The sequence below is a fragment of the Mirounga angustirostris genome, unplaced genomic scaffold, assembly GCF_029215605.1.
Source record: "Mirounga angustirostris isolate CCGP_5_RB_7025 unplaced genomic scaffold, mMirAng1.0.hap1 SCAF_2, whole genome shotgun sequence".
Lineage (NCBI taxonomy): Eukaryota > Metazoa > Chordata > Mammalia > Carnivora > Phocidae > Mirounga > Mirounga angustirostris.
The window spans coordinates 128418161-128489786 of record NW_026991710.1 but is presented as its reverse complement, the minus strand read 5'-3'; the positions used below and the strand labels follow the sequence as shown (position 1 = coordinate 128489786).

Below are 71626 nucleotides of genomic sequence, written 5' to 3'. Positions count from 1 at the left end.
CCTTCAGCTCAGCCCGAACAAATCTCCAGACATCACCACACAAACACTTCCAGATGTTCATATACAAAACGCCAAACATTAAAACCTCCATTCTAGCGTAGCTAATTTTTTTTTTTTCAAAAAAAGAGGCAACGTGTTTTGCAGAACAAAAACAAAAACAAAACAAAACAAAACAAAAAAACCCTGAGGATGGAGGACAATTTCATGCAACAGGACAAATAACTACACCAGAGGAGGAAAATTTAGGCAGCATGTGCATTGGGGAGTGAATGTTCTCCCTTGCAAAAGTTCACGAATCTAAACTCCTGGCAGGGAGCCAGTGAGAATTATTTTGTTTCCGATTTGGTAACTTGTGGCCATTTACAAAGGCAATAAAAGAGATTTTTTAAAAATCCCATTAGAATAAGGGCCGTTTTTAGATTCTTTATTTCCTTTGTTCATTCAACATGTATTAATTGGTCTTGGCTCTCTTGTGGGGCAGAGCTTTGAGCTAGAGAAGTCTTACAGTTAACTCAGACATGGTTCCTGCTTTCCAGAAGCCCATGGTCAATTAGGGCAGAAAGAGATTGTCTACATTATATAATCTAAATGTGTTCTGATAAAGGTCATAAGTGGAGCTAACCGTCTGCGGGTGCTATCAATATACTTCCTCTCCACTAATCACTGCCATGGACAGTGTTTCTAGCACAACTGTTCAGGGACTCAGAGATCCAGGCATACCCTGAGTGGTCACACATCTTGACTCAGCCATATATATTTGCTAGCTCTGGACTGAGCAGTAGCTCTTGCCGGAGGAGGGAAGAAGAGGACAGTGGCGAATTAAGTGTGAACAGCCCTATCTTTACAAGCCCTATCTTTACTGTCTACAGTATGGGTGGCAGCCGCTTTATGCAAAATTTCGTGGCTTTGCCAAAAACAGTTCTATTTTCCTTCTCTGATTTTCTCCATTCAGGTTTGCAACTTGTGAATGAAGAATCTTAAGGGAGACGTGAGTCAGCTATTGCTGCGCTCATTTTATGTAAAAAACAATCCTAAATCTCTCCATAGCTTCCTTTTTTAAAAAATTTTATTATGTTATGTTAATCACCATACATTACATCATTAGTATTTGATGCAGTGTTCCATGATTCATTGTTTGCGTATAACACCCAGAGCTCCATGCAGAACGTGCCCTCTTTAATACCCATCACCAGGCTAACCCAACCTCCCACCCTCCTCCCCTCTAAAACCCTGTTTGTTTCTCAGAGTCCATCGTCTCTCATGATTCGTCTCCCCCTCCGATTTCCCCCCGCTTCATTCTTCCTTTCCTGCTATCGTCTTCTTCTTTTTTTTAACGTATAATGTATTATTTGTTTCAGAGGTACAGATCTGTGATTCATCATGCTAAGCGAAATAAGTCAATGAGAGAAAGACATGTATCATATGATCTCACTGATATGAAGAATTCTTAATCTCAGGAGACAAACTGAGGGTTGCTGGAGTGGTGGGGGGTAGGAGGGATGGGGTGGCTGGGTGGTGGACATTGGGGAGGGTATGTGCTCTGGTGAGCGCTGTGAATTGTGGAAGACTGATGAATCTCTATAGCTTCTAATCAGAAACATTCATTGTCATGCTCCTGGGTCTCTAAGGCAGCCGAGGTTTGGCTGAGCGAGGCTGGATTCCAAGTTTCTGACCTTGTTGAGGTCTGCTTCACATTATGGGGCTCGTGATCTCAGATGACAGAAATGCAAGAAGGCAAGCCAGACTACGTGATGGCTGTTAAAGAACTTGCTCACACCCGGCGTACTCTCTCTTCCCCCCATATTTCATTGGTCAGAGCAAGTGATACATGGCCTGGCCCCACATCACCAAGGCAGGGAAATAATCTCTGTCTGTCTGAGTGGAAGGAACTGCCAAGTCACGAGGGCATGGATGTAACTTATGTAATTCAGAGAAAGCATAAAGAACTGGGAACAACGATCTAATCTATTATAAGGGATTGCTGTTTTTCACAAAGAGAGAACCTAACAATGAGACACATAAGTAGGTGACCTCTTCCTGTGCAGTGGGGCTGTTGCCGACCTTCGGGTACTGGAACGTGGGATTGACGCCCGTGCCCAGCACTCCTGTGTGGTTAGAGCTGAAATAATCACTCCCGCAGACTTTGAGGGCTTTTGTTCCTGGCCTCAAAGAAGCTTTGAGCCTGCTGCTTCACGAACAGCGAAGAAAACACATCATCTTTCTCTTTAGTGTCCTTGCCTGCTCATTCCCTTCCTCCTGCCCCACCCCCACCCCCACCATGCTTCTCCAGCCCACTGTGTTTAGGGCCGCTCCCATTCACTCAGTGATACCCCCCTGGATCCACTCTTATCCAGCCCAGTGCTGCTATGTTGCTGTAAATACATGCCTACGTTTCTGAATCTCAGTGATGAAGAAACATCTCGAGAACCTGGCTGTGTGATTTGTAAGCAAGTCTGTCTTTGGAAACGGAGGCCTGGGTCTCCTCTGAAAACGCCTATATGAGCTGCTTCCAAAGAAACTCAGAGCCTCATAGAATGTGAGTGCTGGGACTTTAGAGGGCATCTAGCCAACCCTATTGTTTTAGAGATAAAGCAAATGAGGCCCAGAGAGTCCATTTAGTGAAAGAACTAAGACTGGGGTCTTGGACTTCTTATTCTCAATCCAGGGGGCCCAGAGTGTCTCACCACTTCCATCCTTCCCTGAGGGAGTTAGTTGCATTCTTATTAAAATTACAACATGTGCTACAGGTACTAGATGAACTCCTATAAGTACAAGGATTTGGGGGCCCTGGACTGTCTCTGTTCATACACTCATTGAGAGCTCCCCAAACTAGCAAATTAGACTATTTGGTCTAGGAAAAAGAGGTCTCAGCTAAAATGCAAAGATAACTATAAAGAGATAATCCTTAGCTTCTGATCTCCTGAGGGCCCGAGGACCAGAGTTGCATTTTAGAGACAGCCCTCCCCACCAACTCCAGCATTCCCAGGACAATCTCAGAGAAAACTAAGGGGATGGAGGGACCTTAAAATAACTGAAAGTGTATCCCAAATAAATGGGAAATCGCCAAACGGACTGGTTGTATTTGTAAGTGACCATATTCTTTTTACCACCACCAGAATTGAAATTCAGAACTGATACTATAAAGGAAAAATAGAGTAAGTTAGTGTTTTTCCAGACCTGAGTCTGTGACTGTGCGTTTTGAACCTACCGTCCGTTGGCAGGATAGTAGTACCAACTGCTAGTACCAGTAATGAAAATAGAGTAACCCTGTTAGCTAGTCTGTATGGAAAAAGACCTTAAACAACTTAAACATGGAATACTTTCATTTTGCTTATACGCATTTAACTTTACCCCATAAACACGCATGATTTTTGTTAATAAGAAAAAATAATATTTTACCTAAAAAACAATCACCACCCACCCTCCACTACTCATTCCTACCTGCTACAGATCCTCTCCATTTTCACTTATTTCCGGCACTACCCACATACCTTAGCATTGGAGTCGTGTCCCCTTACATCTTTCTTACTCAAATTCGCAATTTCCCCCCAAACCTTTGTGCCTTTTTATTTTCTGGTTTCATTGGTGTTGAGGATTTAGTTGGCCAGGACATTGGCTGAATTGGAGAAGTCAAATTAAATAGAAAAACCAATAAAAGAAAAAGCACTGAGACCACTAAAGTGCATTTATCATTCTGAAGTGGGCTTCAGAACAGATACTATGTATTTACTAATGTTGTCTGCCCTGCTTAAAAATTACTTGAAGAGACTTAGATAAGTTACCAAGATACGATGTGGTCAAAACTGAATCAGCAGTAGAAGGAAATTGAGTTCTTTTTAACAGGCATGGGAAGCCCCAGCTGAGTAAGACCGGGGCAGTCAGGGGGGAGCACTTGCCCGGGTCTATTCTGCCCAGCGCCGTGGAGGCGGGGACGAGGAAGGGCACTCAGCCATGCAAGAGGCCAGGGGAGACTTCTGGGAGGGCTCCCTGGTAGAGATGGGTCTCGAACGAGGTCCTGAAAGATAAGTTGATTTAGCCAAGGAAAGAAATGTTCCTAGAAGGGCTAACGGAAGCTGGGCTAGGCAAAGTTATACAACCAAGCTTTACTCTTAGTTCCAGGCTTCCTGGTGAACAAGGCAAAAAGGGGAAGTATCATGTGCTACTTATTTCTTACTATTTGAGAAAAGGGAAATACCATTCCAAGAACTAAAAATGAAACTCTAGATTAGCGATTCTCAAGTTTTAGCCTGTATCAAAATCCCCTCGAACATCATGAAACACGCAGAGTTCTGGACCCCAGCTCCAGAGATTCTGACTCTCTAGTTCTGGGGTGCGGTCCAGGACTCTGAAATAAACAAGCTCACCCCAATAATCCCAACGTAGGTTCCTCTTTCCACCCACTTAAAAAAAAATACCACTATCAAAAGAGTTTTTTTTTAATCGATTTTTCATTCATTTGTTCATTCAAAAAACTATTAAGCACTGTCCTCAATGCTGGGGATTGACCAGAGAACGAGACAGAGCGGCCCTCTGCCCTCAGGGAGACCCTGGGCAGTTAAAAGGAGGGCTACAAGGTCTCAGGGCCAGCCAGGCTCTTCTCCTCCTGTGCTCCCCACGGCCCTCCGGACCAGAGGTCTGCACCTTGTCCCACATGCTCATTGCCACTTCTGCCCCTAACCACAATCTTTCCCAGTTTCATTTTTGGTGATGAGCCATCCCCCTGGGTCCTGGAGCCTCTGTCATGGAGGAGGTGCCCGCTGAGGCCCCGGGGTGAAAGCTCCTAGGATTCTCCAAATGCTGCAGCAGCTTCTTTGAGTGACCGGTTGAAGTGTATGTCACCAGAGGTGGCAGCCTGGATGCAGGGACAGAGACCACCGAGGGTCCTGACAGGTGCAGAGGGGCTGGTCAGGATGGACCTAGATGTGTAGGCTCCCAGCTTCAAAGACCGTGTGCTATAGATTGAATATGTGTGGCCCCCAAATTCAGATGTTGGGCCCCTTTCCCCTAATATGAAGGTATTTGGAGATGGGGACTTTGGGAGGTGTTAGGGGTTGATGGGGTCATTAGGGTGAGGCCCTCACAATGAGATTAGTGCTCTTATAAGGTGAGGCACCAGAGAGCTTGCTCTCTGTCAATGCCATGTGAGGACACAGCGAGAAGGCAGTGATCTATAAACCAGGAAGTGGACTCTCCCAAGAACACGACCATGTGGGTATCCTGATCTTCGACTTTCAGTTTCCAGAACTATGTGAAAATACAGTTGACCCTTCAACAGCATGGGTTTGAACTGCATGGGTTCACTTATACACAGATTTTCTTTGATTCAGTACAGTACTCTCAAGTATTCTCTCTTCCCTATGATTTTTTTTTTGGGGGGGGAGGGGGAACTTCCTTATGATTTTCTCTTTTTTTTCTTGATTGATTTTTAAAAAATTTTTATTTAAATTTAATTTAGTTAACATATAGTGTATTATTAGTTTCAGGGGTAGAATTTAGTGATTCATCAGTTGCATACAACACCCAGTGTTCATTACATCAAGTGCCCTTCTTCATGCCCATCACCCAGTTACCCCATCCCCCATCCACCTCTCCTCCAGCAACCCTCAGTTTGTTTCCTAGAGTTAAGAGCTTCTCTGGTTTGCCTCCCTCTCTGTTTTTATCTTATTTTATTTTTCCTTCCCTTCCCTTATATTCATTTGTTTGGTTTCTTTTCTTTTTTTTTAAGGTTTTATTTATTTACTTATTTGAGAGAGGGAGAGGGAGGTAGAGAGAGCATGAGCAGGGGGGAGGGGCAGATCAGGGTGGGGCAGAGGGAGAGGGAAAAGCAGGCTCTCTGCTGAGCAGGGAGCCTGATGCAGAACTCGATTCCAGGACCCTAAGATCACGACCTGAGCCAAAGGCAGACGCTTAACCAACTGAGCCACCCAGGCACCCTCATCTGTTTTGTTTCTTAAATTCCACATATGAATGAAATCATATGGTATTTGTGTTTGACTGACTTATTTTGCTTAGCATAATACCCTCTAGTTCCATCCATGTCATTGCAAATGGCAAGATTTCATTCTTTTTGATGGCTGAGTAATATTCCATTGTATATATACCACTTCTTCTTTATCCATTCATCTGTTGATGGACATCTGGACTCTTTCCATGGTTCAGGGGTTGTGGACATTGCTGCTATAAACATTGGGGTGCATGTGCCCCTTCATATCACTCTGTTTGTATCCTTTGGATAAATACCTAGTAGTACAATTGCTGGGTCATAGGGAAATTCTATTTTTAGCTTTTTTGAGGAACATCCACACTGTTTTCCAGAGTGGCTGCACCAGCTTGCATTCCCATCAACAGTAAGAAGGTTCCCCTTTCTCTGCATCCTCGCCAACATCTGTCATTTTCTGACTTGTTAATTTTAGCCATTCTGACTGGTGGGAGGTGGTATCTCATTGTGTTGGTTTTTTTTTAAGATTTTATTTATTTATTTGAGAGAGAGAGAGAGAATGAGAGAGAGAGCATGGGGGGGGGAGGGTCAGAGGGAGAAGCAGACTCCCCACCGAGCAGGGAGCCTGATGTGGGACTCCATCCCGGGACTCCAGGATCATGACCTGAGCCAAAGGCAGTCGCTTAACCAACTGAGCCACCCAGGCGCCCTCATTGTGGTTTTGATTTGTGTTTCCTTGATGCCGAGTGATGTTGAGCACTTTTTCATGTGTCTGTTGGCCATTTGTATGTCTTCTTTGGAGAAATGTCTGTTCATGTCTTCTGCCCATTTCTTGGCTGGAATTTTTGTTTTTTGGGTGTTGAGTTTGGTAAATTCTTAATGGATTTTGGATACTAGCCCTTTATCTGATATGTCATTTGCGAATATCTTCTCCCATTCCATAGGCTGCCTTTTAGTTTTGTTGACTGTTTCCTTTGTTGTGCAGAAGCTTTTTATCTTGATGAAGACCCATTGGTTCAATTTTGATTTTGTTTCCCTTGCCTTTGGAGATGTGTCTAGCAAGAAGTTTCTCCAGCTGAGGTCAAAGAAGTTGCTGTCTGTGTTCTCCTCTAAGATTTTGATGGATTCCTGTCTCAAATTTAGGTCTTTCATCCATTTTGAGTTTATTTTTGTGTATAGTGTATAAAAGTGGTCCAGTTTCATTCTTCTGCATGTGGCTGTCCAATTTTCCCAATACCATTGTTGAAGAGACTGTATTTTTTCGGCTGAATATTCTTTCCTGCTTTGTTGAAGATTAGTTGACCACAGAGTTGAGGGTCCATTTCTGGGCTCTCTATTATGTTCCATTGATCTATGTGTCTGTTTTTGTGCCAGTACCATACGGTCTTGATGATGACAGCTTTGTAATAGGGCTTGAAGTCCGGAATTGTGATGCCACCAGATTTGCTTTTCTTTCTCAAAATTCCTTTGGCTATTTGGGGTCTTTTCTGATTCCATACTTCCTTATGATTTTCTTAACATTTTCTTCTCTCTAGCTTACTTTAGTGCAAGAATGTGGTCTATAATACATACACAAAATTGATGTTAATGGATTATTTGTGTTATCCATAAGGCTTCCGGTCAACAGTAGGCTGCTAGTAGTTAAGTTCTGGGGGAGTCAAAAGTTACACATGGATTTCTGATTGTGTGGGGGGTCAGTGCCCCTATGCCCTGTGTCGTTCAAAGGTCAAGTGTAAAAGTCTGTGGTATTTTGTATGGCAGCCCAAGCTAACCAAGACATGGCGGAATTGCTGTCAGCCCCTCTCCTGGCTATAGCCTCTCTGCACACTCTGGGGTTCAGTTTAACCCTTTGGCCCCAGCCCTGCCCTGCCCACTTATCTGTATGGGCACTCCTTTCAGAGCCTGGGACCTTAGCCTGCTCCCTACACCCTCTCAATCAGCTTCAGTGATTACACACCCACCTGCTCTTACAATTACCATGTCTGAGGACCTTCTTTATTAAGCAAGCACTGCAGACCTTCAGCTGCCACCATCTAGCATTTAGACAGAGAAAGAAGCCCCAGAAAGTGTGTGCATGTGTCTCGGTGTGGGTGGAGTTTTTGTGTGAGTATGCCTGTGGGTGTGTGTTGAGAGACGATATATAAATGGACAAAGGCCAGACTGTATATGTAATAATAAAACTGTAACCCACGGTCTGTAGCAAACAACTCAGGAAGCCAGCCTGCTGTAAATCAAACATGTACAAGTCAGACCCTATCTCTAGTAACTGGTCCAGGAAGCCAAACAATAATCCTTGTAACAATGGCCCCTACTTTTATCCCCTCTTCCAAGTTGGGAGAAGCCAAATATGCACCCCCTAGCCAGTCACTAGAACCAATAATTAGAACTTGTTTCTGGTTCCTCATGCCAACAGCCTCTGCTATCAGAGCATACATGAAACCTTCTCTTTTTCCCGCTATCAAGTTTTCCCACTCCTGTGCCTGCCTTTGAGCCTCGGCCAAAATGCAAGTGATGGTGGCCGACTCCCTTGCTCCAGCAAGCTTGGAATCGACAGTCTTTGCTTGTTCTCATTTGGATCATCTTCATGTATTTCCGCAGCGTGCAGGAGCGTGGAGAAGCATGTGTGTACGAGCCTGCACTCACTGTGAGATCTCATCACTTCTGGGTTCGTTCCCTTGCCCCTCCTCTTGTAGGGCTGATGGGAAGGGAGGGTTGGGCAGGGAGGAAGCAGGAGGGAAGGGAGGAGGATTTGAATGAGAGTCACTTCTGTGATACAGACCGTTGATGATAAAAGCCAAACTTTTGTGTGAACTAATAGAGTCCTAGAACCTAGAACCAGTCCCCCCACCCCCTCTCCAGCCCTCTTGAGCCCGACAAGGCCTCAGAGCGTTGCCCAGTCACCATACTTCACGACCTCCTTTTCTCCTTTCATCGTTGAAAGCCAATGGCAGGCACCAGGACGAGGTTATCCCCTGCCTCTGTGCCTGCCATTGGCTCCGGAGCCTCCCCGGTGTCTCATCGTTGTGACCAGGGCCCTGACTTCCCTTTAGTTACAAGTGTATCAGGATTTAATCCGAAGCCAGGCAGCCGCTTGCCAAAATTAATGGTTAGTAAAATTAGAACAAACACAGGTAAATAGCCTTTACCTAGCACACAGCTTCCCTGTGATTTTAACGGCAGCAAAGAGATCACTGAGGTGCTACAATTTTCTGATCAATGATGGTAATTTTCCTCCCCCTTAAGATAAGCTTAATCACACTAAGGGGTCAAAAGAAAATTACATGGGTGCGCAGGAGCCATGCCCGGCACACTCGGAGAGATCGTGCGGAGCCGCCCGACTCTGCCGCCGAAGAGTCCTCGGTGTGGTCCGGCCACAGATACCGGATTCTGCAAAGCCCCCTGGCGAGCTGTCCTTTTAAAATTGAAGAAACCAAGGCTGACTCCCCGCCCTGGCCGAACGCGTGCCTGCAGCCCGGCGTCCACCACTAGTCCTACTAGGGTGCGAACGGCCGAAGGGAGGAGACCCCCAGCCCTGGGCGTCCCCTCCAGCACGCGGGTGTGACAGCGGCGGGAGTGCGTGCTGGGACCGGGAACGGCAGCCAGACTCAGCGCCAGACGTGGCGCGGCACGTCCGCGCCCGTGGTCTGCGCACTGCTCCGCGAGACTTCCCGCCCTGTTTTCAGATCCGTCATCCAGTGTTGGACTTGTCTGCTTTCTCCAGCTGTGTGCTCTGCGTCGTCACCTACGCTGCAGAGCATCTTGGGTCAGTTGACTTAAGCCGGTTTAAAACAGTGAAATGCATCCTGTGGATCCGTGAACAAACTGAACATTTCATGAATCACCAACCCATTTCTTGTGAGTAAGAACGGAGATAAACAGTGACTAATGTCGCTGAAAAGCAACCATGCACTAAACCCCAAAACGGATGGCTGGTGTCAGGGGCTGAGGAATTCCAGTTGCCGGGAGTGTTCACAGCAACCGGAGCACCAGAGATGAACTGACTGGAAGGCGGTGACTCATGGTACCTGCAGGCAGGGGGTTAGAGACCAGCTGGGTTTCTGATGCCTCTCTTTCTCTCTCGCTCTTTCTTGGCAGTACTGCAAACATGATTATGAAATGTCATCCTGTGCTGCCTAGGCCCTAAACCTAAACCGAGGGAAGGACTTCAATTAGAACACAAAAACCTAACACACTCTAATCTCCCCTGCTTGTGGGTCTAAACAGACGCCTCCTTCCTGCATTGTTTCCACTGGGCAGGATTTCCACCCCCATTCTAATCCAACTCAGTTCTATTTTGTTTGCTAACCACCTCTGAGAAATTCATTGTTGTGTATGAAGGAAGAAAAGCGAAATGAAGATTTTTTTTTTCTCCCTGAAAACATATTCTGCTTCAGAAATGGGCCCTTTAAAAGATCATTTCTCTTTACCATAGATCCCGCAATCAAGCCCTTTGGTATTTCCCCAAAGGAGTTGAACACTTATATCTGCACAAATGCACCCAGATGTTTCTGGCAGCTTTATTTATAATTGCCAAAACTTGGAAGCAACCAAGATGTCCTCAGTAGGTGAATGAATTAATAACTGGTACATTCAGACAATGGACTGTTATTTAGCGCCAACAAGAAATGAGCTATCATGCCATGAAAAGACATGGAGGAAAGGTTTTTTTGAGATTTTATTTATTTATTTGAGAGAGGGAGAGAGAGCATGAGGAGAGGGAGAGGGAGAAGCAGACTTGCCACTGAGCAGGGAGCCCAATGCAGGACTCGATCCCAGGACCCTGAGATCATGACCCGGAGCCGAAGGCAGACACTTAACCAACTGAGCCACCCAGGCGCCATGACATGGAAGAAGCTTAAACACACATTACTAAGTGAAGGAAACCAATCTGAAAGCCTACATGTCGCATGATTCCAACCATACTCCATTTGGGAAAAGGCAAAACTGTGGAGGCAGTAAAAAGATCAGTGGGTGCCTGGGGTTAGGGTGGAAGGAGGGATGAATGGGTGAAGCATGGAGGATTTTTAGGGCAGAGAAACTATTCCAGAGGATACTATCATGGTGGATTTATGTCATTATACATTTGCCAAGCCCATAGAATGTGCGACACGTGAGAGAACCCTAATGTCAATTGTGGACTTCGGGTGATTATGATGTATCAGTGTGCGTTCATCCATTGTAACAAAATTGTACCACTTTTGGAAGATGTTGATAATGGGAGGCTGTGTGTGTGTGTGGGGGGGGCGGTTAGGGAGTGTATGGGACATCTCTGCACCTTCCTCTGAATTATGCTGTGAACCTAAAACTGCTCTAAAAACACAAAGGCTTTATAAAGAAAACAAATAAGAATAATAGAAATCATTTCTCTCCGGGGAAGCAGAGCACATTCGGGCATGTGTATAGCATTGTCCTTTACCTCCCTATGAAGGAGGTGGCATTCAGGGCCCAGGGACGGTGATGTGCCTGGTTGGAGAGAAGTGTCCTGGCCATTTGCTGGTGCTACAGGTGCCCCTGCTCGCTAGGCCTAAGCTGTCCAACACAGCAGCTGCTAGCCATGCGGAGTTCTTTTAATTTAAATTAATAAAAATAAAACTACACATTCATTTTGCGCTGGTCTCATCTGAAGTACCCTATAGCCTATGTAGCTAATGGCTACTGTATTGGACAGATTTGGGACCTTTCCATCATCTCAGAAAGTTCTACTGGATGGCACGGATCTAGACTCTGGGCAGCCCTAGAGACTCACCTGGGTGGAGTAAAATCACCAATAGAGAATGCTTGTGGTCCAGGAGCCTCAGTCCCGGGACCCAAAGGACAGCTGAGCTATGGACACCGTTTCTAAGAGACAGTTTCAAAAGATGGGGGCCGGCAACGGGGCCAGGACTGAAAAGGGCTCAAGAGACCTTGCTAACTGAATCAGTGCTTGCAGAACAACTTCTCTTTTGCAATCCTTGCTGGTCTGACAGGCTCCTGCAGAATTACATCACTTCCTAAAAAACAGGCAAACACCTCTCCTTCGAGTTAGCACCGACCCAAACAAGCAGGAAACAGGAAATGTTCAGGTTTCAGGGAGGCTGAAGCCCAGCGCAGCATCATGCCCGGGCGGCGAGCTGACAGGAAGGCTCCCCGGGCTGCCCTCGCCTTTGCCCTGGTGATCATGCTCCTTCCCACCAGCCTGGCTTGGGGTAAGCTACCTCCCTGCTTTCCACCCCAGGGAACGAGGATAGCCAGGCTTGTTCAGTGCCCGAGGCTACAGAACTCTGCCGGGGAGTGGGGGGGGGGTGACACCCAGAAAACCTAGTCCTTTCTGCGAAAGAAGGAGACGAAATTAGAATTGTAATTTTGCGCGGGGTGTGGGGGGGCTTGGCAGGCTTTCCCTGCAGCCGGCCAATCCCGCTCCAGCTCCCTCACTCCATTTAACTTTCCCGCAATTTCTGTCTTCTAACAAGTGCGGGGGCCCTGTAATGTACCGGCTTTGACAGGCATATTAAGGAAACCATAAACTTTTTTGGCAGTTTGTGTAAAAGAATGTTTCAATCAGAAGTCATGAATTGACTTTTAATAATGTGGGCTGGGAAATCTGCTAGTACCAAAATCTCCCGGAAGAACTAGGGTATGGAAATATGCTACTGGAAAATATACTAAAGAAGACCAGTAAGTTAAAAAAAAAAAAAAAAAAAAAAAAGTAAACAGGAAATTATCGGAGGAGTTACCAGGCATCCATTCTAACTTTTCAAGAGAAGTCTTTCATCTGTTTTTCTTTGATCTTGTTACTTTGGGGGGATATTTTCTTTGCATTGATTGTTACTAATGAACCTTTATTTTAGAAAGTAATGTGATTGTAGCAAATCAAAGGTATTGGAAAGACGAAATATTAAATCTCATTATTTGGAGCTAAGAGCCGCAATTGATTTATACCCTTGACAGTTGTTACAACCAGCACAATCACCCTCTATTGCCTCATATAGTTTTGTTGACTTGCCCTTGGGTAAATAAACTCATTGCCCATGATTTCTGTCAACAGATACTACCTGTTTCTAGTAATGTAGGTCAGTATTTCAAGCAAGAGGAAAGTTCTCAAGCTAGGGTTCTTTAAATAGGATAGGGGCAGGCACCAGGCACTGACCTAGCATGTGGCAATTTCCTGGAGATTCACAGTCAGCACCCACCCACACTGCCCCACCAATTTCTCTTGCCCTGGGTGCTCTCCATGTGGTCTTGCCAGGCATCTGAGGCGGAAAATGAAAAGTGAAAGGCAAACCATTCTGACTGGAAAGATGTCTGGTTGAAATGGGAGGTAGTGTTTCAGATGCGCCGAGGGGGACAATGTGTTGTCTTGGGCACAATTTGGGGGCTGGAAACAAGCATAAAGATGACAAGGTTCAAGCCGCACGGTGGCACAGGGGAAGATGCTGAGGCAGCGGAAGTTCAGATGTCCAAGCCCCAGGGCTGCTCAGCTCTTCTGACTGAGACTCCGGGGGTCCCTCCTCTGCCCCAGTGGAGAGCCCTCCGGGCCAGACTCCTTTCCCTGCAGGGTGTCCTCAGCAGCCCAGGAAGCAGAGCCCAGCCATCCCACTTCCACCTCTTGTGCGTCTCAACGCTACCACAGGGGCCTCAAACATGCCCTGAGAGTAATATTTAAGCTTGCCTGAGTATTTTCTTGAGCTTCTGAGTATTTTCTTGACGTTTCTGAGTCGAAGCTTATGCCATCTGGGAGATGAAGAAGGATCACCTGAAGCCTCAGTACAAGTTTTCTTTCTAAGGCTGGTATCTGGTCAGTGGCTCTTCCACATAAAGACCTTTGGTGGCTCCTTACTTACGCCACTTCGACTCTCGCTTCAACCTCCTTCCCATGGCATCTCCTCCCATGTGCCCTCCCCCGGCCCAGTCATACCGAACGGAGTATGCGCTCCAGGCCTCTGGGGCTCTTGCCAAAAGTGAATGACAAGTCCTCTTTTTTCTACTTAGTGAACTCCTATATAACCCTAAAGACCCAGACTGGAAGTTGCGTCCTTCTTGATGTCTCCCCTCACTGCGCCTTCCCTGGTGACTTTACCTGTGTCACGCCCATATAAAACTAAACTTCTGTACACACAGCTAATCGTGTTGAATCCTAAGTGTGTATGTGCCCGTATCTCCCACCAGGCTATGAGCGCCACCAGGGAAAATGCTCAGTAGCTCATCTCTTACTTCCCAAAACCTTGTTGGGATCTGCATAAATCAAGAACTGCATAATTGTTGATAAATGCTACAATCATTCTAGAATGGATTTGAGGCTGAGCATTAAAAGCTGATGAGCTCCTGAAAACAGGCAGTGTGAGAATGTCAGGGAAGTCAGGGGAAAAGCTACATTTCAGCTGAGAGCAGGGTTTACCTAGATAATCCAACACACTTTCTAGGCCCGGTCTGGATTTCCAATGTCAGAAAATGCAAAAATGCCCACTCACAAAAAGCTAGATAACCAAAGCCAAGGGGAAGTCGCTTATAAATTAAAGACTGATTATCTATTTTTAAATTAATTAATGTCTACCCTTTTGAGCTAATGGTGCCTCAGACCATGAGTTAGTGTGTAGGTGTCGTACTCGTATTTCCTTGAATTCTTCAGAAAGCATCTTGGAGATGTTTGGTAGTAGAATCCAGTCTACTGAACAGCCTGACAGCCCTCCTTGCAAGCATATTCCAGTATATAGCTCAAGTCAAGCCAACCACAGACAGGTAACATAATCTGGTATCAGCGGTTTCCTGGCCCAGAATCAATACCTCAGAGTCAGTCAGTGTCCTTTCTTTTTATACGGAGAGCCTGCTGCAGTCTTGATCACTATCCCAAGTGAAATAATCTACTTAGAAGTCACCAGGAGAGAAATGAGAAAACAGCTTTTCTGGGATTTTGACCAAACAGATGAGCACAGTTAAAGAAAACCTGTGGGTTTGGGTATCTTGGCCAGTGTTGGACGCTAAGAAAATTCAGACTCAGTGTCAAGGCGACATTCTGTCCAGGGAGTGAGGCAGTCATTTTCACCTGGCTTCTTGCCCTGTGCCCTGTCAATGTTAGCCTAACACTATCAGAGAGCTCAAAGCAACTTCCCAGACACCGAAACCATGGGATTTATTAGCTGAGATGGGCAGGATGGTTTGTAAAAGGAGAGCTAAGGACACGAGGCAGAAACAAGGAGGCTGGAACTGTTCTGGTGGCCAGGACTAAACACCAGGTTTGGCCGGAAAGACTGGGAGATTTTCTGCACTGTTTCAGAAGAGTAAGAACCATGTAATTCGTAGATACACCTTGAGAAGAAAAGAAAGAATTAAAGAAAATACTAGTTGCATGCATGGAGCTGCGCTTTCTGACACTGATCTCATTTCGGTGAATGTGACTGGTATCTGCTATTGCCTTGGACAGTTCCAGTTTCAAGTAGTAATAATGATGAGAGCAAACACATATAGTCCTCCTTGTATGCCAGGTGCCCTTCTAAATAATCTACATATGCTCACTCATTTAGTTCTCCTAACGACCTTATATAGTGGGTTCTAGTACTGCAGGGGCTTTACACATGAGAAAATGGAGGCACAGAGAGGCTAAGTGACTTGCCTCAGGTCACACAGCTAAATAGTGGATCTAAGTAAGATTCAGTCTCAGGAATCCAAGCTCTAACATATGCCATAACACCTCTGGGTTTTTAGGTTCTGCCAGGATATGTGTCTAGTTTCAGGTTTAGAAAAATATGTCTGTGGTATCCTTCCAACTGTAGATGTATCACATACATCTTAGACTCCCTCAGTTAGGGTCTAAGGTTATTGCATATTAATAAAGGAGCTGTATTTGTTTGGTTGGGTCAGAGACTGGCCTATAGGAAAAGGGATGGAGAGAGTTGGTTTAACTTTGGCTTGTAGAGGGGGAAGGGAAGGGCTGCAAGGTGCAGAGTGAGCAACAGAGCATCTGGGGATTAGCAAAGTGAAGACCAGAAGCAGGAAAAGTGGAATGATGAAGTCACTTTATTTGGAAGTCACTGGTAAGAGGTGTCAGGGTGTGGGAACCAGGGAGAAAAAGCATAGCCTTGTGGGAGAGCCCTGTGGAAGAGCCCTGCTGAGAGCTGACCCCAAGGACTGAATCAGGGACCCAAAAAACAGGCAGAAAGGGATTTACTGGGATTTAAACTCCCTCTGTGTCTAAAAGCCTGATCCAAGGATCCAGAAGAGGGCTGGATCTTGGCTGGGATGGGCCCAATTCTGCAAAGAAACAATACGACCTGCAATCTGCCTACCTGTGTCGAGTTTGCAGCACCCTCAAATGTTGGCAAAGATGTAGAGAAACAGGAACTCCGCACCACTGGTGGGAGGGTTTGTGCAATCCCCTAGCCTATCCTGCTGCTTAACCCGTTCGTTGGGCTTTTCATTTCAGTAATATTTTTCACTCTAGAAAATTTTATTCATTTCCAGAAAAAAAGTATACTGTCTTGCTTTTATTTTTTTCTTGTGTTAGTTATTCCTTCTTTTATGTCTTTTTAAAAAAAACATAGTATTTTCTGATAACTTTTATCTGCCATGTGTGTAGACCTAATCTTGTAGCTCATTGTATCTGTCGATTCCCATTCATGATAGAAATCTTGGGGGCACTGAGGACGCACTCTGGCACACAGGAGATGACTTCACCCCATTTGACAGAAACCCAGATTTTCTGATTCCAGCACCAGGTTACTATAAATACTTTCCCAACACAACCTAGTCCTGTCACCACAGAATAGTGTTGGGAAGATATGGAGGCAGGGATGTGCCAGGCTTGAGCAGAGCTGGTGGTGCTTGGACCTCAGGCTTAAAGCCCAGCCTTGGGACGGAGAGGGGACAGGCTGAGCAGGCCTCAGGGCTCAGACTCCAGGAGTTGTATGAGGAGGTGCCAAAACCTTATGAAATGTACAAGCCAACAAAGCAGAGTCGGCTGTGGGGGCAGGTCAATTCCAGAAGCAGGTAGACAAGGATGCCAAAGTTATTGCCAAGGAGAAAGAAGTAGATCAAATTGAAAATCAAAAGGGGGCCAGGGTGCACAGCATCAGGATGATGGTGAGATCAGCCTGGGCGTGACACACCTGACTGATTAGAACTTTGCCAAAATCATTGCTCCTTCCTTTCCTCCCTCCCCTCGCCCTTCTTTCCTTCCTTCCTTCCTTCCTTCCTTCCTTCCTTCCTTCCTTCCTTCCTTCCTTCCTTCCTTCTCTCTCTCTCTCTTTCTTTCTCTCTCTCTCTCTCTTTCTCTCTCTCTTTCTTTCTTTCTTTCTTTCTTTCTTTCTTTCTTTCTTTCTTTCTTTCTTTCTTTCTTTCTTTCTTTCTTTCTTTCTTTCTTTCTTTCTTTCTTTCCATGGCCTGGTGTTTTAGCTTTAACTTTTAACCCAAGAGATGGACAGGAGCCCCTGAACGCATTATAGCCTCTTATGTCCCTATGGGCCCAAACCTTTGTTCTAGGAAATCCCCATAGGTAAATTTGTCTCTGAATTTAAATTTCCTATATCATCTTTTTCTTTTCTTCTTCTTCTTTTTTAAAACATTTTCTGGAGCCTGGGGATTTCCTTGCTTTTTTGAGATTTCTTTATACATGTAAAAAGTTGCCTCTTATATTTCATTCAGGATCTCTAAGTGTTGCATATTGGGAGAATTTTTCAGGTTACCAACTATACCAGATGACTGGAAAAGGAAATTTTTCTATACAATCAGCCTGGAGAACAATTTGGAAATATTTAGTCAGCTGAATATGTTCATACCCTACAACCCCAACAATTCAATCCTAGGTATATACCCCAGATCAAAAGCAAATGTGCAGCAAAGAGTCATGGCCAATAATGTTGATTGTAGCATTGTTTGTAAAGATGGAAAAAATAGAAACAACTTAAATGTGCATGTCCAGAAGAATACATGAAACTTAATATAGTCACAAAATGAGATAGCATACAACAGGTAAAATTAACGAACTAGTCCAAATGTATGAAGATGACTTAATCTCAAATGTAGTGTTGGCCAAAAGAGCCACTTGAAGATTATTATGCACAGAATGATTACATTTATTTAAAGTTTCTAAAAACACTCCAAATTATGCTTATATTGCTTAGGGATATAGGCATATCTGAAAAGTTGGGACCGATAACGTTAACTTTAGGAGAGCAGTTACCTTTGGAGAGGTAGGGAGGGGAATGAGATCGGGGAGGAGTACAAGGAGGGCTTCAGCTACATCTCTGATGTGTTCCTTTCAGAAAAAAACATGACAGTTCTGAAGACAGCAAATGACCCATTGGCCAGTCTCTGTGAGTATCCTGTTTTTTTTGGACCCATGAACTACGAATGGCTTTTATATATTTAAATGGTTAAATGAAAACTGCCTTTTGCTTTCTCTGATCTTTAAGAAAAAGTTTGCCAAACCATCCTCTGGTCAATATGGAAAAGTGTAAGAAAATTTGTGGTGGGTACTCGGTTATCTGTTACATTGTTCTCTAAAAAAGCATGTTAAAAAAAGTATAACCTGGGCGCCTGGGTGGCTCAGTTGGTTAAGCGACTGCCTTCGGCTCAGGTCATGATCCTGGAGTCCCTGGATCGAGTCCTGCATCGGGCTCCCTGCTTGGCAGGGGGTCTGCTTCTCCCTCTGACCCTCCTCCCTCTCATGTGCTCTCTCTCATTCTCTCTCTCTCTCAAATAAATAAATAAAAATCTTAAAAAAAAAAGTATAACCTCAATACAATTATTGCTTTAAAAATTAATATCATCATATACCCAGTCAATGTCTAATTAGCTCTGATAATTATCTTGTAAATGTTTTTTAATAGTTGTTCTGTTCAAATTAGGATCTAAACAATATCAACACTTTAAAAAAAAAAAGGGTAGGTATACATTCATAATGAAAAATAACTAGAGCACCTCTGAGTTCTTCTCAAGCTTTCCTCTATCTTTCCTTTCTATAATTCCCAATCTCTGAAAGACAGTCAACATGCCTTTATCTCAACCCACTGCAACCTGGCTACTGTATCAAGCACAGCCACTCAAATTGCTCTCTCTGGATCACCAGTGCCTTCTAATCGCTAAACCGAAGGGACCCAGTTCTGTCCATATTACACGTCTTCCTCTGTATCACCTAACATAATTAATCAATTATAGAAATGCTCCTCTTCCTTGGGTCTTATGATGACATTTTCTCCTTGATCTCCTATGACCTTGATTGCTTCCTTCCACTTTGGGGTTAGGAGTCTTTCTCTTCCACCTGGTCCTTTCATAGTAATGTCTATCTTTTATTTCTTATTCCTTATATCCTTCCTGAGCCATGGCATCCATGTTCATAGCTTTCATCTCACTCCTCGGCTAATGATTCCAAAAAAAACCACCTCCCCCCAGGCCTAGCTGCCCAGCTCTAGACCTGCATTCTCGTCCTCAGTTCTCCTTGGACATGTCACAGGGACCTTGGGCTCAGCATGTCCAGAGCGGAACTCCTTAGCTCCCTGCTAGTTTAGGCCCTTGTTAGCGCTTACCTCATCTACTTCATTAACTTCTTAACCTATCTCCTTGCCTTTAGTCTCATCTCCAAAACCAATTCCACGTAATGTCCAGAGCAATAACTCTATGACAAAAAGTAATCATTTCCTCCTGCACTTACCCTTCAGTGGGATTTCCTTTCCTTAGCTTCCAAACCCCTTGACATCATTTCAAGCCCCTTATGAGTTGTCCTGAGATCCTTTCCTGCTTAACCCTGACACTCCCCACCGCACGGCTGAGGGTACAACTGCTTGAATGTGCCAAACTCTGAGCCTTTCTATGTGTTTCAACTGTAATGCCTTTCCCTGACATCTTGGCTTGATGAACTCCTGAGATTCATTTTAAGGATCTCCTCCTCTGTGAAGATTTCCTGAATCTTCCACCCCCAGATGAATGAAGACCTTCCTTTCCCATGCCCTCATGGGACTCCATACACAAACAATCATACACAATTGCTTTTATTAAACTGTATTTTAGTTATTGGTTTATGTGCCACTGTCCCCACTTACCCGTGTCTGCCCTGGGAGGCTTGGACCTGGTCTCCTTCGCCTTTATATCCCAGGACCTAGAACAGTGTCTGGTACGTTATAGGCACAAGACTGCGTGAGGAATGACATGAAATTTATCCAACATTTACATGTATTCATGACAAAATCATAACCATTTAAATAATAAAATGAAACTGTGGTAATACCTGGATAAATATGATTTTTTAGTTAACCACATTTTATTTTATTCCAAAATGTTAACGATCCCAAATCTTTCTATGTATAGTTTACTTCTGTCTTCTCACACCCAAACAGGCAAGAGTTACTGCTTCTCTTCCTGTAGAGAATATTATGTAGCCACATCCACGAGTAGTACTGAGAAAGTATTCTTTTTTTTTTTTTTTTTAAGATTTTTATTTATTTATCTGTCAGAGAGAGAGAGAGTAAGAGAGAGTACGAACAGCAGGGAGAGGGAGAAGCAGGCTCCCAACTGAGCAGGGAGCCCGATGTGGGGCTCGATGTAGGGCTTGATACGGGACTCAATCTCAGGACCCCGGGATCATGACCTGAGCCAAAGGCAGATGCTCAACTGACTGAGGACCCAGGTGCTCCCTGAGAAAGTATTCTTATCCGTCTTCCTCTCAAACTAGGGATGGAGTTCAGACCCAGAAAATATACATTGAGCAGCATGACAATTTGCAGAAAGGCCAGGTAGTCACAAACATTTTGGGGAGATTTTGAAAGGAATACAAAAGGAATACAAATTCCATAGATGATAAATTTCAAGCCAGTAAGAGCTGATTTGAAAACTTGAAAAAGAAATAACATTTCTGTATCATAAAATGAATAGAAAAATCTGCCTGGGGGTGGGGATGACAGCACAGAAGCATCTCCTGATTAATTGAAGAAGGTGGTTTGAAAGGAGAGTTATCTACCAGAGCAGGGTCCAGTTGGTGGTGGTGTTTTGGTTTCTTTTCCTCGAAACAAAACCACCAAATCTAGTTTGTTTTGGAAATTTGAACTTTTCTTCTATGTGTCTTTGTTGTATATGAGTTACAATGTCTTTATTCTTTCCTGCTTCCCCGCCCCATTGTAGTTTTCAGAAACAGGAGCCCAGTGGTTATTAGGGTTTGCTGACATGTGCTTTTATCTTCCATTGACAATATTAATTTAAAAATTAATGTACTCTTTTTTAAACATAATGCTTGTTTTTTATGGTCAAGATTACTAGATTTAGCAAATAAAAATATAGGACACCCGTTAAATGTAAATTTCAAATAAACACTTTTTTTCTAGTGTAAGTACATCTCATGCAATTCAGTGTAAGTAGAGGCCACACAAATATTGCATGGGACATGTTTATACTAAAAAATTATTTGTTGTTTATCTGATATTCAAATTTAACTGGGCAGCCTGTACTTTAGTAAGCTCTATGACTATGATGATCTTTTTCAAGCAAAGACCATCCTTATGTTGGTGCATCACTAAGACCACAGGCATATTGGCCGTGTAGCCAGTTAACAAATATTAGAAGAAAATTTAGGCCGAGTCCTAGATCAATCATTCAAATAACAAGTAGAGGAACTGTGCTGGAAAACACAAAACAAAACAAGCAAAACAAAACAAAAAACATCCCAGTAATTGCATAGACTAAAACCAGGAATCCAAGAGTGGATCAACTTTAGAGAATCTACTAATGTAATTCATCCCATTAAATACTAGAAGAGAAAAAAAATTGCAGGATCATAATAATAAATGCAGAAAAGAGGTTGGCAAGACAGTGGGATTGCCCAGCATCAGTAGCTCAAGCAGCAACACTCAATTCTCAGTGCTCGAGTCCTGCTAGATTGCCCGGGATAGAGGGGCAGGATTGAGTCTCTCTCAAGGTAAAATAGGATCAGATGGAAGCAGGGCTTAGAGACCTGGTAAGGGACTTTGCTGACCCCAGAAAATCCAACCCACAATCTGCTCCCCTCAGACACTGCTCCAGAGACCTCGGGAGATGGCCTCCTTCCTCAGCCTCCCAAACTCTTGCTCTCTGCTCCTCCTTAGGCTGATGATGGGAACTTCTGATTGCATCCTGTCCCCCTTCCTCCTGCAGCTCGTGGTGAAGGTACCTTAGCCCCTGAGATACTAGCCCACATCTCCTTTCCCTGCTCTCCCGTCCTCTGATTTATCACAAACATACATCTACCACTGAGTTTTTTGGCTTGTCTCTGTCTTTTGGTTGCTTTCTCTGGCAACTCTGAGCCTGTACTGATCTGAGCAAGGAGTGCCATGCCTGGACGGAGGGCGCAAGAGCCCAACTGTCTCCCTCCTACTCAGGGGGGGGCTGGTAGCAGGCCAGGGAGAGGACAAGGGCGTGGCCAAGGACATTTGTTTCCAACTTACTCTCTAGAATTGTATCCTTGAAACTGGCTATTCAAAAGAGAGATAGAGGGATGCCTGGGTGGCTCAGTTGGTTAAGTGGCTGCCTCCGGCTCAGGTCCTGGGATCAAGCCCCGCATCAGGCTCCCTGCTCAGTGGGGAGCCTGCTTCTCCCTCTCCCTCTGCTGCTCCCCCTGCTTGTACTCTCTCACTTGTACTCTCTGTCTCTCAAATAAATAAATAAATAAATAAATAAATAAATAAAATCTTTATAAAAAGAGAGAGATAGAAATATAATAAAAATAGAAAATTATTCTGATTAGTAATGATAATAACTATATTTTAATAAAATCCTTTTTTTTTCCATTTTAAAGCACTTGTGTGTCTGTTATCCCACTGATGGTAGAAAGAGTTTTAAATGTGAAAAGTGTATGTGGACTCTGTCCCATAAAAATACATGTATTCCTTTAAACTGCCAGGTACCATAGGCCAGTATAAGTCTCCAGTGTGCAAAAAAGGTAGTCAGAAGGTGAAAAATGCAGCTTTCCCAGGTGAGTAACTTCAAACCGAGACAGCCTGAGGGTCTGGGCAAGTCTGACTAAATATGAGTAAGCTTTCTCTTAAAAAGACATCAAAATAAACAGTTGAAAACAAAAAAGACATCAGAGCATTGTGGGCCCCCTTCGTGGGGCATGTTTTCATCTGATAATGAATCGCAATTGCAGGTGTGTTTCTCAAGGCAATGCGGTAAAAATATAACCAAGCTTCACAAGTAAATTCCCAGAGCAGACTACCGCAGCAAAGCATTTTACCAGATGACCCTCCTCAAAATAAGCAAAGGAACATTTGTCAACCTTCTTTCAACGTAAGGCATCGTCACACAGGACCGCTTTCCCTGAACTACCCTGTGATAGTCAGAACCTGCCCTTACCCCTCAGGGCTTTTGCCTCACGTCTGTTCAACCATACTTATTCTGACCATATATTCTTCAGGTAAATATGTCAGCAAAAATATATTAAGTGAATATTTTCACTTAACCAAAATTGTTAAATACGTCGTGCAACAGAGCTTACAATGAAAACAACAATCCTTCCGATGCCCTAGTCCTGTCCCCAGAGAATTAGGTCACCTGAGGGAAACCATGTGGAACACCGGATTCCCCCCACCCTACCAAACAAAAACTAAAAACATGAAATTTTTCATCACTCAGGATTCTTCACTTGGCATTAAATGGTTCCTCTCATTTTCCAGCGTTTTCTTTAAAATTCCGATAACCTTTTGAGGAGACCACCTGAGATCCCTAGTTCTCTTTGTGACTAAGAACGCACTGTGTGTATTCTTGGAAGAGGGTGGACAGAGGGAAGAGGACAGGATATTCTCGATAAAAAGGTGAGAGATGTCCTAACAGTGTCTCTCCGACTAACCTGGCCTATTTACACTTCCTGAGCAACTTGTACCCAACGGCTACCTCACAGCACACAGGGTTCCAGGTGCTGGGGATAGATATGGCACCAAGCGGTCGTGGCCTCGGGCAATAAACGAGTACCTGAATGAACTACTCTCGGATGATAAACAGTTAGCACTCTTTTTGAAACCAAGCAAGCCAGAGAAAGGCCAGAACGCTTCAGAAGCCATGCAGGATGGTGTCCCAGGGGCCCAATGTCAAGGAGCCATGGTCCATCCACTTGCTGTTGGCAACTTCCTGCATCAAACGCAATCACCCGCCCACAGACAGGCTGGGGCCCGATTTTAAGTCGTTTGTTCCCATTTTGCCCTGGCCCATCGCAGTCAGATTCCACAGATGCTGAGCAACTGATTTGTAGAGAGATACCAGACCATTTATTTGATGGCTGCATACATCCTTTCACTTTGCTTTCAGAGGCTTCTTTCTGGGTAGGGTTCTCCAATCATCTTTAAAGCTGGTAAGGACTATCTTCACGAATAACAACAAATTAAAATGAAGTCAACTGAATTACAGTTTAACTCAGTAACTCTCAACCCAGCATAGTTACTTACTGTGTACTCACTGCTGAAATCACCAGGGGAGCTCTGAGAACAGATCGTTGCCCACGTGCAGCTGCAGATAGCCCCACATAACGGATCTGGGTGGAGCTTAAAACCCACCAGGCGATGCTGGTGCACAGTAAGTGGTGAGAACAAGAGGTGTTACCAATAATAAAGCACATCTAAATGAGGTTGTTTGGGCAGCTTAAACCAGTGGCTGTCAAAGTATGGCCTCCAGACCAGCAGCATTTTGTTAGAAATGAAAATTCTTGGGGCGCCTGGCTGGCTCAGTCAGCAGAGCGTGTGATTCTTGATTTGGGGGTTGTGGGTTCGAACCCCACCTTAGGTGGGGAGATTACTTAAAAATAAAATCTTTAAAAAAAACCCCTTAAAATTCTTGGCCTCATCCCAGACCTACTAAAGCAGAGACTCTGGGAGCAGGGGCCAGCACTCCGTGTTTGAGAAGCCCTCCAGGTGATTCTGATGCTAAAGTTCGAGGACCACTGGTGTAAGCCTCCAAGCTGATGTGTCGGCAGTGACCGTTAGTGGAAATGAGGGTTTTACATTCCAGCGCATTGTCTCTTCATCAGACTTACTCGGGAAGGCACGGTTGTGACAGTGTTCTCTCAGTCTAGCCTGGCCAGAGTCTCTCAGGAGCTCCAGGCTTCAGCGATGATTCTTAAGCTACTGTATTCTGGTGATCGAGTTGGCAGCTGCTAGGCAAGCCTTGGGCATCCAACTCCCTGACCTCTGATTCTTCTCCACTTTACCAAGGAGGAGCACAGAGAACAGGAGGGGAGGGTGCTGGGGTGGCCCAGGGGAAGACGGGAAATGGGTAGGGTCGGCAGCAGTGGTTCTCAACCTTGGAGTCACCTGAAGAACTGTAAAAAATACTGAGGCTTGTGTTCACCGCAGACACCATGAGGTAAAGGTTTGGGCATCAAGAGTGTTAAAGGTCCCCAGGCGATTCTTTCGTGCAGCCAAGGCTGAGAACCACTGGAGAGCTTCTTGGTTTGGTTTTGTCTCATCCTTCTCTCACTGACTGGCTCTTTGCTGTGCCCAGATGTACAGGGGTGATAGGAAGTAGGCAGACTTCTTGAGTTTGGTGTCTTGAATATCTTGAAATTCATATCCTCCAGTTACTCCTCAGAGCAGGGCTGAGTTTGAATGCCTGACACTCGACTTGTGTTTTCTTTTATTTCATTATCTGAATTATAAAATTGTTAAAAATCACAAAAAAATGGGGTCCTGGGTGGCTCAGTCGGTTAAGCGTCTGCCTTCAGCTCAGGTCATGATCCCAGGGTCCTGAGCTCCCTGCTCAGTGGGGAGTCTGCTCCTCCCTCTGCCCCTCTCCTCCCCAGCTTGTGCCCCCTCTCTGTTTCTCTTCCAAAAATAAATAAATAAAATCTTAAAAAAAATAAAATGAGATAAAATAGTTGACACAATTTGTGCACGGAGTCTACATAACAGATGAAGGAATGGGTCCTCTGATTGCGGCCCAACATACTTGATGATATCCCGAGTTTACGCCATTCTCTCAGCCTTGTTCTATTTTATACTATAACAGCATTCTTTCAGTTCCTACGTAATACTTTTTTTTTTTTCACTTAAAAAAACTAGAGCTGGTTGCATATTTGTTCCACTTGCAAAAAAGGAGAAGTTAGCTAGTTTGCTTCACTGGGAAGCAGAGTCATTTCCACTTAGTGACGGTGTTTGGAGCTGTGATGGGGGGAGGGGTGTGACCGGCCCGCTGGGGGGCTGGGGCTGCCAGGCTCACCTCCAGCATTTCCCGCAGTTTCCGACCCACAAGGATTTCCCCCAGGGTCCTTGCCAGACGTGTGGAATATGCGTCCCAGATGTGTTTGCATGCATATAGTCAATGATCCTTTGTAAGGGATGCCGCAACGGTGCAGTTGATGATCTGGTAATTTTAGGATTTGAGGATTAAAAGCCAAGCGAAGTGCTTTCCTCATTCCCGTGACTACGCCCATGATCTTGTAGTAATGCGGCAGGATCTGAGCAAAGGGGGAGAGATGGTGAAAGGGAGAGTGCGGGGGGGCCGGGGGGGTGGGGCGGCTAGATTGCGTTGGGGCCACTCGAAGACAGGGCTTCCGTGGCCTGGAGCCCTGGCCGCCCCGCGGGCATTCCGTGGGCAGCTCACGTGCAGGGCCCAGGGCCCCCCCGCGGGCGGCCCTCACACACAGCCTGTCTGCTTGTCAGGTACTGTCCTCGCTCTTCTTCTCTTCTGTACTTTTGCTGGCTAACGCCTCTCGCTTTTCGCTCTCAGGCTTGATCCTCTCCACTTCTGCAGCTTTCTCAGCTTTAGCCCCCCGGGCCATACATCTCTTACCCTGAAATATGTCCAAATTTAGCTAAGAAGACACAACAAAAAAAATGAAGACATTATAGCAGGCCGATTAGTCCCGTGGGGAGCCGCAGAGAAACTGGCGAGTCTGGAGATGGGGGAGGACGGATGGGAAGAGCGCGGAGAAGTAGCAAACCCACCAGCAGGTGGCATGAGCGCGGTGCTCTCTGGGTCAGCCGGTGTTGTCAGGCGTGGGATTCCGTCCGCTCTTCAACCCCACATACGGGAGAGGCCGCACAGGGGCCTCCTTTCCTGGCCTTTGAGAAACAGAGGGTTGAAGCCGTGAGGGCCTTTCGCAGGCCCTGTCGGTCTGCGTCCTGCGCACCGCCCCATACCACGGAGATGTCCGCAAAGCCCGCGCACCACGCAAGACACAGCCCTGCCCGCTCGGCTCCACACGCAAGCTCCAGACTCACTTCCTGGAAGAGAGTGCTGGGTTCTCCCGCCATAGTGCTGGACCCCTTAGGTTGTCAAGTGTCGCTTTTATCCCAGAAGCATAGGATGGTTCTTACGGGAAATCACCATGGACTTTTAAGGGGCCTTAGCAAGTGTTGCTTAGAAAAGGCTGGGGTCCAAAGGCATGTCTGGGGAGCCCCGTGTCCATTGGGTTAAGAGTTGCTGTTACCCCACAGGCCACAGGAGGAACCTCCATAGTGCTCTGGGGAAACGTCCCCTGAGTTGCCCCCTGGACTCCCCTGCCTGCTCTTGTGACCTCTGGCTCTGCTGCGGTTCCCACCTTGGGTTTGTCCACCTCTGGTTTTCTTGCTCTTACCTCTCTGTCCCCTTGGTCACCCATGCTCAGTCACTGATTTGATTCAATGGCCCACCCTGCTTTTCCAGCTCCCCTTCTGACGACATGTAATGCTCCTGGCGTGAACTCTTGGGCCTGATCCCCAGCGTTTGTCAACTCCGGCCCCCGCCTTTCCCACCAAACACCACCTGCACCCCCAGCACTTTCCTGATTTAGTTTCTGCCAGTTTTCATCATGTGAGGCCTGGGCTGGAGCTATCTTGGAGAAGCTCTGAGGTTTGGTGCTGTCCTCTCTCCCCCTGCACCCAACGCCCTCGCCCCTGCTCTCATCACACCTGAGACAAAATACAGACAGTACGGGGGTGCCTGGGTGGCTCAGTCTGTTAAGCATCTGCCTTCGGCTCAGGTCATGATCCCAGGGTCCTGGGATCGAGTCCCACATCGGGCTTCCTGCTCAGCGGGGAGCCTGCTTCTCCCTCTCCCTCTGCCGCTCCCCTGCTTGTGCTCTCTCTCTCTCTCTGAGACAAATAAATAAATAAAATCTTAAAAAAAAAAAACCCAGACTGTATGTGCACACGTGCCAGCTGAAGGATGGGCAGGTGTTTATTGTGGCATCTCTGAAAACGCAAGAGAAACAACCTAAATCTCTGTCAATAGGAATAGGTTATGATACAGCCAAATAATAGGGGAAAAAACAACTCTCTGTATATAGACAGGAAATAATCTTGAAAACCAATTTTTAAGTGAAAAAAGCAAGGGACAGAACATATATAGATTTTGCTACCTTTTGTGTTAAAAAAAGAAAACGGGAAATGATACTTACATACACATGGAGTTTCTCTGGAAGGCAACAGAAACAACGGCTACCTCTGGGGAGGGAACAGTAGTAACTGGGGGACATGGTGTAGTGACATTTCCTTTCTGACCTTAGTACCATGTGTCTAGTACCAATTTAAAAATTCTAATTAAAAACAAGATAAACACCGTATGTGTGGAAATGTGGAAGTAGATGGGGCTTGGGGGATCACCCCTTAGTTGTACAAATTAGGACATTAAGCCACAGGGGTAAATAATTTGTTCAAATTCCCGCTACTACGAAGTGACAGAGCTGTGACTAGAACCTTCGCTGTCATTTGGTGCTTATACTCTAGGGAATGTGGCTTCCAAATCATATGTAGCAGAACTTATAAATGACAGGGTTGTACCCCAGGACAAGACATTCAAGACTCAGTTTCTTCATCTGTAAAATGTGCACAATAAAGTTTTTGTGAAGATGAAATTAGGTAGTGCCTATTATCCTAGCTAGTTCCTAGCATACAAAGCATCTGATAAATGCCAGTTACTGTTATTTATTATTTTTGGGTATGATGGTGTTGGATGGGGCAGAGAGGGCTGGGAGGAAGGTTATCATAGAAGTATCTGGAGATGAAGACTTGTAGGGTAAAGAAAAATAAAACAGAGAGGGAGAGAGACCAACCCCTTGGTTCTTACTTATTTAGGTAGTCACTAGAGATTCTGAGAGAGTAAATGATGCTTAATGTGGAAAATGTATGTTAGGGTGTATGTGAGAGAGATATGGGGAGAGAAATTCCAGCCCTTTTCACTGCAAATTGTCACTAAAGGCCACCTGTGACCAGCACTGCCCCTTATGCTAAAAAATGAATGTACAACCCGGGACCATCTGGTGTGCTTCTTTCCATTTCTCTTTCATTCCTGATTATCCAAAGGCCCTCTTTATTCCTGCTACCTTATTTCCTTTCCTATTTTCTCTTCTTCTGGGGCCATGGGTCAAGTGGTGACCCAAAGCCTTCCTTGGAGGGGTGCCTGGCTGAGCATCTGGCTCTTGGTTTTGGCTCAGGTCGTGATCTCAGGGTTGTGAGATCAAGCCCTGCAATGGGCTCTGTGCTCAGCGGTGCATCTGCTTGAGATTCTCTTTCTCTCCCTCTGCCCCTCCTCCCGCTTGTGCTCTCTCTCTCTTTTCTTGCTCTCTCTAAAATAAATAAATTTTCAAAATAAAATAAATTAAAAAAAAAAGCCTTCCTTGGAGAGGTGCCGAACACATCCTGCTCTTCTGGGCAGCATTGCTCACAGCACATCTGGGCTGAGGAGCTTAGCAGGAGACCCACAAAGCCAAGGCTTCTGGGACCCATCCCCCTGCCCTTCTCTTTCATGCCAGAAAGCCACCTCCTTATAGGCAGAGGGGCAAGGACATGGGGTTCCCTCTCTTGTTCACCACTTGATGACTGGTAATCATATTCCGGTCTAATTGGAAGGAAAATACCATGTGAGGTTCAAAGCTCAGGTTCAGCGACTAGCCCTCTTGGGTTCAAATCCTCCTCCATGATTGCTCTGTGACTATGGGCAAGTTGTGTAACCTCTTTGCCCCAGTTTCCATCTGGGAAAATGGTAAGGACAAAATGAGATGATCTGGGTAAAAGGCAGAGCACAGGACTTGGCTTAGTCAATTCTCTATAGAGGTTAGCCTGACATAGTGGCGGCAGCCTCAGCTGTAGTAGAAGTAAGCAAAAGAGATAAAAGGCAAGTCTGGGGATTCGAGGAAGGTCTGTAAGCACTGACCTCAAGGAATAGGGTCAGTACCACCAATTGCATCTGCATATGTGCCACTCACCCCCACCCCCTGTAAATGTCTCGTCGTCACCTGCTGGATTATCAGTGAAGAATGCTATTTGGTCTCAGTAGTTCGGCAAGCAATGTGACTCTAATGAGGAGATTGTTCTAGTGGACTAATATCTTTTCCTGGTTCGGGGTGATACATGATGCATCAAAGCTTTTAACATATGCTATCATTATTAACTTATTACCTTATTTCGAAGACATAAATATAAGACAAAGCCATTTAACCCAGACAGAAGTCAATACATAGTAGATATTTTCTTAAATCCTGCTTTGGGCATAAACACGTGAAGAATACCGGTTGGTTAGACTCTGCAGTTTGTAACTGATTCTGATGGTTTGGGGTGACATTTACCAATGTGATTATCAAGTGGATTCCCTGGTCTTGGAGGAAGCTGAAATGTTCATCTGTATAACCAAAAAAAAAAAAAAAATAGACTGTGCTCAAACAAATATTTTTATAAATTAAACCAGAGGACTCCCTTGTCATTCAGTTGCGCAGATGGATAAGGTGTGGGATGGGCCCTGCAGGGGCCCCCTCTGGCATTCCAAAGGGTGACCTAACCTCTGGTTAGAGAGCATGGCTTGAAACAGCTGGCTTTTCTGTTTGCACAGCACCTTGCACTTTAGAAAGGACCTTCCCATACGTCATCTTATTTACTGGGTAAGTTTTCTATGGCCTAAACTCATATGCTCTCTTCCTCGGCGGGCCCCATTTGAACAATAGACGTTATACTATGGTAGGATGAAAACCTTCAGCTTACCTTACTGTGGTCACTACATAGCCAAGGTGAGGGGAGATTTTTCAGATAATCATCAGGCTCATAGTCCTTCCTGCCCTGGGATGAGCCCCAGGATGGTTTTCCAACACAATCTGAAGTTCAAACAGAATAAACTGGTTTATAGCTTCTTATTAGGGGAAGTTCTAAACATGCTTTTTAGTAAATACATTTAAATATTGGTGCACTTTACTTAGTCCCTAAGGGAACTTCCTCCTTGAGAATGTCACCTTACAAACGAAATCCGCACTGTGTTTTTATTTAGAACCCAGGAAGATTTCTGTCAGATAATCTCAGAGAGACTCAGTTCTCTGCAGAATGTGAGAACTGACACTGAAATCTAATCAGTCACCCCAGTTTCCAAAAATTCTTCCACACTGATAGATAGGTAACCTTTTATTAAAAGTTAGGACAGTGCGGGGCGCCTGGGTGGCTCAGTCAGTTAAGCGTTGGACTCTTGGACTCTTGGTTTGGGCTCAGGTCATGATCTCAGGGTCATGGGATCGAGCCCCATGTTGGGCTCTGCGCTCAGCGGGGAGCCTGCTTCAGAGTCTCTCTCTCCCTCTGCCCCTCCCCCTCGGCTCCTGCCCTCACTCACATGAAGGCACACGCAATCTCTCTCTCTCAAATAAATAAATAAATAAAATAAAAAAAAAAATTGGGACAGTGTGCATTCCTTTATACCCAAGTATTACGAGGAAAGTAGTTAACTTATAGTAGATGTGAATTTACATTTATAGCATAAAAATAGCATCATACCCTATAGGAGATGTTCTGGAGTATCACCCTTTTGACACAAAAAAGCTTCTCAGTGCCCTTCGCGTAAGTGTGTCTAACGTATCTGGTCAAGGCTAAACTGCTTGCATTTGTGGGAAGTTTCTCTCTGGGCTCTGATTCCATGTTCAATATACTCCCAGCTTGAGCTCCATTTACACTAAATCAATACTCTGTCACACTGAACTGGAAGACCAAACGCAGTGGATCAAGTTTACCGCTGGATGCATGTAGGATATATTTAAAAATCACTGAAAACATAACATAGTAGCTTTGTCTCCATGGCACTCTCAATTTTGTGTGTGTCCCTACAGATTTCTCTGAGGAAACAGAACATTCAGCAGAAATGCCCCTGGAAGAGGAAAGCAGAGATAAAGATTTTCATACTCAAACTACATTTGTTGCCGTGACCATGGGAGCATTCATGGCAAATTCAAGTTTTGGCGACATTGACGAGGATGAAAATCAGTTGGAGTTTGTATTAATGGTGTTGATCCCACTGGTTTTATTTGCGCTCCTATTTTTATCAGTGATAATCCTTATAGTACGCTATAAAAGAAAAAGGACCAAACAAGGTAAATATTTTGTATGTTCCCATTTCCGTGTGTGTTCATGTGTTAATGAACAATCAGTAAAACAAAATATTTTTTGCTTCTTCTACACAGGGCCTTCTAGCCAAGGATCTCAGAGTGCCGTACAGACATGTGAGTATGATCTTAATGCCTGTCTGGAGTGGGTGATGGGGGAGGAGAAAGAAGGGAGAGGTTTTAAAGTTGAGCAACCAGGACTACATAAACTAGTAAATGATGAATATCCCCTTATTTTTCAAAAAGAGAATGGCTTTAGCCTAAAATTAAAACACACAGCTACCCTCTCTGTACCTAATCCAGATGAGGGCCTTGTCTAATATCGGCCAAGAGGTCCATGCAACATTCCCTAAATTGGAGGAAACGTTCAAAAGGGCAAAGCGGTGGGTCAGTTTGGGGTTGGGGATGGGAAGGCTAAGACCTTGGGCTTGTCTCCACTGGAAGAGGATTCTTCTGCCGTATATTCTGTATATTATATAATATATTCTGTATATTTCTGTCGAAGATATTGTTTTCTCCTCCATGCCCAGTTTGATTGTGAAAAGGCCTGAGTAAAGCATTGTTCTTATTCTCATTAAAGCTATGCTAACTTTTGTATGAAATTCCTAGTTGGCTGAAGATTACCAGCATAAAGCTGAAACCGATCTGATAGAGAATTCCCTAGGTCAGAGATACCTCTGCGGGTATTCAGTTCCAAATCTAGGAGCAACAAATACTAGGTGTCAGGGTGCTTCTAAGTCCAAAGCAGACTTGAGGACTTTTGGCTTGTGCTGGTAAAAATGACTCTAATTAGGCTTTTTAAAGTTGAAGCTTTTAGTTATTACAAAAATCACTCAAGGGATGGGACCATCTCTAATGAGCTACATATTGATATGTACATACAAAAATTCACTGTATATCCCTCACACTCACTAACAGGGCACCTCTGGCTTTGACATCATGCCCTTGGCCTGCAGGCCTGGCTCACTCTCCTTGTATCAGGAGAGCCTTTAAGCTCTCGGCAGGAGCTATAAATGGTCATTTTTCCATAATGCCAGCAGGTATGGTAAAAGTGAGCTTGGGAAGAAGCACCTTTCTTGGCAGGAGCCAAGACCTGGGGGGGAAGGATGGGGATGTCTGGTCAAATGTGCCTGCTTTCAAGGGGGCTCTAAATACAGAAGAGGATTTTTCGCGGGACTTCGTTGTGAGCATCTCCAAAGTCAAAAGCCATTCACCCTCAAGAACTGGCCTCCTTCTCAGAGGGCTCATGCACCCTGCTGGAGCCACGCTCCAAGTATTTGCTGTTCCCGGAGCCTGGCTTACACACATGTTCATGATGCTTACATGCCTACTCTACTACTCTTCTGTTTGGGATTTCCTTCTTGTCTGCTTGGCAAACTGCCACCCTATTCTTCCATGCCCAGTTCTGAAGTTTTTATGAAGCCTTGAGTAATCACTCCCTGGGCAAAATGAATCACCACCTCTTCTGTGTTCTCACTTACGGTGTACAGCATTTACGTTGCGTAAGTTGGTGACTTGTCTTTTTTCTGTTTTTAGTCTCTCTTACTAGGTCAGGTTCTCTTTAAGGTCCGAGAGAACCAAGAACTTGCCTTACTTGTCTGGTTTAATGGTGTGATGTGGAGGTTAGAGAATGGGCTCTGGAACCGCACTACCTGGTTGGCTTTTTTCCCTAGCTCTACGACTTCTCTGATTCAGTTTCCTCATCTGTGAAATGGGCAAATCCGACACCTGGCTTGCAGAGCCATCGTGAGAAGTAAATGAATTCATCTATGTAAACCACTTCAGAAAAAGAGTAGCTGGCATATTGTGTTAGCTGCTGCTGCTTATTGTTATTGCCCCTTTGACCTGACACAGTGTCTAGCCCAACATTTATCAGCTGCTCAATACATGTGGTTGAATGAACGAGTTAATGAAACAGCGTTAGTACTTTTTTAAAAGAACACCTACCTATTCTCAGAGATAAAAACAAATTCGAAACTTATTCTTAATACAAACTGGCACATTCTTTTTGTTTTAAAATATGCCTCACTTTAAGAGAAAACACAGAGATCTTAAAATTTCAAAACAATTGCTTATTACACGTTTTGATATAGAGAGCTTTATTTGAATATTTCCTTTAATATAGATACAGATGGTTAGCTGCTTAACACATGGATATCTCTTCAAACAAACAATGCTGAAAAGTTAAGCCCTGCTGTCTGCCAAAGTCCACCCATTCATATTTAACATTATAACGCAGATCAATAAAAGGAGAGGGGCGCCTGGGTGGCGTAGCAGGTTAAGCATCGGACTCTTGATTTTTGACTCAGGTCATGCTCTTAGGGTTGTGAGATCGAGCCCCACGTCAGGCTCCATGCTCAGCGGGGAGTCTGCTTAAGATTCTCCCTCTCCCTCTGCGTGCCGCCCCCCCCAGCTCTCTAAAAAATAAATAAATAAGTCTTAAAAAAAATAAATAAAAGGAGACTGTTCAAATTAACAAAATTTGATTTAAATATTTTTTTTCCAGGAAAAATAGGACTGTCACACTGGGTCAGACCAGCATTTTGCTTGGAAAGCATCCAAAATGATGTTTTGTGGGAGGGCATGGATGATGTCGCCTCAGAAAGTTAGAAACAGACACATTGGTTTCTCCCCACCATGTGAATAGTGCCTGGTGTGTTCTTCTCCAGCAGGAAGTGAGCCTGCACATTTGATGACTGGGGAGGACCCGGCCAACACCTTTAGAAAGAGCCCTTCTGACCCGCAATCACATTTTTTCCTTTGGGCTTGTCCATTTCAAGTCCAGGAGAAGGGAAGTGCCGGGCAGTAATTTGCTGTTCTATTGCCCTTCTTCCTAGACCTCCAGGAGTTACATTTGTAGCTGTTCTTATTTAACATTTATTAAGGGTCTCGATGGGCTGTGTCTCTGTGTTAGCTACAGGCATCCCTTTAAACAGGCTATGGTGATGTGAAGCCTGGCTCAGCTCAGAACATCTCCAGAAAGACTCTCTCTTGCTCAGGGTTCCGCACGGAAAAGAAAAGCTAAGCCAGCCGGTCCCCTGTGGGAGTCCACGCCCCCCGCCCCCCCCACCCGTGCAGCCCAGCAATCCCACCACCCACCACCCCACCACTGGCGCTGCACAGAGGAGACTGGCTGATAGTGGGGGCACGGGCGTGCTAAGTGGTTGTAACTGGGGACTGGAGGCAGAGGACAAAGTGGGGAGGAGAGTGACATGGAAGGACTGTAGGAGGGAAAATGGAATCAAGTGCAGGTGGGGGGTAGTGTAAGAGGTACATTTGCCCTCCGGTTGCAAAGGGAGTAGATGGCTATTAATAAAGAGATAGAGGCCAGGTGGAGAGGTGCGGGCAGGGCCTGATTGCTGGGGACATGTAATTGGTCTCCCTCCTGGCTTAATGCTCGGCTCTGGTGAGCTCTCCCAGATGTTTTTCTGTTGCCATGGTGGCTGGGCCGGGGTAATGGTCTCGGAGCAGGAGAGACGAGGCCACAGAAGGCTTTTTGCTCTGTTTGAATACTGATTACAGGAGCTTCGCATTTGGTGCATCTGGAGCACTTTTGTAATGGGTTTTTAAACTTTTCCATCATCTGCATGCAGGGTTAGCTTTTGCTCTCCACAAAGCCTGCGGGCACTCAAATTATAAAGATAAATCCATGCCTTCTACAGTGGGGCTGTGGGGCCACTTATTCTCTGAGAATTAGTGTGGGTGTGTGTGTGTGGGAGGGGTGTTACTAAGCAGGAAAAGAGGGGGAGGAAAAGGGGGGGAAGTGACAAAACAGGGGGATCTTTATGGGTCACCTGTAGGGGAGGTTCAATGTGTAGGGACTTTATTTATAGTAAAACCCCTTAAGGAAATAGCATGTCAATTTGAGAGTAAAATTATATAAAAAATATAAAATGAATATACTCCCCTTTCCCCAGTCCAAGTGTCTGAGGATCAGGCACCTGCAGGGAGCTTCAGATTCCTACCAGGGGCCAGAAAGCCATAACCCAGAGGCCCTGGGAGGTAGGCAGTAATGGCACGAAACTTCCATCTGTGCCTAGCGTTCCTGGATCATCAAGGCCGTGAAAGCTTGCCAACCCTCAGGAAATGACAACAGCTCCCAGCTTCCAGGAGCTCAGTTCTCGGTGGCTGCTGGCTGTGTTTCCTTGATGGGGACCTGCATTTCTGCAGGCCTGCCGAAAAGAGACCTCTGCTTGCCAAGGATCGGGAACATTTGACTATTCGGTGGACCTCTGCAAAGTGGTTTGCTCCTTGATGGTTTTCACATCATAGAAGGTGCTAGGGGCCTATGTTATCCACTCACGTGGCATGACTGCCTCTTTCTCTGGATGCATTGGTTCCCCTGCCAAACAAAACAGAGCTGGAGCTGGGGCAATGCGCCTTGATTCTTGCCACACGTTCATCTGGAGTCTGATGGGCATTTGACAGTCTGTTACCTGGTTCTCACCTCAACCACAGCAACACAGAGCAGGTTTCCTCAGAGCTTCGATTTTACGATATTACGAAGTCCAAAACCGGGTGTGAATTTAATCCGCGTTGGACCATCCAGATTAAGACCTCAGTTAACACCAGATTAAGGTTAATTATTGCTCCCTTAAAAATGCAATTTGAAGTCATCTCTTGTGTTTGTAAAGGAGATTTCAGCTGTTGTTGAAATAAAAAGTTGTTATGGACAGTGAAAGCTAACATGGCCTTTATTTTTTTTTCTCTTTAGGTGAACTGGGAAGTGAAAACAACAAAGTGTAAGTCCCCACTACCTCTGACCCAGCTCAGTAAGGACAAAGATATCAGGGAGAGGAGCAGATTAGAAAGCCATCTGCTTTTTATGGGTTTTTGTTCTGACACCCTTGAGGGACCCTTGAGGGGCCTCTTGCTTCCTGGGCCCTGGGAGAGGGCCCTGAGCAGCCTACGGGGATGCTCGCTAGGCCCCCAACCTCAATTCAGTGGGGAGTCTGGGTGAAGAACAGGATCCTCTTCAGAAAAAACTAAATCTTTTTGACTACTACCAGTTCCAAATGCATCGTAGTTCAATATTCTGACACTGGGTGTATTTCAAGGACATCGGTTCGTTTACTCTGGTTAAACATTTTATCACCAGGAAAGATATGTTCCCTGGTATTAAAGGAGGAGAGCACTGGTAGAAGCCTAAAGTTCATGTGGCAGAACCATGGTGGGGTGGGAGGGAGAAAAGGAATGGAGGCGGAGAGGAAGGAAGGGTGGTGCAGGGAGAGAGAGAGGGAGGGAGGAGAAGGAAGGGAAAGATAGGGAGGGGGGGGGGGAGAGAGAGAGAGAACAAGATTCCACCAGAAGATTGTTCTGGGGCCCTGTCACCACCCCCGCCCCAGCTTTTCCCCTAGCAACCTTGCTTGTTTAGACACTTGGCTCACTTCCTCTCCACGGTGTCACGCCCATACTGTGGTTCAGAGCTGGTGGTCCTCCTCCCCAACCCCATTTACATTAACCAGGGGCTTCTTTCCCATAATTGTGGGCTCTGAGCCCTGAGAAGTGAGTGCGGTGGGTTTCTGAAAGCAAGGGCTCTATTTCTCCATGACAGAAAAGCCTGGGAATTGAAAGGAGAAGTGAGGAAAGCAACCTGTTCACAGTGGCTTCTTGACCTGGGGCACAGATCAGAAACCTCAAAGAAAGGGAAATGAAATTAAGCAAGGCTAAAATGCTCAACAGGGCAACTCCCCAGAGGATCCTCACGGTGGAAGCCTGTTGGCCCAACGTTGTCCCTTCTGGGGGGCAGTCAGGGTCTCCTGGGCTCCCCTTGAGCTGTGTGCCCTCCGTCTTTGGATCAGCGATAGAGGAAGGTTTATTTTAGTTCTAGCCTTTCCTCCTTTTAGAGTTTGGTACGTGTGAATAGGGCAACCCCCCGCCCCCCATCTGCCCTGGAGTGTCACACACGACCTCAAGTTCACCTTTCTCCCACTCAGCATTCCAGCCTCTCCCAAAAGGAAACTCTGCCCAACACACTTCTTTTTGTTTTAACACGATTTTTGCTCTCTCTCTAGCCCCATTTTTGAGGAAGACACGCCCTCTGTTATGGAAATCGAAATGGAAGAGCTTGACAAGTGGATGAACAGCATGAATAGAAATGGTACGGTCACCTGAAGTTCTTTTTTTGTCTTCTCTAATATGAGAAGACTGTCAGAGTTTCAGAAATACCCCGTAAATCCTGGAGTGTGTCAGGGTGAGCCCAAGCCACATTAGATCTGGAGCATGCAGACCGTGAACCTGGGTCTGACCATCGTTAAAGACTCCATTTGATTAGGCCATCACTTGGTGCCCTTGGTTTTTATTCTTGTACAAGCTTTTCAAATGGCCTCTTTAAAGAAGCCAATGGTCTTTTTTCAAACAAGGACCTCTTCAGGTCCAAATTATCTGGAAAAGGTTAGCGTCTGGCATTACCTTATATATGGTAGCATTTAGAGATCTACGATTTTAATCTGTATATGGTATAAAACTTTACCACATATAGTTTACATAGATCCGTGCTGTCCAGGACAATAGATGCTAGCCACATGTGGCTATTTAAATTAAAATTTTAAAAAATGAAATAAAGTTAAAAATTTTGTTCGTCAGTCACTCTAGACACATTTTGAGTACTCAGTTGCCACTTGAGGCTCATAACTACTCTATTATACAGCACAGATCTAGAACATTTCCATCATATAGAAAGTTCTATTGGACAACACCAATATAGTAGTATTATAAATATTCCCATGAACTTGTTGATATCTGGCAGTAATTGTATGTGTTCTTTACTTTTCATTGAATCAATGTTCAGATTTAAAAATGATGTTAGCTGTTTTTTTTTCCTTTTTAAAGTTCCGTTTAAAAAGTCAATAAGTTATTTTAATGCTCGGATTAAATTAATAAGATCCAGTATTTATATTATCATATCATTCGTATTTTTCACATTCGTCTTTAAAAAATACTCTGGGGTCTGTCAGATTCAACAATAGTGAAGTCCAAATCCAGATACCTGTTATTAGAATTACTGTACCAGAGACTTATCAACATAAGCTTTCCAGAAGATTAGAACCATTCAATGAACTTGTATACTTTTGAACAGAACCATTTTTCATAGCCCAGTATGGAGGAAAGAATGGCTCTGTAGAACACTTAAGGATAGGGGCGGGTCACTGAGATAATCCTGAAGGTAGTTTCATTTTGTTATTTTTAGTTTATAAAATATACCTACATAATAGAATTTGGAAAATGCAAAAAAAAAAAAAGTAGAAAGAAGAAAAGAATATACCACCCAAAGATAACCTCTCTTAATCATTTGCCATATTTCCTTTTGTGCCTGGGATCATTGTAATACAAAATCAGGGTCCTATTACACTCACTAAACCAGAAACCTGGAAAAAGGCCTTTCTTTTTAACAACCATAGCAAACAGTTATTTTGACACATACGTGATGGAGCCGATGGATTTTGTTTTTCCTTAAAAATAAGTGGGGCCTAATAGGAGGGAACTCTGACGACTTTAAGAAGGTTAGTTGTTCCTCACTTTACCTGCTGCTTTTTGATGGGGCATCCTGACTGAAATCATTCTGCAGGCACGTCAGGACTCCGGTAAAGCTATTTTATTCCAGTGTCTAACCTGCAACATGCAGGTTCTAGCTTTTGAGCAACAGTGCGGTTCTTCAGGGCCTGAATAACCAAGCAGTGATGAATTGTGCCCTTTCCAACAGGGCCAGAGGCATGTTGAAGTCTTGTATCTGTGCTTCTGATGCTTTTTCCATTTGAAGAGCCTTGCCATCATTAATCTTTTAACCTCTGGAACTCCCTAGTGAGGCCATTTCTGCACAAGTAACCATACAGATCAGGGAAATGTGATGCTCAAATGTAAGAGTTTTGTGGATAGAAAATAGAATTTTGGTGACTAACAATGAGTTTGCTTTTTTTCTGTCCTAGCGGACTGTGAATGTTTACCTACTTTAAAGGAAGAAAAAGAATCAAACCACAACCCAAGGTACTTCTAGTTTCCGCTTTTGATGAGAGGTGTGTGGGGGAGGAGAGGGGAGACCACAGTAGAGCCCTTTTGCTTATCGTCTCTGTGCCTGTAGATTTTATGTGACAATTTACATGGGTATATGTGTGTGTCATGTGGAGAAAAGAAAGTGTGAGTTATGGCAAAGAGGAAAATGTAAAGTAAATATCCTAGTGACTCCATCTTTAGAAGTGGATTAGTATTGGCATTTTTCTTGCGCTTCTAAAGAGACACTGTTGTGTCGGCTTCCATTTTAGTCATAAAACTGTGATTATAACAAACTAGAGGTTTGTTTAGCTTGGATGAAGAGATGTTTGGTAAGGAAAACAGATGGAAGTGGCCATCTTAAAGGGGATAACTGTAAATAAGACTGAGCAAAATGAACATATTAAAAAAAACAAAAAAACCCAAAACCCCACCTGGATTGGATTGTTTGTTTAGGAGAGAAATTAAATGAGAATTTGATAAACATATTCCATCCTACCACTAGGTGGCTCTGCCTGATAGAAGATTTTGGCGTCTAGGGCTTGGCGTTATTCAGCACACCATAATCTTGTTTAAATGTTGTTCTCTTTTGTGAGGATGGAAATGACCAGGTTTGGGGTGTTTTTGATCAGAGAATTGTTTGGTCAGGACGCGAGAAGTGTCACAGGAGAAAGGATTGATGATGCAGCAGCTCGGGGACTTGTCCCACAGGGCGGCACGGTGATTTGGGGGGCGCCAAGTTGTTGGTAGGGGTGACTCAGAGGGGATCGGGGAGCAGAGAACGTGACTGAGCCCGTGACTGAGACTGTACACTTCTGTGGGAATAAATAGAAGAAACTTTCAGAGCAGGATAAACACTCCCTCCGTGTTAACCAAAGTTCCTGTGCCAGTCATCTTAAATGTTTCCAGAATGCAGTCACTTGTCACTGGGCAGTCCCTGAGGCTGGAGCATCACAGGGGAAGACTGATAGTCGATAGTGAGGCAGTCAGATGTTTGTCTTCTGAACCCTTATTCTGCACCTTTCCCTCAACCTCATCTGAGAGGTGGTCACCCCACATCTCACACATCAGGCCCCCACAGTCCTACTGAGGCAATCCTCAGCTTTGACGTGGAAATTCACTTCGTATTGAAGATTTCAGTCATTATTATCTCTCCAGGTATCTGCATGTTAAAAATTCATCACTGGCTCAGAAAAGATTCTATACTATTTAAATGAGATGCCAGATATTAACAAGCAGACGAAAGAAAAGAAAATGTTAGGGGGAGTATCACGAAGGAAATGACAAAGGAGTATTCTCTCCACATTTTAATCTTACCTAAAATTGAGTCATTGTGTATGTTCAGTGTGGGGCTCACCCACATCACCACTGAAACCCTATAAATACCTTGTTAGTGTGTCTCTGACCGGCACCCTCAACTGATGCGAAACATCGTGGTTTTTATGTACCTGCCTCTTGATCTTTGAAATTATTGGCAACATAGAAGAAACTGAATGTTAGAGGATTGTATGGTTGTGAAAGCATCTTAGAAATCACATTTTCTGAAATATTGAAAGATTAGTCTTGGTAATAAGCTCGAGCTCACTTCTGCCTGTACGACAAAAAGGCTTACCGTATTTGGAGGGCTGCTTTATGCTAAACTATTGTTTTTAAGGTGCATGTCTACATTCCTGCATTGGTCCAGAACAATCTGGCTTCAATTCACAGGATGACAGTCTGGCTTCACCCCGTTCCCTCTCAGTGAAGCCGGCACCGGCTTATGGAACCAACAGTGGCAAGTCCCAAGGCTTTGGTACTATAGGTACTTTCTGATTACTCAGAGAGCAGTACAAGATTGTAAAGCAAATCTAGTTTTTAGTCACTAAAAACTCAGAAAGATACAAAGCACTTGGAACAAAGCCTGCCACAGAATAAACTCTCAAGAAGTATTGGTATTATTATTATTTTTAAAGGTTTTATTTATTTATTTGTCAGAGAGAAAGAGAGAGAGAGAGAGAGCGCACGAGCAGGGGGAGTGGCAGGCAGAGATGGAAGCGGGCTCCCCGCTGAGCAGGAGCCTGGCAGGAACTGGATCCCAGGACCCCAAGATCTTGAACTGAGCCAAAGGCAGACACTTAACCCACGGAGCCACCCAGACATCCCTGGTATTATTAGTAGTAACTTAAAATTGATATACATAAATTCACTGCCTCTTGGGCTAAGGAGCCCGGGTCCAAGGGCCCAGGCACATCCATATTAGTGGATGGGGCATTAAAAAAAAAAAGGCTTTCTATTTTAGAGCAGTTTCAGGTGTACAGCAAAATGAGCAGAAATTACAGAGAGTTCCCATATACTCCCAACCCCCACACACGCACAGCCTCCTAGACTATTGGAGTCCCACACCAGGGGGGTACATTGGTTACAATCAGCTAACGTACGTTGACACATCATTATCCCCAAAGTTCCCCATTGGCTTTTACGTCTGCGACTCATCCTTCCTCTACCATTCAAGTAGTGTGCAGGGGAACGCAATGCTTCAGAAAGTGCATAACAGTCACTGGAGAGTGAGCTTAGTAGAAAACACACGTCTCGATCCTCTTGCTACATTAAGACTTCCAGAACCCATTTAAAGGGTTCAATCCTTCTTGATGCTAGAAAGACACCCTTACACGGAACCTCTGTTATATATAAAGTCCATGTGCTTCTGGAAAAAGGACTCAATCTGGTCACCACCCTGCCCTTAATGCACCGCACTGGGTGTGAAGACTTTTCTCATTAGGGTCCATAGTCTCAGGTCTTGCAGGTCTTTTCCCGCATATCCCATTGGCCAGCCATTGTTCATTACTTTGCCCTGTCCTCATGGAATGGACATTTTCCTTTATGCTATGGAATCTAACATTTAGCACAGGACTTTCATAAGGGCCAGAGACATACAAAGCACTCTGGGAAATGTATACTATGGTTTTCATGTTTTTAGAAAATCAATAAGGAAATTATCTTTCTTTTTTTTTTTTTTTAAAGATTTTATTTATTTATTTGACAGAGAGAAACACAGCAAGAGAGGGAACACAAGCAGGGGGAGTGGGAGAGGGAGAAGCAGGCTTCCCCGTGGAGCAGGGAGCCCGATGTGGGGCTCAATCCCAGGACCCTGGGATCATGACCCGAGCCGAAGGCAGACGCTTAACGACTGAGCCACCCAGGTGCCCTGGAAATTCTCTTTCTTGAAGGAATTGTGGAGGAGGGGGAATTTGACGTTATTTCCTACCTTAGCATTTTCCCCCAATTCTTGTCTGCTACGGGTGAGGCATTGTGAGAGTAGCGGTGGAAGAGTGGTGTTGGTGGCATAGTGTCCAGGGGGTATGGCGGGGCAGTGGGAGGTGGGGAGAGGTCTGCCCTGGAGGTGAAGAGAATCTCATCAGTGCGTTGTTAAACTTTGCCAGCACTTGGTGATAACAGAAAGCAGATCTGCTGAGTTGGTTTTATTATTGTTTAAATTCTCGGTAAAGAATGCGTTCCCTTATTGTCTACCCCAACCCTTCCAGCACCTTCCTGAATGCTGCTAGATAGTTGTACCCACATGGAGGATAGAATCCCTTTCATCGCAGTGCTTAAGGTCTAGGCAGCCTGTCCCTTCTTCCCGAGGCCTTTATAGTTGGACAATTTCCTGCAAGTGCAGTGTTTGTCTCTGCAAGCTTAGGTGAATAACCACAGAAAAGGAATCGCAAATATTAGCCAAGTGTCCATCTTCTTTCCCTTTATGCCAATTGGCCGCAGTGATGAGTTTATATTGAGAAATAGCATTGGGGAAGACAAGGGGAAAAATCGATTTGGTTCCATCCAAGTGGATTTAGAATTTTGAAAACACATTTATAACAAAAAATAATAAGACATTTATACAGCATTTTATACATACCAGAAGCCTAGTACTATCACCTAGGAAGTTAGCTAGTCGGGGTAAATAACAGCATACCTGTTCTGGTTTTGTAATAATTCTATTGTTTACTTTATGATTCATGTCTGAGCTCAATGACATAAAAATGGATCACTTCAATATTTCTCAGGAAAATCCAGGTTAGTTTAACAAAGAATTTTGTGAATTTCTTCCTGTTTCTGCTCTTCTCTGTCTTTTTTTTTTTTTTTTGAAAAGTATGATTGTTGATGTAGTTTTACAAAATATATTTACTGAACACCCAATATGTGCCTGGCGTGGTCCACATCATGCCAGTTCAACCAGTTAAAATGAAATAATCTGTATGAGTAAACCTGGAATCAGAGAGGTTAAGTGACTTGTCCAATTTACACAACAAGTTTATGACAAAACTCAATGTATCTTTTAAAACTACATTTTCATTTACTTTTATTAATTGGTTAAGATAAGAGATATTCCACAAATTAAAAGACAAATTAGAGATTAAAAAATAGAAGGGACACTCAGCAGCAAGGAAGGCAGCCACCATGAGGCTAATACATGACAGTATCTGGTGGATGACGTATCCATCACCTCGTGCAGTCATTGACAAGACTGAACCATTAATTGTGAGAAAACAGCAGGTTCGGTGAACTGTTTTGGCCTTTCCACTCAAGTAAATCTTTGTGGCCACTTCTGGTTATTTTCTTTATGAGTTTCTTTCCTTTTTTCCTTTCTAGTCTCTCAAAAGTCCTTTAAAACGCAACAAGTATTCAATAGGAAGTATGTTGAGTGGCAACTGGTTTCCCTCAAATCTGAGCTCTGTTTTATGAGGGATACAAAGTAACATATGAGGGGCACAAAGTAACCGCTTATAATCCTGCAGGATGATAACCTCAAATAACATTGTTGAAATGCAGGTGTGTGTGTGCACGTGCATGTGTGCGTGCGCGTGTGCATGTGGTGGTGAGGGAAGATGTATTAAATTTAATAAACCACGGCATTGCTTGAAGAGTGGCCCAGATTATGTCTGCCGTGGTCATGATCTATGTGTGTTGGATGAATTTTAGGCCCGGCTGTGATGTTAGCCAGATGTGTGACCTCTATAATTCCCCCCGCGGGGGCCAGGCCCCTTTCGGGAAGGAGAAGGGAGGTTATACTGATGAAGAGAAAGGGAGCATGATCGAATTGTTACGTGACTTTGTGCTATACTGAGCTCTGCGTTGCCCCAAGTTACGGAGCATCATGACATGAGAAAGGTTTGATTCAGGCTTATTGCCATCTTCGGAGCTAGGGAACGTTGGCCGTGGTCACACGGAGGGAGCGCTAGAAGATAAACTGGTCAGGAGACCAAACGAGGCTGATCTGCTCCCGCCTGCGACCCGGGGGCAGTTAGGAAACGAGGTGTTCAGAGTGGCCTCTGTCCTCGTTTCGCTGCTGGCGCGAACCATGAGAGACGATGGACTCTGAAAAACAAACAGGGTTCTGGAGGGGAGGGGGTGGGAGGATGGGTTAGCCTGGTGGTGGGTATTGAGGAGGGCATGTTCTGCATGGAGCACTGGGTGTTGTGCACAAACAATGAATCATGGAACACTTCATCTAAAACGAATGATGTAATGCATGGGGATTAACATAAGAAAAAAAATAAATAAAAATAAATAAAAAATAAATAAAAAATAAAAAATAAACACTTTCTTAAAAATCATAAGATGATGCTTTGTCATCAGTTCAATTTGTTTTTACAGTTTGTAGGCCTGTCACTATAAAGGCTTTTGGGGAAGCTGTCCCACATGCTTAAAATATCTCTGTAACACTTGGAGAAAAATTGCTGGCTAATGCCACTGTCACCGGCCAGACGCCGGAGCCGCCAGAATTAACACGGAGGCAGGCACAGAGGTTTGAGGCAGGACCCCTGAGTTTATTTGTTGCGATCGTGGGGCAGTTTGCCAAGGTATTTTTCACTGGAAACTCTAGGATTTGCCAGCGTTAAACACGCCCGGGCTTCCTTGATCAGTTCGCAGAGATGACAGCAGGGAACACGTCTAACTAAATGAAGGGATGTGCGAGCGAAAGAGAATGCCTCCAGGCTCAGGTGGGGGCCAGATCCCGGGGCGCGGACTTCCTCCCAGGGAAAACGGGCATGTGAGAGTTGCGACACTAGGCATGACCCGGTGCCCCACAGCTGCAGCAACTGGGGTCCGCTTTGGGAGCGTCTTGTGTGGCAGGCCCCGTGCCCTGCTCACCGATCCCAGCGCTGAGCGGAGCAGTGAGTGCCGCCTGTGAGCTCCCGGGCTCTTTGGTGCTCGCAGGGAACAGTTTGGGTTGGTGAGCCTTCCAAATGCCCGTAGGGTGTTCTCCACGGACCCCCTGTAAGTACTTTCTCCTCGGAAATGGAAAGTGTGTTTTTGGAAGATGGTTTCTGAAAGCCTTTGGATGTTTGAAGCCGTGTTGAGCCAACAAACATTTGCTTGCATAGAATCTGCAAAATCAGAAGAACCTACGGTCATGGGTTTGTATGTCAGGCCGGTAGTGTGACTCATTCTTTTTTTTTTTTTTTTTTTAAGATTTTATTTATTTATTTGACGGAGAGAGAGAGAGCAAAAGGAAGGGGAGCGGCAGGGGGAGGGAGAGGGAGAAGCAGGCTTTCTGAGGAGCAGGGAGCCCGACGTGGGACTCGATCCCAGAACCCTGGGATCATGACCTGAGCCGAGGGCAGCCGCTTAACCAACTGAGCCACCCAGGCGCCCCTCACTTATTCTTTACAACAACCCTATAAAGTGCATGGCATTGTTATGTATGTTTTGCGGGTGGGAGGAAGACAGAAAACTTAGGCCAAGAAAGGTGCCCTTGCCCAAGGTCACCCAGCAAGGAAGTGGCTGAGCCCTGATTCAAGCTCTGGCCATCTGACGCTGTGCTCTTACCTACCATGTAGAAGAACCTCTGGTAGCACATCCAACACGTGCACGACCATAAACGCAACGCGAGCCGCGAAATACCGAGGCATAAACTTAACCAAAAAAATGCATGGCGTAATGTAAAAAGAAATTGTTCAGTTTTATGGAGGGACATAAAAGATTCTTAAAAATAGACAGAGACATACTGTACTCCTGAAAGACTCCACATTGTAATGATTAAAATTTAGAGTTGTCGCATGCTTTAGATTAAAATAGACTCCAAATAAGTTTAAATGTTGAAAAAAGAAAAAAAGTCCAGAAAAAATGTAGATAAATATTATTATAACTTTAAGGTGGGGATGGGTCGAAAGCATGCCACACAAGTTAAAAACCGTATCAGAAAAGCACAGATGTACAGATGCCCGGGTGGCTCAGTCGGTTAAGCATCCAGCTCTTGATTTTGGCTCAGGTCTTGATCTCAGGGTTGTGGGATGGAGCCCCACGCGGGGCTCCATGCTCAGCGGGGAGTCTGCTAGAGAGTCTCTCTCTCCCTTTCCATCTGCCCCTCCCCCCCCACTCGCACACACTCTCACTCTCTAAAATAAACAAATCTTTTTTAAAAAAGCATAGATTTGAGCTACATTAAAAACTCAAAATTTCTCTACTTCAAAAAACACAATAAATAGAATCAGAAGGAAGAGGAAAACTGGGGAAAAGCATTTGCAAAATATATATATAATGAACAAAAATTATCATTCTTAATACATGAACCAATAAAAAGATAATAGTCCCATTTTAAATATGAGTAAAAAGTATCAATAAGGAATTTAGCAAAAGAAGAAGTCAAAATTACCAATAGAGCTTTAAAAAAAATGTTTACTTCTCTTAGAAATCATTAAAAAGTAAAGGTAAATATGATACTATTTTCACCTACTGGATCAATAAAAAATGAGAATAATACTATCCAGTATTGGAAAGGATGTGGGGAAAGGAAATCTCCCTAAAGAAAGTGTGGGGAGGAAGGTAAACTGTGCAAAATGTCTAGGGAAGGGGGTAATTTGACAATGGGCTGTTCAAGCTTTAAAATGGCATACATTTTAACCTGGCAATTCCTCTTCTAGGTATGTTTAGGCAAAGGTAACAGTTGGAAGTGTGCAAAGATTTTTTAATACTAAATAAAAACTAAAAATCAGAAATAGTCTACATGTTTAACCATAAGGATATAGTTTAAAAAAATGGTTTTTGGTCTGGTGACACAATGGAAGTCTCTGTAGCCACTAAAAAGATATGGTATATTTATTAGCAAGGAATGATGTCTGTATGTGAATGAAGGTGAGAAAAGCAGATTACAGCATGAAATGCATCATATGATCCCATTTTTGTACCAAAAAAAAAATGTATATCATCATCAAAAGAAGGAAGTTGGGAAGAGTACACACCAAGATATTAACTGTGGTAAGATTGTTAGTATTTTTGTTTTGCTTATTTGTATTTATTTTTTCAACAAAGACTACGGATTGGTTTTATAATACTTTAAAAAATCACTTCTATTTGGACAGCTGGATGCAGATCAGTGCGGTAGACAAAAGAGGGCTTGCGCCCGTAGCTATCCAGCTTTGTGTTATATTCTGCTTAGGGTGGCTGAAATCTCAAGGTAAGGCCGCAGAAGGAAAGAGACTTATGTGCTATAGAGATGAACTCCTAGATCTTAGAAATAATATCCTGCTACCACCCAATTTCCAGGAAATGGAAACTCCTTGCCCAGTTTAAGAGTAGTTCAGGGTCACTGAAGTGAAGGGGTGGTTACATCTGCTCTTTGGCTGAAAAATGTCTTAATTTTCCTTCCATCAGCTTTCCATTTCAAATAAGTTTTGCCACGGAAGTTGTCTTTTATTCACAACTGTCCGCCTCCTCTTTTCCCATCGATTGCCCATCCTTAATCACAGCTTCTTCCCTCCGTCTTCACGACACAAACACAAACACATAACCGGACACACAATGTCTCCCCTCTCCTTCCATGGATAGATCTATTTATCTATCAGATTGCTTCAGTCTTTTTGGAAACACATGCTGTTTCCCTGAGCAGGAGAGCTCTGAAATAGGAGTCAGAAGAATCTAGTCGGTTGCAGACTATCGACGCCTGTGAGCGAAGAAGATACGAGGTTCTGTTGGTTATTATCATTCAGGCCCTTTCTTGGAGACAAAGGTCACTTCGAGTAGGGATGTTCTGGAACTTGAGCGATGGGGCACAAAACTGAAAGAAGAAGCGGGAGGAGAGGTAGAGTGGCCTGCTTTCCAGGAGATGGGGGTGGAGGCACAGCCTCACTGGGGAAAAGCTGCAGAGCCAGATATGTGGCCAAGATAGCCAAGTTAGGAACAAAAGCACAAGTTAGCCAGCCAGCGCAGTCATGTCCCAATCCGATGCCCATGATCTATGTCTCCTCACACCCCGAGGTGCCTAATGATTGGATTCTAAATGACAGCGAGAAGGTGCCTCCAGATCCTTTGTGGATATGAGCAAATTGGGCTTTTGAAAACTCGCCAGGACCACAAACTCCTGAGAAAAAAACAACACATGGAAATTTTTGTAAAAAAAGCAATTTGGCATCGATTCATAGAGAATGGGATTAGATTTAATTAAAGAGGGGAACCCCCAACTCCATCTGGTTCTCTCCACATCAGCACTAGGGAGGGATATTAGAGCAAGAGCTAGGGATTATTTCTTGGCTTTCATGGATTTCCTCCTCAGGGATCAAATATAAATTCCAAACCAACCTTTGTTTCAGAAATCGTAAGCTGGACACTCTGGGCTGCCTGACTGTTTATGTTTTCTTGAGTCACCTCCATAGTGGAGTGACCAGCTCTCAGTAGCTTCTTGGAAATACACGATTGTTCTGTTTTTTACAGTGACAATGAATCCTGAAGCTGAATGGTGCTAATGTTTTCCAAGAGAAGCGGCCCGGGAGGGAGCCCGCCGAGCCTGCCAACAGAGGATGAAGAGGATGCGAATTTAATTAATTTCAAATCAACATAGACACAAGAACCTTTTGCTGTTTCTTCCAACGCCCACTCTTCCTAATGATGGCATCACCTGTCCTTGGAAGAATGCACGATTGAGAAGCACCAGGAAGAGGCTTGGCTGCCGTCCAGGGTGGCCTCTGAGAAAAGGAGGAGCCACGTGGTTTTCACCTCTCATCAGGGCCACTTCCCTTCTCTGGGCCAACCTTTATGCTGCCTGTATTCATTCTGGCCAGCTCTCTAGGTCTTTGTTATCTTTCTGCTTCATTCCTTGGAGTTTAAATCAGGAAGCTGTTTCATATATGGCTTCCTTCGGGGCCACCTTATTACCTAATTAGCTCTGGATAATTTCCTCTGATTAGTCAAGTCCTCTGATAGGTCATCTGCATTCGGCAGGAACTTTCCTCCAGGCGAGTTACATCATGGAAAAGACAGAAAACAAAGCGAGTGTTTCACCCTACACGTCATCCCCAGGGGCTCGGTAAACTCATCTACCTGCCCAGGAGGTATACTGAGAGAGTCCACCCGCCCAAGGAGATGCTGTTTGGTGCCTTGTGGACTCTGAGTTGGCCAGACCCCTTGGGACCTTCTCGGAGGAACAGGAATCTTCAATGAGAGAGCAAAGTGATTTCCTTCTCAGCTAAAATCACCTGCTTGTTCACATTTCCCAAAGCTCATTCTTGCTCTCACCACACCTCCCTTACCCATGGTATGTGAATAGGACATGTGCACAGGGGGATCGGCTGTCAACCTTCTATGTTTCTGAGATCTTTACAGTCATTTGAAACAAACAGAATAGGAATAGGAAACACCTGCGTGTGTAGCAGATTTCACTCAGTGCACTTTCCTGTCAAGCTGGGACAAGCCTCGCGTCCTACTCAACGCAGCTCTCCAGGAGGCCACTATCAGTCCATCAGAGAGGACATTCTCTGCCGTATTTGGTGACACCCTTTACAAGAAGCAATGGTGCAGAGTGCAGAAGGGCCTGCTTATCATTCCCATTCACGTAAAATCAATCCTCATTTCATCCTGAATTTTCTACTCCCAACCTTTAAAGCAATCTAGTACATTGGGAGTCCTCAGGTCTTCTACAACGGCTGATGTTTTATTCCAGGAAAGAAGTAAATAATGAAAACTTTATTTATTTTCCTCTTTACATATAAACTGAGGGGAGATGAGATTCACCAAACATTTGCTGCTGAATTTGGGGTCTTGAAAGGCTGCCTTAATGTGTAACAAAAACTGCCCTTCTCCTCCCTTTTGGATCCTTCTGGCATACTCGCCTTCTGAACTGTGCCCACAGTTTTAAAGGCGGAGTTCCAAAGCCAGGGAGATCTTTCCACACAATGAAAGAAAACTATCTGGTTGTGTTTAACCACTGCTATCCTGCTATCCTGAGACCTCATAGAGCTTTGGTAAAAGAGTGTTCATGGTATATAATTTCAACAGATTTGTCTGTCATAGTCTTCTTAGCACATCCTAATATGACATTTTTGTTTTCACTTCTGTTCTGCACATTCATATTCCACTTGTGGTCCACAATGACTCCCAGATATTTATGCCAAAATTGCCATTTTCTGAATCATCTTTTCTGCCTGTTTTGTTACTTTGTTTCTTCTCAACATTTTGACTCTCAGGAGAGTCTCAGATTGCTTCTTTCTCTCCCCAGGTATCCAAGATTTTTGGTGAATACTGAGGCTTGTAAATTTTATCCAAGACTATCAAATAATGTGACTTTAGAAGTTTAGAGACCTAGGGGCACCTGGGTGGCTCAGTTGGTTAAGCGACTGCCTTTGGCTCAGGTCATGATCCTGGAGTCCCTGGATCGAGTCCCGCATCGGGCTCCCTGCTCGGCGGGGGGTCTGCTTCGTCCTCTGACCCTATCCCCTCTCATGTGTTCTCTCTCTCTCAAATAAATAAATAAAATCTTTAAAAAAAAAAAAAAGAAGTTTAGAGACCTAGAAGGGGTCTTGGAATCTTATTTTGATGAAACAATATTTTATGATACGATAAAAATATTCTCACTCGGTATTTAAAATCATGTCAAATTCCAGAAGAAGCAAGTTTCAGCAGCATGTCATTCAATTTATGTCTGAAAAATGTACTAACCTCTATAATTGCACAGTATAGAAAGCATTTTTTTAAAGGTAGTTTTTTCTGGCAAGATATATGAACCAAAGCAGTGAAGGGTCAATCCTAGCACCCTATATCTTGTATTACTGTTCAATCAATAGGTATCATATATTTATGATAATTTTAAGACTTGCTTTTAAACTCAAAGTTAATTTTATGTTTCAGATTATTGTTTGTAAACATCTAACTAATTTTCTCTTAATTGGGTAGCCAATCAGAACAAAATCTGACTTTGGAATATTTTAAAGATATGTAAGTGTCACTGCATTTTTTGTACATTTTAAGCAAACCAGGTTAACAATATTGTTGAGTCAAACTTCTCAGGAAACTTGTTTTAATAAATATGTAAGAATATCAACCTGTTACTCTTAACTCAGTAATGTGACTCCTCCTTCTGGGGAGCTCACTGGTATCCAAACACAGGGATGCAGCATGGATCAAACTTCATATCCATGGTGGAGGGTGGGAGGAGGCAAATGCCTCTAACAATGTAAATGGATGCTTTAAAAATACTTTTGTCTATTTTTAAATTTTGGTTGTTTAAAATATCAATTCGCACCATCTCTGGAAGGAGGCCCCTATCATGAGTAAACAGAAAATATAGACTTTAGTTTCAATTTCTGTCAGAATTCATACGAGTTCTGAATGTACTGGAGTGATAAGACACAGTTACATATTAGGAAGACACTGCTGAAATTCCCATTGTGGGGAAAACATTGAAACTTTATGCTAAATTTACCCATGCTATGTTTTTACACTCAGAAGATACTCAGGATGAATTCTGGGGTTCCACTTAACAGGTTCAACAGGAAGGCCAGAGTAGCTTCACTCATAGATTACATTTCTTCAATCTTAAAGTAACCAGGGGAGTCACTATGTAATAGTGTGGACTGGAATTAGTCAAAGTGGTTATTAATTATTATAATCCAAACAATGAATTGCCTAAATTTGTTTGTTTGTCTGAGCAGCTCTTTGATATTACCTTGGAACTCTCCCATCTGATACCAAAATTTTATTTTCCTCTTAGTCCTTTTGGGGGTGGCTATTTGTAGATACGCAGTGGGTTTTTTGGTTTCTTTTGGGTTTTGCCCTATTACCTTTTCTAAAAAACATGTCATATTCACAGAATAGTGATCCATACAGTTATATAAAATAAAACTTTTTAAAATCGATTCTATAGATACTCTAAGCTCTTTTTGAAATATTTTAAGAAGTTAAATTTCTAAACCAAAGTACATCCAGTAACATGAAGACTTTAATTTCAGTGCTGTACAAGTTTAGAAATACAACACTGAACTGTTTAAGGCAACCAAAGGTGAATGGATTCTCTTCAGTTGGACTTCAGGTGTAGAGGGCTCAGGTAATCATGTTCCTCACTTCCCATCACAGTATCATCTCTGGCCTTTGGTACTTTATAAATAAGTAATTGGACCTTTTACAAAAAGCATATTCTTCACATTTTTCACTTCTTTGGTCTGCATGGCAAGAATTAAATGAATGATACATAGAAACTACAAATAGTAAGCAACATTTTTTTCAGTGTAGATATCAGTGGTGAGTAATCACCATATTACTCTGACTTAGGTGAAACCCCTGAAATTGTAAATAACATCAAGAACTTAGGGAAACTCTTTGTGTTTAATAAATGTCAGCTTTCAGAAAGAGCGGATAATGTGGTTTGCCAACAAGTTAAAAAATAATCTGGTAGGTCTTTAGTAATTTAGCATGTATGTATCTTGTTTTTAAAGTTAAGTGAAAATAATGTAAAAAACTACTTTATTAGATGCTCTCATTTTTCAAGCAGTATGAAGTATTTCCTCAGAAGGTCAGTAAGATCATCAGATGTTGTAGAAATTCTACCTTCCAATGTAGAAATTCTACCTTGGAAGCCTCATGTGAGAAAGGGCCCCATCACTACTGATTAAGAACTGATTTGCAGAACTACTCAAGTTGTTTTTTTTGTTTTTCTTTTTGTTCGTTTTCAGAGAGGAAGGGGAGAGGGGAGGGGCGGAGGGAGAGGGAGAGAGAGAATCCCAAGCAGGCTCCATGCCCAGCAGGGAGCCCAGCATGGAGTTTGACCTCACAACCCTGAGATCACGACCTGAGCTGAAATCAAAAGTTGGTGGCTCAACCAACTGAGCCATCCAGGCGCCCCACAACTACTAAAGTTTTAAGACTGATTAAAGGTTTTAGGGTTTTTTCTCTTGCCTTGTATGCTGAGAATCATATATATAATAATATTTTTCCTTTACAGCTTATGGCTTTAGAAATATCAGATATACATGTGTATATGTATAAATTGCTCTATTCTCAGCTGCATGATTTTTTATAAAAAAAAAATGAGCGAGTCCATACCAGTTTGTATGCTATATTGTTCAATCAGCAGTGATCGACTTAAAAGCATTTCTAAATTTAATTGAAAAATAAAGCACTGTAAGATAGGAGTAAAGAATATCTTTGACTTTAGTTTCTATGTAATTAATGTATATTAACATTTAAAATAAATGTTTATTTGAAGGTAAGGTATTTGTTTATTAAAAATGTTGTTGTAAAGGGGTGAATTAAACATCTTTTAAAGGAAAATTCTTTTAATTTAACTTCTGTGACTATGAAAAAGAAGGATTGTTACCTTTGATAATTATGCTCTTTTGATCCATATACCTTTTTAAATAAATGAAGCAATGCCAATTTTAAAAGTTCTTATAGGATTGAAACTGCTTTATACAAAATTATCTACCCTAAAAATTAATTGGATTTTCTACATATCTAAAAGATATTATAACACATTCTTGTCTTTTTTCTTTGCAAAATATTTTTAAATTGAGAAATGAAATTTTAATTGTCTATGGAATGTAATTTTTAGAAGTATTTTTAGTAAAAATAGAAAAATCTCAGAGCTGAAGCCTTCTCTTTGTCCTGATTACTCACTTTTCTTTGTGCCTTTAATTCTAATTTCATTTTCTACACATTGACATTATAAAAGTTAGAGCAAGGCTGACAGGCAGGTTCACCACATACAGATCGTATGAAGACACCTTTGAATAAGAATGCGTTCTTGCAGGTCACAAAAACTAGTCAGCACATTGACAAACAATGAGCAGAAAGATCCCCCCTCCAGGTTAAAGTAAAACCTGGTCACTTATGGCACTGTTATACCCCTAGAGTCTGTGGCAGGGCTATTTCCTTCCTATTTCAACCAGAATGACTAAGGGACTGAAGTGATGGGACAGATCAGCCTCGAGACAGCTTGAACCCAAAAAGCAGGCGGTCTCACAGCATTAGGGAAATGAGACTGAGAGAGAACAATAATACTAACTGTAACTAGCATCTATTGTGTGTATCAGCTAGGAATTAAGTTCAGCCTCTAATAGTAGACACACAAAACACAATTGTTTTAAGCAAGAGCTTTTCTTCTCATACATGAAAGAGTACAGAGGTAAGCTGATGTGGTAACTCCATGGTCACCTGGGACCTGGGTCCTTCTGACCCTCCCCGCTCCATGGGGCAGAGCTCCCGTCCTCCAGGTGGCCATGGGAAGCAAATGCTCCAGCATCACGGTCGCAAGGAGGAGAGAAAGGGAACCAGAGCAGGGGGGAGCCACTTGAAAGAACTTTCCTGCCAGTGCATTGAAACAACTAGGCCTACATCTCATTAGCCAGCCTATCTGCCAGGCAGCAGGGAACAGTGGTCTCCGGGGTTGGCACATTAGCTCATCCCACAATAAGGTTCTGCTACCCAAAGCACTGAGAGAATATTGGGTATCCGAAGAGGTAGCAATCTGGGCCATAGGGGTTAAGCACTTATTATGTATCATCTCATTTTAATCCTCACCATATACTTTTAAGATCGGGTTAGAGAACTCATGATCTTGTCCCATGTCTTCCCAACTCCAGAGCACATGCTTTAAACTACTACACTGAACCGCCTGCCCAGTAATAAACAGTAGGAGAATGTTTAAGAGGGAGTCAGTCATTGTCAAGGAGGCCCATCGGTGGGCATGATCAGACGAGAAGTAACGGAAGCTGCGGGCTGGTGGGGAAGGAAGGACCGCACCCAGTGCCAGGGGGAATGGTATATCATGCTGAGAAAAAGGAGCCAGGGGTTGGAATAGGGGGGATAAGGGGAAAAACCTAGTTTTTGGACCTAGGTACTGGTAAGGATTTGCTCACTGAGTGAAAAAATAAAATCCCACTTACTGGAGCTGAAGTCAACAGGATAGTGGTTGTCCTCTTTAAGGTTGCAATAGAGAGGTATGCCCAGGTACTCTCAAATACAGGTGGTTAGTGCGAGCATGTGAGAATGTAGAGTTGCTTGAAAGATCACCTCTTCAACAGCCATAATCACTGTGCTTTCAGAACAGCCAACCCTGGCAGGTACATAGCACTTGTGTGGAAGAGGAAAAGCAGCATTGTTTGAGGTTTTCCCTGAGCTCAAGAGTCCCACCTCTGGAAGCATTCATACTTCGCAAGAGAGAAAAATCTGATTGAATTGGCATTTGGTCCATGCATTGCTGCCTAACTACTTAAAACTTAGTAGCTGAAACCAAAACCAAAACCAAACCAAACCAAACCAAACCAAACCAAAACAACAACAAAAACAGAACCAAAAAACTTAGTAGCTTAAACCAGCAACAGTCATTTGTTTTGCCCAGGAGTCTGCAATTCGGGTGGGACTCATTGGGAATAGCTCATCCCTGTTCCACATGGCATCAGCTGGGCGACTGAACTGGGGCTAGGGGACCCGCCTTCACATGGCTCACCCCCATGGCTGGCAAGCTGATACCAGTTGTTTGATGGGAACCCAGCCAGGTCTGTGGGCCAGGGGCCTTGGTTCCTACCACATAGTCCTCTCCATAGCTGTCACACAATATGGTAGCTGGGTTTCAAGAGCAAATATCCCAAGAGGACGAAGTGGAAGGACATGGCATTTTTATCAGCTAGACTCAGAAGTCACATATCATCACTTCTGCCATCCTCTGTCATTTGAAGCCGTCAGAAAGTTCAAGGGGGAGAGGACATCAGCACTACCATCAGTGTCAAGAGCAAGTGGGATAAAAGATATGTTACAGGCATTTTGGAAAACATCATCTGCCAAAATTGGCGTGGCCCCATGTCATCCAGAGGAAATACAATAGGCAAGCTCACATCGAGTGTCCTCAGGAATATTTGACCTCCCTTGAGTCCAGTGCCTGTATGGCTGTCTTTGGCTTAGACATACATCCCTGGTCGTAATTTTTGGTAGGTTTCACCACCTCCATGAGGCCCGAGACACAGCGTAGAACAAGCTGTGGGGGGAGCAGACACATAGAAACCTATGCCTATTCTCAGTACATAAGGTTATAATGGGAACAGATTCGATTGTGAGCACCTTGAGCATGGGGATTAAAAACCATTAGGCATCTCTGTGTCCTGAACAGAGCTTGGCACTAGGAAATGCTCAATTATCATGGGAAAACCAATCACCTACTAAGAGTCACTGTACTGCCCTTACTCAGTATCAGGTCCGTCTTTATCATCAGTGACAACAGGACCCAAATAGAGAATTGCTTATTGTCCATTATCATTTTCTTCCCAAGTTTCCAGTTCCACTGTGTTTCCCTCACCTTCCAGCTAATAGTTTCTGATGCCGTTTTTAATCTTTATTTGAAATTGTGCTATTGTGTGTGCTTTTTGTTTTTAGCTGTCTTAAATCCAATCTGGAAGGTGGCAGAGAACGATCATAATTGAACTAGCAAGCAAATGGAGGTGGAGGAGAAAAGGTGGGGATTTGGAGGGGAAGGAACACGAGGGGGGAGCCCAGCAGATCACTGAAATCCTCTCAGCAGCTCTTTTTGCTCAGCTCTGGGCTCCCCTTCTTTGCTGTCTAGACTGTGCATGGGGAAAGGAAATGCAAGTTTTATTGATAAAAAGAGTCAATGATCTATTTTAGGTGAGGATACAAGCAAGATACAAACTGTTTCTTCCCTGGATGGGAAGACAGATGAACAAAATAAGAGGTGCTGTAAATTCTTCTTGAAAGTTCTCCAGCCAGCACTAAATATAGATGAAGCCAACTAAGCCAGCTAATGGGGCAAGATGGTAAATTATGGGACCCATTTATTTCTCACCTCCATGAATCTGTACGGAAATTCCTCCATCTTGTTACATGTGGTGACTGATGACTTTTCATCTCATGGGAATTTGCCTTTCTGTCTGTAACACACCCCTGTTCCTTTCAAGATGAACCTCCATCCTTCCTCTCTGCTTATAATGCCCAACACTCTATCTTGAGGGACCGGGGATAGATATATCTGGGGAAGCAGCCAAATGAATTAATGTCAGGATCTGTGTTCTGAGTGGGGCTAGAGCATGAACAAGGGGAACACAGTGGTCTGGGGAAGGGGGTGGGGAGTATGTGAGGAAAAACTCTTAGGGAGTTCTTTGGTTCAACAGATGAAACAAAGATAAGTTGTGAAGACCAAAGGGGCAGGATAGGAATAAAAATCTGGAACACAAATCTGAGGCAGGAGTTAGACAGAAGCAGACTAGAAAGTGTTGGGAGTGAGGAGACGAGGAAGGTTCTGGGTGACTTCCACAATGGAGCTGAGCTGTGCAGAGTCTGCTTTCATTGGCCACTGGAAGCACAGGGAATGGCAGTCAGCCTGGCTTCATGGTGGAAGGGCAGAAAGGACACACAATAATACCTTCTCTATGGCAGAGTTGCATGTCCTCCCTGTTAAGTTGAGAAACTCAGTTCTAGAGAGACAGCATGAATTTTAAACCCTGGGCTAGGATTCATGCTCCCACAGCACTGGGACATACCCTGACTCCTATCAGATTTGTGGGAGCTAACTGGATTGTCTGAGAAGGGGCAGACCACCTACATCTCTCGTCAGATCCAGAGGAGGCCACACGAGGTGTGGACAGGGCAAGGCCCAACACTGTCTTCTAAATAAATGTTACAAATTTATCCTAAATAAATACACTTCTAATTTTCTGCCCTCCCATGTAATGTTGGTGTGTTTGTTTAAACAAGACTCTTGATTCCATGAGAAAATTTCCAACTCAAAATACCTCAGACCAAAAGAGACTTCCGGGCTCAGGTAACCAAACTGGGCAGAGGCAGGAAGTTGCTGCTCTCAGAGGTTCAGCCACAGCAAGGGGCGGCCAGACCAGGTACTCAAACACAATAAGGATTCTTCAGTGTTTTTTCTCTTTCCTTCATTGTCTGAAACAACTTTCTCCACAGGACTATAACTGTTGCAGCTAGTAGCTCCAGGGAGCTCATCTTTCTGTCTTTCCCACCAAAGTAGAAGGCAATCTCTTTCCATTACCCAATGAAGAAAAGTCCCCCAGAAGGACTTTTATGCCTAACCCTGTGAAGATGGTATTGGGACAGACTAGGGTTGACATTTCCTTTACTACCACAGGTTGAAATGTGTGTGTATGGTACACACATTGGTTGCCTGGTGGGGTGGGTGGTTGATTAGTTCATTAGTTGGTTGGTTGAAGAGGATTCATGAGGAAGCAGCTTCTATAGGGAGTCAGAGCGCCAGGACCAGATGCAGGGCATTTGGGACCAGCCAAGCACACAGGTGTCCACCACTACACGTGCTCTTCTTTCCCATTCCCCTTACTTACCCACATTCAGAGTCAGAAGTCCAGAGTGGGCCAGGTTCTAAGGATGGGGGATCTACCGATGCTTTTCATTTCCTCCTTTGTACATTTTTAGTATTTTCTAAATGTTCTACAATAAATATGTATTACCTTTGTAATTTATGTTACAAAAAAGAGAGTGGGTAAGTTTCCATTAACCAAGGCAGAAATATTAAGAGCTCAAACAGGAAAATTCAATATTTTTACAGCATAAAAATGTTTTGTGAAACTTCGTTGCAAAGCTAATGAGTACATTTAGGTGTATATGACCAGGACCACTTTTTGTAGGAAAGAGAAGGGGTTCTGAATGGGGGTTGGTAAGAAGCCCTGAAAGCCTTGCTCTGCAGTGTGGAATGTATTGGGAGTTTTTTCTACATGCATTCCTGTTTCCAGGGCTGAAAGAGGACACATTTTGTGCATTTCTCTTCAGGGCTTATGAGAGAATCAGAGCAGCCTTTGAGACCCTGCATTTACCTTGTCGGATTGTATAACCATTGAGGACAGGAGCAAAAGGTATCAAAGCAGTCGTCAAGATCCTAAGAAGCTGAATGAGAGCAAGCCAGCATTAGAAAGACTTCTCTCCCCATAATGCGTAATGTCTAATCACTTGGATTCTTTTCTTTTCTTTTTTTTTTACCATAAGAATCATTAAATATTAAAGAATATTTTGAATAAAGAGCAAAAATATCCTCCATTTAAAATCCTCTCCCTTGTATACTTCTGCAGTTGCCACAGTTTCTTAATTAACACAGACACTTTTCACAGAGTAAAAAAAGTATCGAAAATAAAGTCCAATTAAAATTCCCCACCCCCCCATATCATTCATAACTCCACCAGCTTAGCAAGGAGATTTGTATTCTTAGGAGTGATGTGGAGTCTCCACCAACCCTTTCTAAGAAAGGGAACATGAGAAGAAGGCTGAGAGTGAACCCTGATGAGGGTCATGGGTGGGGGGGGCGCTTCCTCATGCAGCCTGAGGGCGTCTGCTTTCCTGAGGAGAGCAGGAACGCTCACCGGCTGTCGCTGGGGGCTTTAGAGGGGTCCATAGGAAAGGGAGCCACTCAGAAATCCCGGAGAGAGAAAGTACTAAAAGCCTTCCCTCAAGATGCCACTGGGATCCATTCATTCTGCAAACATTTATTGTTTATACCTACTCTGCGTCGGGTAACAGAGAGACAGAGGGGAGGTGGGGGAGTGTGGGGAAGCCCCCAGCCTCTGGAGCCAGACTGGCTGGATTTAAATGCTGGCTCCAGGGGAGCCTGGGTGGCTCAGTCGTTAAGCGTCTGCCTTCGGCTCAGGTCATGATCCCAGGGTCCTGGAATCGAGCCCCACATCGGGCTCCCTGCTCAGCAGAGAGCCTGCTTCTCCCTCTCCCACTCCCCCTGCTTGTGTTCCCTCTCTCGCTCTCTCTGTCAAATAAATAAATAAAATCTTTAAAAAATAAATAAATAAATAAATAGATGCTGGCTCCATGCTTCTGGGCAGGTTACCTAACCTCTCTGGGCCCTACTTGCCTCATAAGGTTTTCTGAAAAAACCACATGCGTCAATCCATGCGAACGCTCTGAACCACGCGTGTGCAGTGCGTGGTAAGGCTAGTACAGCGCCGGCTCTTACTATCGTCATCTCTGCCCTTAAGGAGATCACAGTCCGGAGGCCGCAAGGGCACAGACTGTAAGTTTGTGCAACAAGAGGAAGGGCCTGCGAGGCCCAGGTGGTAAGATGCAGAGTTGCTGGGAGGCTCCCGGGCCGAACAGCTTGTGGGAAATTACGCGCCCGGGACTCTGGCCTCAGCACCATTTTGTAGGTCATGGGGTCACAGAAGGCAGTCCCCTAGTGAGAGTCAGTCCAACTGGGAATGACGGCATGATGATGAAGGCTTTTATTGAGCCTTTACTCGGTGACAGACACTCTTCTACTTGTTCCCTGTGAACCAACTCGCTTAACTCCCCAGGTAAGTATATTATTACCCCATTTTATTTTTAATATTTATTTATTTATTTATTTTTAGGGGGGGTGAGGGAGAGAGAGAATCTCAAGTAGATTCTGCACTGAGTGGGGAGCCCGACATGGGGCTTGATCTCACGACCCTGAGATCATGACCCAAGCTGAAACCAAGAGTCAGATGCTTAACCAATTGAGCCACCCAGGTGCCCCTATTACCCCCATTTACAGAGAGGTGAGGTAACTTGCTCAGGGCACACAGGTAGTGTGTGGTGGAGCTGGGATTTGAACCCAGCTAGTCTGTTTCCAAAAGCAGTCTGCTTGTTACCAGGCTCACTGTGCAGATGGGCCATTTTCATTGACTATGAAGGAATTGTGCGAAGGATGACCCTGGATGGCATTTTGCCCACTTATTTGAATATTATTCATTTGTTCCTTCAGCTTACATTAACTGAGCCCCTTGCTCTAAGTAGGGCACAGTGGGACCTGTTGGGCGCAGAAAAGAAGCCAGGATCCTCCCATCAAGCTGTTTCAGGAGATAAGGCTTGTGCCCAAATGCGGAGTGACAAGTTCGGGGGAGGAGCAGATATAGGGCTCAGAGGCACAGAGGAGGAAGGATCACTGGGCTGGGGACAGCAGACAAAACCCAGGGGAGAAAGTTGAATTGGAGCAAGGTCTTAAAGTACAGAGGGTTGTGACAAATGGTCATTCAAGAAAATGGCATTCCAGTTCCTAGAGAAGAGCATGAGGAAAGGCACAGAGTTGGGGAACAGAGTCCAGCACAATTTGGCTGAAGTACACAGGGCGTGTGAGAGAGAGTGGCAGGGGAGGAAGGAGGCACAGGGAAGCCAGGGCCTTGAACTCTGGTTTAGGAAGTTGGATTTCATTTAGTGGGAATGAGGAGCTCTTGAAGATCTTTGGGAATGAGAGCACGATGCTCAGCACGGGGATTTGGAAGAATGATCCTTACATGTGGAGGGTGAGTTTCAGGGAGAGAAGCGAGTAATAGGAAATGAGTGTAGCAGCAGAGGGAATTAAGAAAAGAGGAGAAAAGGAATAGGAAGGACACAGCAGATATGATCAGGTCACTGCCCACCCTCCTTTAGCTGCTTAAAAACCTTCAAATGGCTTCCCATTGATTTTCAAATGAGCTCAAAGTCCTTAATATGGTCTGAACACTACCTTTGCCGCTTGGATCCCTCATAGCTCCTAGTGCTTTAGCCAACTTGCAAGGGTTTCTTGTTGTCTCACCTAAAAGAAGTTTGGAGGTAGGAAGTCCAGGACTGATAGAGTGGCTCCGAGGTCGTCTGAGACCATGCTCTCTATCTTTCTATGCCACTGTTCTTAGTATGTGGATTCTATCCTCAAGGCCGCCTTTGGCCTCGGATGGCTGCTGGAGCTCTGGTCATCAAGCCTGTCCTGCTGGCAGGAAGGAAGCCTGAAAGCCCGATGCACTTACGTCTCATTGGCCCAAACCACTAGAAGAGCAGTGCATCTCGCCTTAAGTAAAACTGGAAAACGTAGTCCTTTAGGGGTGGGTGCACTGCTATCTTGAAGAAAGTCAGGTGCTCTCCTAAGAATAATGTAATGTCGGATGGGCAATGGCTGATTTTACCACAGGAAGCCAGAGCCTAGATGAGATGGTTGAGTCATGAGAGTCATGAGAGAAGTGTGCAGTTTCGTAAGTGTTCATCCAGCCGAGAGGAATGAGTGTCCAGTGACGGGTACGTGGAATTTTAGAGAAGCAAGGAATTTCAGTAATCACCTAGCATAATCCCTGAATTTTGCTGAGGAAGAGACTTGACCCATAGAAACAGAGAGCTTTGGCCAACGTCATACCCCAGGTGGGTGGCAGAGCTGGCGCCAGAACCAGATTCCCTGGATGAAGTGAGGAAACAGACTGTGGAGAGAGTTTGTAGCAGCCCCAGATGAACATACTTGAGTAAGGACTCACTGCACACAACATTACAGTGATTCAGAAGAGAGGCTGGCATGGAACAGTCTTGGGTTCGAATCCCAGCTGTGTGAGCTTGGGCAAGTTACCCAGCTTCTCTGAACCTCAGCTCCTCTTCGATGTAATGGGGTGATGGCACGGAGTCGGCTCTTTATCACTGGTGGCCATTCTTAGAAAGAAACAGATGTCTTTAGAATAACTGAATGAATCCGTGAACAAACAAAACATGAATGGATGAAATGACAACGGATAGTTATCCGTCTAGATGCTTTCGCTGTTTGTTTGCTGAGAGCTTTCGAGCTGGATAGCTCATTTCTTCTATGCCCTCGCATTCAGTTCCATCGCTATAGCGATGTGCTCTACTAAGCATCTGTGCTTCCTCGGACTCCCACTGGTCTTCCTGCCAGACCATGCCATTCTCCTCTGTAACACCTGCACCCCATCTATACATGCCGATTCTATAAAAGCTGAACTAGACACTAGACGAACTAGACACGGACTTCCTTCACTCCTTGATTTCCGTTTCCTTTTCCCACCCTCACGTATCCTCTGTCACTACCTCACCTGCTCCCCAACTTCCTCTCCCATCCATCCGGGAGCACATTTGGAGTGTTGACACAAGACTGAGCTTAGTGCTGTGGGACAGTACAAAGAAGACAAGAGTCATAGACGCTGGCCTTGAACTGTTTTCTATATGACGACAAACGCGTGAGCCGTAACGACATTTCCTAAGATGTCATGACGTCGAGGTATGATGCAGACTGCTGTACTCTAGCTGTAGTTTTCCCACCTTCCCCCTTTATGGCTGACATTTCCCCAACTCTGTCATTATCTACTCTTTGCTACTTTATATAGTTTTTGTGTTATTAATTCTTGTGGAATTATAAAGTTTGGGAAATGGTTATATTTACAGTCTCTTCTTTCCTATCTTAAAAAAAACAAAAACAAAACCTCATCAATTCAGTACCAACACCCAAGGTAAAATAGCATTAAACTGCCAAATGAAACATGGAAATCTGTAAATACTACGTGAGATCCTCGTTAAAATTAATTTATTCTCTTTGGGCAGATAGTGGGTTCTAGTTTGATTTGGAAATGCAGAATTTATGTCTGTTGTAAAATATGGCAACAAGTCCCATATTGCTGTGGCCAGGACGAGATGCCAGCTGGAGAGGAAACAGAACTCAGTATTTGCCTGTCTGGGAGGGTTTCACATCCACGAGCCTAAGGCCCTCTCTGCAGTCAGAACACTCCCGTATTTCCTCCCCTACAGGGTTCTGCTTCTACCACTAACCAGCGGGGGCTTTGGGAAAGTTGCCTGATTCCCCCGGGCCTCAGTTTCCCCATCTGCAAAACAAAGCAGCTAGACTAAACCATTTCTGAGTCAACAGTTGTCCCACCAAAGTGCACACAAAAAGCATCTCTCTGAGCAGCTTCTTAAAAATTCAAAGTCTTGGGTCACCACGCCAAAGGGGGATTGGCCCACGAATCAGCAGTTTTAATGAGCAAGTCAGATCATTCTGAAGCAAGGAACTTGGGGACCCCATAGAAATCCACCAGAAGCTCTTATTCAGCCTCGGTGTACTGTATCTTCCTCTGAAACTGATTGCAAATAAATTCTCAAAGAAGTAGAAGATGGAGGAAGAGGAGCAAGAAAAGGAAAAAGAATAAGCAAAAACCCTATTATCCCTGGGAGCAGAGGTTTGAAGGGCAAGCCCTGTGGTTCCCGGGGCTGAGCTGCTGGCGCTGAGCCCTCTCTGCCCTGAGCCCCTGGAGCCCTCACAGAGCCACAGGCACCAGAAGCTCCATCAGAGGCTGCCTTTCTCGTTAGCTCGCTGTGCCCAGGTACGAGACCTCTGGCAGTGGGATCTACTTTGACTTACTGGGCATTTTTAGCAGCCCCTGCACAGTGCCAAGGGAGACCCCCAAGACTTGGTGAGATGCCAACACAAGTGAGGCATGACTAGCTTTGAGTCCTGTAAGAGAAGGTCTTCTCAGATTTCCACCAGCGAGGAAACTAAAGCATGGCTCCCTCAGCACCCAAGGGCGACACTTTCAAAGACCAGCTCCTTTCAGTATGGCTCTGAGAGGGTGAGAGGGAGAAGCTTCCTTTCCCCTGACGAGCTCTTTCTTCCTATTGCTAGTTTAGGGTGATGGGGACAATGGGGCACTTTTTTGGCATTTAAATTAGGGACTGCTTATTACAGGAAGTTGAAACACCACCAACAGTGGCTAAAACTTACTTTGTGCTGGGCAACATTCTAAGAAATTTACCTGTGCTAACTCCTTTAAACCTCTCCACAAACCTGTGAGAGAGGTATTATAATCGTATTCAATTTCCAGAAATGGAGGCACAAAGAGGTGAAGTAACTTGCTGAGGGCTACCGTCTTGGAAGCAGGAGACCCAGGATTCCAGGCAGGGCAGTCTGACTCTGCAGCGGAAGTTCTAAACCCTTTGGCTCAACTGCCTCTCTTGTGTTTTGGGGAGTCTCAGCTCTCCCTCTTCTGTAGCCTGCAACCACAAAGAGCCCCTTAGCCATTCCTTTCCCAATTTTCCCATTTGCATCCTCGGTCTGCAAGAGGGCTGTGTGGAGAGAGGGCCAAGCAAAAAGGGAAAATGCTCTTGGGATAATGGAGGACAGCCTTGATGCCTTCCTTCACAGTAAACATCCAGAAATCTGGGGAAAGCAGATAACTTTGGTAGGCAGAGAAAATACTGGAACTGCTCAGCAGTGATGATCAGATCCTTTGGGACCTGGCTATAAACATACCTGCAAATGCAAGAGAGAAGCTGCAGTAGCTGTAAGCCCCTCTCCACCCTGCTCCAGTAACTTTCAAAGCTAAAGTCCAGTGCATCTCCTTTGAGGGTTGCCCTTTTTCTTTTCCTTTCTTTCTTTCTTTCTTTCTTTCTTTCTTTCTTTCTTTCTTTCTTTCTTTCTTTCTTTCTTTCTTTCTTTCTTTCTTTTTCTTTCTTTCTTTCTTTCTTTCTTTCTTTCTTTCTTTCTTTCTTTCTTTCTTTCTTTCCTTTCCTTTCCTTTCCTTTCCTTTCCTTTCCTTTCCTTTCCTTTCCTTTCCTTTCCTTTCCTTTCCTTTCCTTTCCTTTCCTTTCCTTTCCTTTCCTTTCCTTTCCTTTCCTTTCCTTTCCTTTCCTTCTTTCTTTCTTTCTTTCTTTCTTTCTTTCTTTCTTTCTTTCTTTCTTTCTTTCTTTCTTCCTTCCTTTCTTTCTTCCTTTCTTTCTTTCTTTCCTTTCGTGCCCAAGTAAGTATGCTCCTTTTATTCTTCAGGTGGTTAGATAAAAAGATAAAATGCCTTGCACATATACAATTTCCTCCTGCAGGAAGTGAGCGGATGGGAGAGATTCGCTGTAATGATGAGTCACCACCTGGATTTGAAACAAACACACCTACAAAGAGACGCAGGGTGTAGACTCAGTAAATAACCAGCTGACTGGCACTTCTGAAACCAATTGCTGCCACAGATTCATTTTTCTAATTTTTTTTTTTCTCTTCATTTTTCACTGCCTTGGAGCCCTCCTAGGTAGCAGCCTGTTCATTCTCTCCATTCAAATGCAGAGCTCTCCTCTGCCTTCGGAGTCCTGGGAGCCCGTCCAGAGGGGAGAAGTGAGGGCAGGGCTAAAGAGGAACATATAAAAAATAAATAAGCCATTCATAAAAATGAATATTATTACCAAAAGGAGCCATCTGCCAACATCTCCATGCATATATTAACTCAGCTGCTGAGCTCTGTAACAGCGCGGAATTAAGCCAATGCATCATCTTTTTAGTGGTTGCTCAGTTGATCTACTATTAACTTTAAACAACCAATTGTGAAATGCGCTTCACTGTGCCATAATGATGATGAGGCTTCACCCGGCACTATTTTTTATTTATTTTTTTTATTTATTTTTATTTTTTTTTTAATTTTATTTATTTATTCATGAGAGACAGAGAGAGAGAGGCAGAGGGAGAAGCAGGCTCCCAAGGAGCAGGGAGCCTGATGTGGGACTTGATCCCAGGACCCTGGGATCATGACCTGAGCTGAAGGCAGACGCTTAACCATCTGAGCCACCCAGGCACCCCCGGCACTATTTTTTATAACGTAAGCTTGAAAATTGGTCAAATAAATTCAGCTGTGCTTAGCACACCCTTGCAGCCCTCCGGAACCAGATATTCAGGTGTGGGGGGAGTCGGCTCCACTCAACCAGCTTCGTGAAGTCATTTGCACAAATTCTAAAAACCGCCTTTATTTTTCTCCAGCTTAGCATATCTTTCCTGGAAAATCCGAAATGCCAAGATGCTGGGCTTTTTGCTGTCTCCACGAGCAATTGCAGATGGCTTCTTTTTCTTCCCACTCAACGACTTGCATCTCGGGTGCCCGTCTTTTCCTCTGGGGCCTGTGCATCGGTCGAGGCGACAGTATGCAAGGCGCTGCCCGCGAAGAGCCTGGGTTGACAGCACCATCCCGGAGACGGACTGAGCACCTGTTTCTGGCATCTTGCTTGGCGATTTGCCGGGTCGCCCGAGGCTTTTTGTTCTTTGTCTCTCCAGGTCGGTGTTGTGATCTGGCCCCTACTTGGTGACTCTGAAGAAAAGTGACTGATTGCCACACATGGCTTGTGGAATCAGGGTCGTTAACTTTGCAGCCGTACCTTGTAAATCTCTCCAGGCTACAAGCTGGTGTCTGTCCCCTGCGGTTCCGGGAACAATCCACGGCAAACACTGACAGGAAGGGCCATTATGGTCGTGGATATTCTCACCATCTGGAATGGTTACAGTTGTCAGGATCTGAGATGACTCACTGTGCTGAGGAATCATTTCTCTAATGGCAGCACTAATCAGGAGGGACGAGACCGTGGCTAAGGGCCGCTGCATGGAGAGCATGCCTTGCCAGATGAAAAGGAAGGGCCGTGGATTTGCTTGTGCTCATTTGAAAATAAACTGGCTTGGAATGTCATCCTTGCCGCCATCTAATGACAGGCCATCCTTCACATCAGGACCTGGCACCTCTGGCCAGCCTTCAGGAGGGTTGGCCGTTTCCATGGGCAGACGGGCTCTCTGTCCTTCCTCTCTGGGTGCCCCGTTGGTTTTCTCTGCAGGAGGTTTAGCAGCTTGGTGTAGAAAGGGCAGTGCAAATAGATGTGGATATGGTTTTTTATGCAGCCCCCTCCCTCGAGCATTTGTCCTAGTACTATTCCATGCAAACCCTAACCCTGCAATAGACTCTCCCCTCCCTGCGGTCACGGTCGGCAGCGGCAGGGGGGCGTAGGGGGGGAGGGGGCTTTGGAAATTCCCATCAGCAGCTGAAGACTCTGAGGGGATCATCAAGCTCATCCTGAACCTTAACTGTTGCCTTCAGTGGGACTCAACCCTTACCACCCCTTGATTTTGGACTTCCGGCCTCCAGAACTGTGAGAGAATACATTTCCTTTGTTTTATGCCACTCAGTGTGTGGTAATTTGTTACAGCAGCCCCAGGAAATGAATTCAGTGGGGATACCAGCAGACCTTATGGGTCACAAGAAGACACCAGGTGAGAGCCAAACAGTCTCCCCGTATTACTAAAAGTTGTCATCAGCTCCTTTGTGAAGTTGCTACACCAAGTATCCTTAGAGTTTGTGCTTGAGGTCACTGTATAGTAAAATATAGAAAGTTTTTATTTCAAGGGGTGGGAGAGGGGTTGATTTATCTGAATCCACTCCTTTTGTTACCATCAAAGGAGTCCTGAGTCCAAGCTGAGAGCTCACCCCTGCCCTTTTCCCCCTGGGGTGGAAACAAGAATGCCATGACAATTTCCCCTAGGTGACAGTTCAGGGTGTCCTTTGTAACTATTTTACATTCATTGCCATGGGGTGGCCACATCATCCTTTTCTCTGATCTGCTTGCCATCCTTCCTTTTACCTTGGCCTTGACTTGTGCAGCTGAATACCCATTTCAGCAGTGATTCCAAGAATCCCGACGGAAGGAAATCCAACAGCATCGTTAACCTTCAAATGAAAGTGGACACTTATGCATGTTTAAGAACTCCTTTAATTCTCACACTCAACTTGTTACTATCCCTCGTTTACAGACAGCAAAATTGAGGTCCAGGGAGGCTAACTTGCCCCAAGTCAACCAACCAATAAGCGACAGGACTGAGACAGTAAGACATGAACTCTAGCTCAAGAGTCCTATGTATAACTGCTGTGCAAACTGCCTCCAAGGCTGATCACAGAGGAAAAGACCCCGCCGGGGCTGCCAGCCGCACGCCATCTTCTGCTTCCCAATGTTCCCTTTCCGTCTGGGACCGTCCCACTTGAGACTGCAGCTCCCCCACGTAATGCAGCGATCGGCGCAAAGACTCTGAGCTCCACCTGTAATTACTCCCAGCACTGCCACAACTGAGCTGAAATCCTTAAAGCAAGCCTCCATAGTCACACGGAGAGCACGTGTGCCATGTCCCTGGCACTCAGGACGTGCCTCGCCGCCTTGCTCCCAGGCTTTCTCTACCATGGAGGCCATCTTATTCCCTTCCCCAGAGGTGGGGTTGGGAAATGAGGGCTAAATCCCAGCCCAAGGGCAGGGAGAGGCTATCGGGAGAAAGGATTGCTCTTTCTGCCTGCCTGCCTTGCCCTCCCACTTCTGCTTCCCTACTGAGGTCCAGCCTCCTTGTCTGGGAATGATCACACACATTTCCCATGGGGAAAATCCCCCCTTCCCCCAAAGTGAAGGTGGTCCTATCCCCTCCTCTCAACGGGACCTCCACATTCTAATACAACACCATAAACCTGGTATCACACCCTGAGGCCTGCAGGTCCAGGAGCAAAAGGAGGGAACATTCGTTATATCCTCTCTGTGATGGAGGGGGCAATTTCCAGTCACAAGAATAGTCATCTCATCCCCCTGGAACTTGACGACGTAGTCTCATTCTTAGCTCTATTAGCCATTTCCTCACTGCTATACTAAAAAAGACATTCCATTAAAGAAGTGAATAAGAAAAAAGGAACTGAATTTATTGAGTATAAGAAACATTTGGGTTTTTATTTCACACGTTCATTGCAGTATGAAGGTGATGTTACCACAGCTGACTCACAGTGTTAATCAATTAGCCTGCAACACATAGAAAACGAACATGACGATGACACAGCAGAAGTTAACACCTGGCTTCCAGGAAGTTGTCCCGAGCCTACGTGCTTTGTTTTATCTGGTCCCTACTGCCCCCAACATGAGAGCTTTGCAGGCTCTGGCTTCTGATTCTGCCTGTGCCGATGGCTCCCACAGTTAGCTCCAAACGAGGGCGTGGTGTGTTAGAAAATGATTTCAAATTTAGTGACATTACAGGGCTGGGCAAAGGCCGCACACACTGCAGAAACGGAAGGATGGTTTTTGCTTTTGGACAATCTGCAGCACGTTTTCTTACTCTACTGCCTGGTGAGAAAGACAGGGTCGTTCCCCCCCCCCCCCCCGCCCCCAGTAGAACCCTATTTCTGATTTTGAAGTGAATATAAGTTGTACATTACGTGCTGAAAATGAAGTTATCTATTTTTTTAAAAAACCATTTCTGATTCAAAACAGCAACTTGCTAGAGTGATTATGATGGTGGTTTAGGGTCAAGTTCTTCAAAAGATAAATAAGATCATCCCAAATGTAATTATGTTGAAATATTAAGCATTAAAAGCTCCATTTACCAACAGTTCATAGTCTGGGCTATAATGAAAGCAATTGAGTCAACTATAGAGCAGCTTCCAGCAGGATCTAGAAAGATGCTTAGAAAATAAAGATTATTGATTTTTTTTTTAGTTAAGGAGCAGGAAGAAAACTTAGTGATTCAGCTTCTTATCTTAAAGATGAGAGGGAAAAGGACGTTTGTAGATAAGTTTGAACAAATTTATCAGCCTCAGAAGAGAGGCTTTGTAGCCCTGGGAAGTGTTCACAGCTGGCCTCCGAGCGGCCACGGGTTATTTCTAGAAGCCGACCTGAACTGACAGGTGCCACAGTGAGCCAGACGACGGCCTCTT

The 71626-nt window shown here is 44.5% G+C and overlaps 1 protein-coding gene across 3 annotated transcripts; it reads left to right on the top strand.

The window, feature by feature from the left end:
* The first annotated feature begins 11969 nt into the window (after window positions 1-11969).
* Window positions 11970-68734, top strand: TMEM154 (transmembrane protein 154). Of its 3 annotated transcripts, none has more exons than XM_064585175.1 (8): window positions 11970-12123; window positions 18172-18222; window positions 31914-32174; window positions 32265-32303; window positions 36901-36928; window positions 38201-38286; window positions 40112-40169; window positions 67891-68725. In XM_064585175.1, exons 1-8 carry the CDS (start codon window positions 12033-12035, stop codon window positions 68108-68110), a joined length of 834 nt encoding a protein of 277 aa, XP_064441245.1. In that variant the 5' UTR covers window positions 11970-12032; the 3' UTR covers window positions 68111-68725. The 3 variants fall into 3 exon arrangements, with proteins under 3 accessions (XP_064441245.1, XP_045736243.1, XP_064441246.1); XM_045880287.3 differs by lacking the exon at window positions 67891-68725 and adding an exon at window positions 49860-54727; XM_064585176.1 differs by lacking the exon at window positions 18172-18222 and having other exon boundaries at window positions 67891-68734.
* Window positions 68735-71626: the final 2892 nt, after the last annotated feature.

Coding starts and splice junctions, on each gene's coding strand:
- TMEM154 (XM_064585175.1), top strand. CDS start 12,033: ATGCCCGGGCGGCGAGCTGACAGGAAGGCTCCCCGGGCTGCCCTCGCC. Junction 36,929..38,200: donor GGAAGTGAAAACAACAAAGT/GTAAGTCCCCAC, acceptor CTCTCTCTCTAG/CCCCATTTTTGAGGAAGACA. Junction 38,287..40,111: donor GAACAGCATGAATAGAAATG/GTACGGTCACCT, acceptor TTTCTGTCCTAG/CGGACTGTGAATGTTTACCT.